Genomic DNA, 72,089 nt, shown 5'->3' with positions numbered 1-72,089 from the left:
CGCGCCTGTGAACATGGTGCCTGGATCCAGAGCAGATCTGGATCTGCACATGCCGTACAGCCCGCCAGTGAGGGGGCAAGTGGACGTAACCACGCCGTACAGGCCGGCCATCTTAGTGAAGCACTCAAAATTTACTGAGCGCATCGCTAAGGCCCCCATCCAGCACAAGACCAAGATGCCAAGTGGTCTGGGCAAATATGATGGCACAACAGATCCAGATGACTTTTTGCAAGGTTTCTATAACACGGGAAACCTAGAGAGCTGGACGATGCCAACATGGTGTCACATGTTTGCCCGCTGCCTTACGGGCACGGCGCGTGTCTGGTTCGAGAGCTTGCCGACTGGGCAAATTGATGGGTTCGAGGAACTATTGGAAATGTTCCAAGCCCACTTCGTACAGCAGCGCAGACACACGCGCGATCCTGATGACATCATGCACTGCGTGCGCAGGAACGATGAAACGATTGAGGACTACATCACTCGTTTCAATCAGGAGTCTCTGGCAATCGGGGGTATAACTGAGCAACTCCTGCGCGTGGCTTTTATACAAGGCGCGCGCAGTGATCAACTCCGCCGAGCTCTCGTAAGTAGAGATGGTATGCCCACCACTTGGGCAAAACTAATGGAAGCATCGCGAGTCTTCGCGAGAAATGAAAAACAGATTGCCCAAGATAGGGCAAGAGAAAGAGCGCATCAGGCTGAATCACCGCGCAGCAAAGAGAAGAGGGCCAAACAGAACTCTGTATGGTCCAGGTTGCAACCAACAAGTTTTTCTTCCGCAGAAAAGCAAACGCAACCAAGCTCACCCCAGCCCCAAAAAGATGTTCGTAATCGCGGGGAGGGTGACAAGAGGGAGGGCGGCAGAGATCCTAGCAGACCTCTGCCAAGAATATGGACTCCCCTCACTAAAACACCTTCATAGGTGTTAAGTACTGAGAATGTCCAATTCAAGCCCTCCAAGCAACTACACTACAAGGGACCGCAAAACAGTGGCAAATATTGTGAATTTCACAGGTCCCCAGGCCACAACACCGACGCATGCCATCATTTAAAGGATGCGATCGAGAAGGATGTAAAATCAGGCAGGCTGGCTCACTTGGTGAAAAACCCAAGAATAGAAGATGAGCAACCGGAAGGAGCCTCTGCCAGCAAGAAATACAAAAGAATCTGTGTGGCTGAGGGGGGACGACAAGGGCAGACGTCAAAAAAGAGAAGCGCGCAAATCCACGGAGATTGGCGCGAGCAGCAAGTTATCTTCCCAAGAATCAGGGGAGGCCCTTCAATCAGCAGCCCTCTCGTCATCACCACACACATTGCTCATTACGAAGTGTCAAAGGTCCTGGTAGACACTGGAAGCGAATCTGACATTATGTATGAGCAATGTTTCAGAAAGTTAGACCCGGCAGACCAAGCGCGGCTTGAGATGGTGAACGCACCAATCTGTGGTGTTTCAAATGAAATCATCCATCCCCTAGGTCAAATTCAGTTTGAGCTAACTATGGGGGATGATGAGCACAAGCGAGCCGAAGTTGTCAACTTCTTGGTCTTGCCTACCACGTCATGCCACAATATGATCCTGGGTAGGGGAACGATTGCCCAATTTAATGCTATACCGTCGCCAGCGCACGGCGCGTTGGGGTTCCCTACACAAACAGGCGTAACATTTGTTTACCGCGATCATTTGTGCGCAGTGACAAGTACTCCGCGGGAAGGGAGAATGAAACTTCCAATGGCGGACAATGCGCCAGAGAAGTGGATTTTAAACCCAAAATTCCCAGAGCAAACGGTCACAATTGGCGCTACCATTTCAGACGAAACGAGATTGAGAATGAAAAGGTTGCTCACAAAATACACGTCGGTCTTCGCGTGGCAACACTCCGATATGACTGGGGACCCGCGAGACTTGGCGCAACATTCTCTTAACACGTTCAAGTCGGTGGAGCCAATTGCTCAGAAAAAGAGAATCATGGGGGATGAAAAGGCGAAGGCCATGAATGAGCAGGTTGAGGACCTGTTGCGCGCAAACATCATCCGCCCGATCCGATACCAGACGTGGGTAGCCAATCCTGTGATGGTAAAGAAAAGCAACGGGTCATGGAGGATGTGTATTGACTTCAAGGACCTCAACAAAGCATGTCCGAAAGACTGTTACCCCCTCCCAAACATCGACGCAAAGGTGGACTCCGTGGCGCCATTCAAGCTCAAATGTTTCCTGGATGCCTACAAAGGCTATCACCAGATTCAAATGGCACCACAAGACGAAGACAAGACTGCCTTCAGAACCGACAAGGGTGTTTTTTGTTACACAAAAATGCCCTTTGGTTTAAAGAATGCGGGCGCCACTTATCAGAGACTTATGGATTCGGTTTTCAGTGAAAAAATCGGAAGAAATCTAGAAGTCTACGTTGATGATTTGGTGATCAAGAGCAGGGAGGAGAGACAACTGCTCAAAGACATCGAGGAAACTCTTCAGCGCTTAACGGAAGTCAACATGAAGCTCAACCCGAGCAAATGTACTTTCGGCGCGGAAGAGGGGAAATTTCTTGGTGTAATGGTCACTAAGGATGGTTTCAAGGTGAACCCTGAAAAGGTGGAAGCCATCCTTGACATGCCTTCACCATCCACCATGAAAGAGGTTCAGAAGCTGAATGGTAGATTGGTGTCAATCAACAGGTTCCTAGCGAACCACGCCAGCAAATCTACTCCATTCGTTAACACTTTGAGGAACTGCTTGAAGAAGAGCCAATTCAAGTGGACGCCTGAGGCTGAGCAAGCTTTCAGTGAGATAAAAGAATGTCTCATAAAGCTGCCCGCGCTCACAGCTCCACTTCCTGGCGAAACCCTTACATTGTACTTGTCAGCAGGAGACCGCGCCATCGGCGCAGTATTATTGGTGGATCGCAAGGGGATCCAAACGCCAATATACTATGTGAGTCGGGTGCTGACAGACCCTGAGACGCGCTATTCCATCATGGAAAAGTTAGTTTTGTCACTAACACACGCGTCGCGCAAGCTTCATAGATACTTCAATGGTCATCCTATTGAAGTTCTGACAGGTTACAACATCCAGCAAGTCTTGCGACGCCCCGCGCTCTCCGGAAGGCTGACAAAGTGGGCGCTGGAATTAGGTGAACACACGATCACCTATAAGCCCCGTCCAGCAATAAAGGGTCAAGTTTTAGCGGATTTCATCACGGAAATCCCAGAGGGAAAGATTGAAGAAGCTCAGCGCGAGGTAGACCCTCCTCGAGCAAATGATGAAGAAGATGTTTGGAGGCTATTCACTGATGGAGCCTCCAACAGCGAAGGGTCCGGCGCAGGCCTCAAACTGGTGGACCCTGATAATCATGAATATACTTATGCTATTAGGTTGGACTTCAAGAGTACCAACAATGAGGCTGAGTATGAAGCCCTGCTGGCTAGTCTGCGCATTGCGCGCAAGTTTGGAGTTAAAAGGCTAGAGGCCCATGTTGATTCTTACTTGGTAGCTGCACAGGTCAATGGCCTTTATGATGCCAAGGAGAACACCATGCCTCTATATCTAGAGCAGGCAAAAAAGCTCGTTGAGCAGTTTGACTTCTTCAAAATCATACACATCTCGCGCAGCGAAAACAAGTCCGCTGACGCGTTGAGTAAGATGGCATCAACTAATTTTGATCACTTTGGCAAAGATGTCAGGGTGGAAGTGATGAGCAACCCGTCAGTGCAAACGCAATCTGTCCTTGTAATTCATACAACCCCTTCATCCTGGATAACTCCAATAATGGAATTCCTGAAGGAGGGGAAGTTACCGGACGATCGCGCACAGGCGAGAAAGATAAGACACAAGGCGCAGAACTATGAACTACTTGATGGTACATTATATCGACGCTCTTATCTTGGACCGCTCATGAAATGCCTGGATGCTGAAGAAGCAAGCTATGTGATTAGGGAGATTCACGAAGGAATCTGCGGAATACACGCTGGCCCGCGCATGGTGGTTGCCAAGGCAATGAGCTCAGGCTACTATTGGCCAGGCATGTACTTGGATGCGCTAAAAGAAATCCAAAAATGCAAGGCATGTCAGAGCTACGCGCCAAACACCATGCGGCCAAAGAACAACTTGATTCCAGTGACATCCGCATGGCCTTTCCACAAATGGGCCATTGATATTGTGGGGCCCTGCCGCAAGCGCAAGGGCGAGTGAAATTTTTGGTAGTGGCGGTAGACTATTTCACAAAATGGGTTGAGGCCAAGCCACTAGCAAAAATCACAGCTGAGGCGATGAAGCAATTTATCTGGAGCCACATCATTTGCCGTTTTGGCCTTCCTATGGAAATTGTGAGCGACAATGGCAAACAATTCACTGACAGGAAGATATCCAGCTGGCTCAAAGAATTGCACATCAACCAAATCTTCACTTCGGTCTACCACCCTCAGGGGAATGGCCAAGTGGAGCGCGCGAATCAAAGTTTGTTAAATGGGTTGAAGAAAAGGTTGGAGGGAGAATCCCATTCTTGGGTCGAAGAGTTACCTAATGTCCTGTGGGCGCACAGGACATTAAGCAAAACTAGCAATGGCGAATCCCCGTTCAGCCTAACCTATGGGACAGAGGCTATGATCCCAGCAGAAATCGGATGCCCATCCCATAGGGTACTCATGATGAGCAAGACTGATAACGAGCGCGAAAGAAGATTGGACCTCAACTTGCTTGAAGGGCGCAGAGAAGCGGCTATCATCAATGAAGCTAAATACAAGAAAAAGCTGGAAAAATATTATAATCAGCGCGTTAAAGAATGCCACTTCAAGAAAAATGATTTTGTCCTTCGAAACAATGAAGCTAGCCGCACAATACCCCCAGGAAAAATGTCCCCCAATTGGGAAGGACCTTATCAAATCTCAGAAGAATTGGGGAAAGGCGCGTACACTTTAAAAGATTTGAATGGAAAAAAGATACCGCGCGCGTGGAACGCAGCACAGCTTAGAAAATGCTTCATGTAAAAATTCAAATATGTAATCAAGGCTTTTAAGCCATCATGAATGATGATTCGCGCTATCTTTCAATATTTGTTCTATTACCTTTGCATACATGTTTCACACTTCCTTTATTAATTTGGAGCAATATGACAACACTATATTGACTTCAAAACAAAATAAAACGAAGTAAAACATACATGCGCGAGCCTTAGCTCAAACGCGTTAACGAGTCTTAACTCTAAAACGTCAGGGCCTTAGCCCAAACCTACGAGCCTTAGCACAAACACGTTAACGAGTCTTAACTCTAAAAACGTCAGGGCCTTAGCCCAAAACAAAGAGCCTTAGCTCAAAACACTCACAAACATCCATCTTACATCCCGCGCAGCCTGATCATAAAAATCCCTAAACACAACTAAGGCAAAGTACATGCCAAATCATAGTTGTTAAGGTCTCAGGTCGAGGTCGCGCGCGGAATCATAGTGGATATCTGAGTAACACATGCTGACATGTAATGGCTAAAACTCATAATTCCATATAAAAAAAAGCGCGACAACGACGCGCAAAAAAGGAATAGTGAAAAGTCATCGCGCGTGTCAGCATAAACAAGATACTGCGAAACCACTTACAAAATAGGACTATGGTTAAGTAAATAATTTCCTTACAACCTTGTTCTTATTTTAACGTGCAAGCATATCTTATATCTATACAAGCAAACATGAAGAGATGAATGGAAATGCGCAAGATGTGAAAAAGGGAAAACAAATTTCATTCCATAGCATTGAAATTTACAAGTGTGATGAGATACAAATTACAAGTATAACAAAAAACAAAAAAAAAAAAAAATTAGAAAGATGAAGGGCTTCTCAAGTCTCCACGTCGACGTCAGCCACTTCGTCACCATCATCATCTCCCGCAGCATCTGGCGCGGCCCGCTCCTCATCTCCAAACTGACCATAGTCAAGTTCTTCCTCCTCAATGGAGTCTTCTATCACGACGGTGTCAGGAGCAGATTCTTTCGCCGCGCCAGAGCCGCTGGCAGGGGCAACATCCCCCGCGCCACCATCATCGCCACCAGCCCTCTCGCATTCATCGAGCAACTTCTTTAGCGCGCCGAGGTCGGGCTGGTCAGCAAGCGCAGCTATCTGCAAATCATTAGAAAAGTATTGAGTACAAAACACTTGGAAAATTAATCAAGAAAAACTCATTAAGGTCAAGGTACCTGCACAAGGATGGGGATGGGTGTATTCATATACTTCTCCCCCACCGCGGCCATGTCCGCGCAGGCCGCGTCGCTCTTGTAAGGGTACTCGGATGGGTTCTTCTTCAACATGCCATATTCATAGCCATCCGTAAACCCTTCAGCTCGACCCACCAAGCGCGCGGCAGCATTGCAGTCCATCACAAGGGCCTGAAACTCGGCAGAATATTTCATCGCCAAAGCGCAACGAGTCATGCCCTGTGACACCAGCCATTGGCGATCCTGCGCGAGGCCAGCAACAGACGTCTCGAGGGCAGGAACCTGGGAGTTTAATAACTCAACAGTTTCCTTGGTCTTTTTTAGCTCCTCTTTATCAGACGCTGCTGCCGCCAAAATTTTTTCTTTCTCCGCCTGCGCAGCATCAAGTGCTTCCTGGCTAGACGCTGCCGTCGCCAAGGCCTCATCTCTATCGGCCTGCGCGGCCGCCAACTCCTTCTTCAGGCGCGCAACCTCACTCTCCAGTGATGATTTCTCAGTGATACTCTGGACGATAGCTTGGTCACGCGCCTCCGCCTGCAGTTCCAAGACACGCACACTCCGCGCGTACTTGGCAACTTCGGCCTCCGCCACCTGCTGCTTCTCCCGCGCAGCTTGGAGCTCATGCCCGCGCTTAATAAAGGCGGTGTTGGCACTTGCTCGGTTTTCGCTGAGCTCCGCCTGGAGTTTCTCAGCTCGTGCGCGAGCATCAGAAAGGTTCCAGGCAGCCACCTTAGCCTCTTGCTGGGCTTCCACAAGAGCATCGCGTACTTTAATATAATCACGATGAAGCTCTTGGGAGGCAGCAAAGAAAGCCGACCCAGCGAAAATGTGATCGTTGAGCAAGTCAGCGCGGGTGCGCCCCTCCTGATACCTCCTTTCAGTAGGAGGCAAGGCATGAGCCCAGAAGTCCTCGCATACACCCATGGATTGGAAGGAACTGTCTTCGTTAATATTCCATCTCGGGCGGTAAACGTGGTCACCTTCCTGCAAAACACAAGAAATGTTCTAAGTCATAAAAACATACTTATATGGAAGTACGCGCAGCGGAGCAACAAATTAAAACATACCTGCGGGGATGAAGCAGAAAAGTCAGCGCAAGCCTCACCAGAAGTCTGCGCTGCGAAGTCTTGTGGCATCGCAGGGCTGGCACGGACTCCGAAGGAGTCTTCAGCTTGAGCTCCCTCATCCTCCTCATCTTCTTCAATCGGCCTCTTCTCCTGCGACCTGGAGGGCTCCAAACCAGTCTCGCGGAGAGGGCTGCGCGTAGGAGGAGGCGAGGGAGGTCTCGACGCCGCCAGTTCGGCGCGCAATACGGCTTCCTGCTCCTTTGTATTCCCAATAAGGGGAGACTCAGCACTAGCAGGAGCAGGAGCAGAACCAGCGGCGCCGGCAACGGCGCCAGGAGTGTCACCAGCAGCTTGTACGCCAGCTACAACTCCTATGAACAAATCAACAACAAAAAAGGGTTTATGATTTGATCAAAATAAAAAATTCAGAAGACAATGGCGCAAAACATACCTTGGCGCAATTCTATTCGCGCGGCGAACATCGCCATAAAGTTCATTCTACCCTTTTCTGAGGGTAGAACAGGGGACTTCGAAGCAGCTCCCGGCGCAGCCTCAGCACCTTGTTGCGCCTGCGGCTGATCTGCTACCGTCGCCGGTCCTGCAAACACTCAAATGCGAAAAGATTTAATAATAATTCAATCAGAATCGCCCTCATTGAACCATTATGGGTAAGCAAAGTATACCTTTCGCAGGCGCGGCACTGCTTCTCTCTTCAGCCGCGCGAAGGGAGGAGGTCACGCTACCATACCTCAAGTGGACAGGAGGTCTGCCCACTTTCACAGGCAGGGAAGCTAAAGAAACCTTGGTGGTAAACACCTGGGTTTCCTCAGGTCCCTTCGTTTGAGCATGGGGATGAGCGACAGGGGTGTCATCTTTCTTCTGTTTCTTACTGCCCCCGGCGCCAGATTTCCCCTTAGCTTTGCGCTTAAGTAGGGGCGCCTCCTCTTCCTCCTCCTCTTCCGCGAGCTCCAGCTCGTAGTTTTCGAGCGCATCTGCAAATACAAGCAACAGAACTGTTAATAAACTTTGGTATTCTAAAGGAATAAGCATAAGTGCGAAGGCTTACCAGGCGCGTCGCTATCAAAGTCAAATTCCAGATCCACAGGGATGAACATGTCATCGAAGCGATCTGGGAAGCCCACCTCCCCAGCGCCCAGCGGGACGGAGCCACCCTCCACTTGATCGTCGTATGCGGCGTGGAAAAACTCCTTGGTTACTGCGCAAAAACAAGACAAATAATATCAGCAAAGGCAAATTCTATTAGCGCGGAAATAAAGTAATGCGATAACTTACGCAAGCCGTCCACTTGGATGACAGGCTCCGCCGCGCTGTCGGCCCACAGCTTACTCATGCCGACCCCCACCAGCGCCTCCTCGCGAATTTTCTTGGCGGGGGATGGTTCGGCGGTCAGTTTCTTAACCCAGGCGCCGGTTGGGTTCTTAATAACATCCGCATCCGCGGGCGCAGAATCGATCGCGTGCATCGTCATGCGGATGGGGATTACACCAGCCCTGATGTAGAAGAACCTCTCAGACCAGTCATGAAGGCTCTTGAATGACACGGTGCTGCACTTAACCTTCTGACTGCGAGGAATAAAGGAGATCCAAGAATCTTGGATCTTGGGCTTGTAAAAAAATTGAAAGCGCCGAGGGGTGGGCTCCTCGCGCTGTGATTTGCACATGAACTCGAAATGAGTCATGCGCACAAGTCCAAACGGATGGACTTGGGATATATGAATCCCGAAAAAACGTAACACCGCGCCTACAAACCTTGTCATCGGAAGACGAAGGTTGCAGTGGGTGAAAAAATGGGTGTACAGTGAAATATAGCCGGGAGGCGGGTCCGCCGCCGTTTGCCCGGCCACAGGCAACATGCAACCAAACACAGGGAGAAAACCCTGTGACGAGATGAGGCTATCGAGATCGGCCTGCCTCAATTTGCAGGGGATTTCATTCCACCTTTTCGTGGCCTTGGTCCTCCCTACTTCCTCCGATGTGGTCTCAACAACCCTCTTCCCCTTGCCCTTTTGCTTCAATGTTGACATCACCACAGATTTCACACGGCGTCTTCGAGAGGCAATAGAGGTGATTGAGGGGTTAGAGGAGTCTGAGCTATCAGACATACAATAACAACAGCAACAGATAACAGGGTATCTGGAAGCAATAACCAGAAAATCGGAAAGATAGAAGCTTTGGAGTACACAACAATGAAGATGAAGATAAAAATTTTTTCCTAAGGGCCTGCTTTTATAGGCCGATGAGAGAGAAAATTGGCAACTGATCGGATTTCACGCGCCCCCACTCGCAGGTGTAAGCCAACGCGGGCGCGGCACGTGTCCCTAACACTGTTGAGGGGACATAAAAACGTAACGGAACTGCCACGGAGCAGAGACGCGCCCCCACTCGCAGGTGCAAACCAATGCGAGCGCGACACGTGTTCCAGACAGCTGTGCGAGGGGACATGAAAGGCAACTGTAGCACCTCGAGCACACGAAACGTCTGACACGTTTCCGGCGCACGTCACCACCAACCAACCACGTGTTTGGACCCTTCGTTTCAACCAAATGGATAGAACTTCGCGCAACGATGGAAACAACCAAGAAAACGACAAAACCCCATTAAAAGACCAAATCAGTAAGTCTAATATCTATCTTACCGCGCTTGCGCGAGATAAGACACACATTAGACTGGGGGGGCTTGAAGAGGTATGTACCCGCCTCAACATCGAGCAGGGCGGGTCAACCCACAAGATATATACAAGACATTAGAAATCAAAGATATTATCAAGGCACAAAGCCAAAACTTATGCGCACAGCGCATATCGCATATGCTCAAGCATCACATGCTTGCACATATCACATATGCTCAAGCATCACATATGCTCACGCATCACATATGCTCATGCATCACATATGCTCGCGCGTATCACATGCTCACGCATCATATATGCTTATGCATATCACATCGTGCGTGGCGCATCCGCGCGCGGCGCATATCACATGCTCGCGCATCATACATGCCCACCCATATCACAGTTGCGCATGGCGCAGCTGCGCGTGGGTCATCCGCGCGTGACGCGTATTACATGCTTGTGCGTATCACATATGCGCATGAAATATCTGCGCGTGAGAATAAAGAGAAGACCTCGCGCATCCTCAGGATGGGCGCATATCACACATGCACATAATCAACCTCGTCCTTATCCAAATCAGGATTAGGGCAACCTTGATTGTGCACGTCAGACAACCTTCCAGAAGGCATCTTTTTAAGGAATAAGGATATGCTGATGTTGACAGCTGCTAAATGAAAGGTGGACAGCTCAGCATGACTCATGGGTTACCACGTGATTATAACCAATGAAAAAGCACCAGGTGTCTCCAAGGACACGTGGCGCAAATCTATTGGAGGAGGCCAACAAAACCCTAATTTGGTCTCAGCTCAATCAGTGGAAACCCTAGCACTATAAATACAGCATCAACTCCACAAGGAAAGATATACAAAAACACAGTCACACAATCATACAGAGTAACATACAGTATTCAGCTATTAAGCAATACTCTCCAGATTCCCTTACTCTCACATTATTATCTTCTCCTACATATACTTATTCTCACGCCGGAGGGTTACCCCAAAGAGGACCCCTCTGTCCCTTTCTGAGGGGTAAGTTAACGGCGCTGTTCATTTTGTAGGTGGAAGAACCCAGATCCAGAAAAACCATCGGTGAAGAATCGTAACCACACCCGAGGAAAGTAGATCTGCTACCAGTGAGTAGATCCACGTTTCTTCAGGTTAAAAGTAGCTCGTGGCATTTCCAAACTTATAAAATTACTAGACAAATATACCATCTAGAGAGTTCACTTTTGGATTTTGACTTTCTGAATGGATAAATTTTAAGTTTCGATCGTGGTCCCTTAGTTGGTCGATGCAAGACTATAACACGTTCTCCTCGTGGCTATGGGAGTACCTGAAGACTCTCAAATCATGTAGGTTGCAAGATCTCTCTCTCTCTCTCTCTCTATATATATATATATATATATATATATATAGTATGACTATATTTTTTACTCATTAGTGTTGTAACTCACCAATGCACCTCAAAATGCCCCTAAAATAAGTTTCACATATCCATGTTCCTAACTTAAAGGGTGAGTGGTGTGGTGGTTGGATCGAGGAGGGAAGGGTCAAGGGCGGCCCAACCATTTTGGAGACGTAAAACGAAGAAAAAGCTGAGGCTCTTACTCAAAGTTAGAGAGATAAAATTACAAAATTTATAAAGTTATAATTTTTTTATAATTTATATTGTCATGTTTCATATATGAAGTTACAAAATAATTTTATATTTTTGTTTTATAAAAGAAGTTTGACTAGAAATAAATAGAAATAAAATGAACAAAAATAAAACTACCAAAATCAAACGTAATACTATATTAGTAATAGAAGCCTCAAACCTGGGAGGGGATGTTACTAATGCAGATAACTTTTAGTTTAACCACCGGGCCAAGATGTAGTGTTGGTTTTTGATGCAATTCCTCAGTTATAATATCATTTTCTGCATATACATATAAATGTTTAGCGTCTTAAATGGAAGCCTTATTTTTTCGATGGCCTCAAGCCCTAGCTTTACCCAACAATGCTATTGGGGCACCCCTGGGAAGGTGATGTGGCAAACAAGCCGTGCGCGAACTTCACTTCAGGCATTCAGCTTGGGGAAGGGGATGGGTGACATCGGGTGATTCTAACCAATAGAATCGATGAACAAGATAGGTAAGTTACAACTTCTACACTCAATATACATACTAAGATAAGTGCACGGCCAAGTGTGAGCTCAATAAACACCAAGATTATTGGGGTTTGAGTTGAAAACTCAACTATGACCTTTAGCTTTGAGGAAAATGCCCCTTTAGTGAGTTCTATTTAGAAATGTTGATGGTCAGGTATAAATTGTGTATATTATTGTGTAGTTTTATTTAATTTTATTTAGTTTTTAGTGCGAACAATGATACTTCATACGTGTTTATATGTTACAGCTCATTTATCGTTAAATATGTTAAACTGGGACTTGTACGAGCACATGATAAAACAAGACCAGCACGCAAAACGGAGTAGACGACAAAATAAAAATAAACTTTCTATCATCTTAGACCTTCACGACATGCGAAGGCTTGAAGAGATGTCCCTCGCAACACGCAAGGAACTCAGAATAAAAGCCCAATTATTTCGTACTTCTCGCGATGCGAAGATGATGGCAGGGTCGTGAAGGACCAAAACTCAGCAAAAATTAGGGTTTTGAATATAATATCCTTTTTGACGACCCTAATGATTTTGGACGATTTTGGATTATCTTCGGCCCTTTCAATCATATTCAAATCTATCTCCATGGTCTTTTACCTAAAAACTGAAGATCTAACTAAGGTTGTGTGTGGCTGTTCTCTTTAAGTCACACCTAGGTGTAAGATTATGTAATCTAGGTTTATATATCTGCACATTTGTCTTGATTTAATCCGTTGTAATTGGTTGAATGGTATGAATTAATTAAGTTGTAGGAATGTTCAAGATTCATATTTGTTAAGATTTCCTTACACCAAATCATTGTGAAATAAGGATTGCTATTAAGATTGATTCATTCTAAGGTTTTTTAACCGTTGCTGGTTTATGAAGGGCACAATTGCTTGTGATTCATAGTGTGACGGTTTCTTGCACCAGTTACATATGACAGACGATTGTTGACACCTATGATTAGAACATATGTTGGTAAATCTGAAATGTTAAGCGTGCTTAATTGAAATCAAGTCATTTGTGTAGATTAATCTAGTTTTATATATTGATGAACTTGGGTGTGATTTGTTTCTCGTTGATTGTTACAACTTGTTTAATTTGTCAATTATTTCTAATCAATTATTGCTAATGTGTTCAGCACTCCAAACTGTTACTTCATAAAATAAACAACTTCTTAATGTTTAAAATCGACTACACGAGACACTAACCACTTACTCTTCGTGGTTCAACACTGAGCTTACCCTAACTAATTTAAGGTCAATATGAACACTGATTTAATCTTATTTTTGATTGGCCCTTCGACACCGATCAAATGTCAAAGGGTCGGATATGAGACGGGTTTGGTAAGTCCCATACCCGATTAATTGTATTCATACTTGTTGGATACTCATTACTCGCAACGATTTCAAACATACGAACCCGGTAAGAATATATAGAAATATCCAGGGTATGTATTTGGGTATTGGATCATGTATGATATTGATAAAAAATTTCATTAGTTTGGGTAGGAGTATGATATTAAATGAGTGTTGGGTCGTAGTTTATGGTTTATGCTTTGTCGGGTTGGGTTTAGTTGTGCTTTGTATATAAACCAAGATCAGTTGATCTCGTTGGGCTTTTAGTTTGTTTTGAGCCTAGTTCGTAGTCTATATATAGAACGTATGTTAACGAAGTTAGGGTTGTTCGTTCAAGTGTATTATTCGCCCGTGTAAGTTGTTAAGGGCTTAAGCATCCGACGTATAATATACGTGTGTTTTGATGCTTGTTCATAGTTTTACGTGTGTTCTCGTTTGTTTCTAAGAATCGGCTTAGTGATTAGTTTCCGCCTAATCATTGAGTATGTTGATATCACATTGAAAGATTCATCACGGGACTTACAATTGGTATCAGAGCCTATAGACCTATTATAGGCTCGGTTATTGGTGATATCAACTGTAACATTCGTTACTTTTCAAACCCGAAAACCCGACCCATTTTAAATTTTCGGTTTTGTTTATATATATATATTTATATATATATCGTGAATGTGTTTTATCTGTCATTCGTCATTTTCATTTGCATTTGGATTTGTGTTCGTTAAACCAACATGTTTCGTCGTTTGATGTTCATTGTTAACATAATATTTACGGTGATTTAAAGTTTACTATTCGTTCGTTTCTATTCGGTTTGTTCAAATATTGAAACGCTGAGATTCAAAGTTTATTAAACCAACCGATTCACAAGCTATCGGGTATAATGCAAAAATAATTCAAGTTCGGAATCTAGTTTGTAAAATTTAAATTATAAAACATCTTTAATAACATATCAAAGTATAAGGTTTATAATATAAATTATGTTTTAGGAAAACTTGAAAGTTCAGGGGCTAATAATGTAAATTTGATTTAAAATATTATATTTTATTAATTCCCAGCCCCTACCCCCCCCCCCCCTTCCATACCACGTTTTTCCGGCCAGTGATTCCGGCCACCGGAATTCGTCTCCAGCAAAGTCCAAACAACCCCGTAACCATCGCGTTTGACCAAATAAATTAGTATAACAAATTTTGTCTTCGATAATAAATGTTAATCAAAAGGTTAATTGCTTATTAACATCCTAACGCGTTATTTAAGTCCCGTACCCATCGCCGGATTATTAGGCGCGATCACAGCAATGTAATTAACTCGTAACTGACCCAATGGATAGTATAAATGGATCATTTCCGTAAGCCTAATCTCAAACCAAACTTCGATTAAAATATTATCACACCCAGAAGCCGTAACCATGGATTCCGATCGTATTCCTGCCACCGTCGTTCCCCACTGTTCCGGCACCATTTAAGGTAATAGATATATGTTTTTGAATCATTTTAATCCAATAATCATAACCCCTAACTTAATTTTAACAAACTTTGAACGAATCAGAGAATTTAATTTCTAGGGTTTTAGGTAGAAGATGAACTTAAACATACTGTATATATTTATCTGTTTCCATATTTAAAATGAATAGACATCTATCTCACTTGGTTAAATCACCTTGTTGTCACCACATGGACCTGGGTTCGAAACCCGGGTCAGTTCAATATTGATCTTTTATTTTTATTACCAGTTTTCTTTAAATATAATTAATTAATTAATTAAAAATCATAATAAACCAAATATAATTATTTTTGTAACTTAAGTAAGTTTTTATAAATTTTAGTTTATTATTTCCAACCAAAACCCAACTTTCACGTTCGTTAAACCATTACAATTAATTTATTTTTCGTTACTTTATTAACATTAAAATTCTTTAAATCATTAAAAGTGAGTTTTATAATTTTTCGTTGCATTAAATTTAATTCATTAACTTTAAAATTCATTAAACGTTTGATTCATTAGATTTTCTTTTGTTAAACCGCAATCCGTTAGCTTATAAGTCGTAAACCTTAATTCGTTAGCCTATAAATCGTTAAACTTTGATTCATTTGCTAAAATTTGTTAAGCTTATATTAGTTAACCATGATCCGTTAAATCCGTTAACTTTAAATCCGCTATCCTTTAATTAGTTGACTATAATTTAATATTAAAATAATATAAACCATTAAGATTTTTGTAAGACTAATAATAGCACGTGGGAAGCCTCACTAAGTATGATCATACGCCCCCCTTTGCACTCCGGTCCATTTGTATCGAGTGGAAAAGGGCCTCATTATCCAAGTGCGTTGGTTGTTACCAATTGGAAAGGATCTTACTTGCACGGTTACCCAAGTACGTTGGTTGTTACCAACTGGAAAGGACTTACTTGCTCGTTTATCACTTGTCCATGAGTTGTACGTTTTTATGTATGTATTTAAAACTGTGGAAACTCACCAGCTATGTTCGTAGCTAAATTTATTTTATACATATGTTACATGTGTAAAGATACGAGGATAAAAGTTAGAAGACACATAGCATGCTTATAGGATATTCAAAGAAAACTTATCATTTTGTTTATTTATTTGTTACAACTTGTATTATTTGATAAACTTGTGTTACATGATGATTTAAATGAAATAATGTTATTATGGTCACCTAATAGTGTCATGTGTGTTTGAGCAATCTGTACGTCACACTCAGGCGTTTTCGCTCGGGGTGTTACAGATTGGTATCAGAGCCGTGACTATAAGATAGGACATTAGACGTAGTGTCCTTGTTAGTTATAGCTTATTTGTTTATTTGTTAGTTTTGCATGATAGAATTATGTGAGCCTCTACTTCATTGTTTAAACGCGCTTACTATTACTGTATTATTGTACTACGGATTTCAGTAACGATTCGTGAACACAAGTACACACACACAAGTCCAAGGCTTAGGCCTAAAACAAGTTTCTCAAAAGCAATTTCAAAATTCGGTTTTTCATCTTCTTAAATATGGTTCTATGTGGCGGGTTCGTAGTAACTATAAGGGGGAATGCTTGTTTCCCGAACTCTTGAAACCAAGGTTATTGAAACCTAAGGATAAGCAATGCGCTTATATCCAATCAGACACTGGACCTGGTTGCTTACCTGGAGAGTTCGGGAAAGGCATGAAACCTATTAAGCCAAATCATTCCACCCCAATGCCATACGAATCGCAGCTCTATGCTTTCAAACGTGATTATGTCTCCTTTGTGAAAGGGATATGGTTGCACTCCTTAGGATGTCACACAATTCATGGTGATTCATGCGACGTGTGACTCCGACCCTCAATGTTTTACAATGTATTTTAACTAAAAGTCTGACAAGTCATGGTGATACACGAATAACCAGATTTTGGTTTGATTTGATTACGCATTTTGACTTACGTGTTTTAACTGAAAGTCTGTCAAGTCGTGGTGATACACGAATACCTAACTTTTGGTTCAATTAGATTACACATTTTTATTTTTATTGGAACATACAAGTTATGACGATTCATACAACGTGTGATTCCGAATACTCAATCGTTTATATTGCGATTTTGACAAGTCATTTGGATATGTGAATACACGAGTTTCAATTCGTTTTCTGTGTTTATATTCATTGAAATTTCTAAAAGTCATACTAGTACATAAATTGTTGAATTTCAACCCATTCCTTAATTCAATTATTATTATAATTTGAAAATAATTCGAAAGATCATGGTGATACATGAATAGTTGATTTTTCTATTCGTTCTCTTTATTTGTAGTTACTTATGTTTTGAATTGAAAACACGAAAAGTCATGGTGATACATGAATTGTCGTTTTCAATTCGTTTCCTTTATACAATTTAATTATTATTATGATTTTTATTAAAAAGTCGAAAAGTTATGGTGGTACATAAACACTCGATTTTTAATTCGATTTCATTACTTATATAGGGTTTGTATTAATTCAATGTTTTTATTTTAATATTTGATATATTCTTATTCAAAAATTGTAAGACCCCGAATCCCAGGAATCTTACAGTTGGTATTCATACAATAGTTAGAAAAATACTTAACTCAAAAACAGTTTATTACATTAAAATGACCAATTCAGAGTATAATTCAGTGGAAAATCATAATTAATAAAACAAGTTCCCGAAACCCGGGAATTATGCCCAAAACCAAATTGAATTGTATTTAATAAAACGTTAAAATAAAAATTTTTATTATTATTAAAACTCCCGACTAAGCATGCCCTTCACCGTCCAAGTAGCTCCGTGCACGTCCAAGCGGTATTCCATCCATCTCCTAACCTGAAACTCACACTAACATGCACACAAAGTTAGCTTGAGCTGAGTAAGTTCAAGTTTTAATAAATAACATCTATAATAATAATCATAATAGTCATCCCGAGAGTTTTAAAATAAACGGGATATAACACTTAGGCCAAGTAAACGGGATATAACAGTTTTAGGCCATCATCAACAACAAGAAATCTTCCTTATATATATGTATGAACATCTTTATAATTATTTATAAACATCCTTATAATTATATACCTCCATATATATCATCCAAGTAATAACATCAGGGTCGAGCACACGTACAACCCAAACACGTAACATCTCATCCAAGTAATAACATCAGGGTCGAGCACACGTACAACCCAAACATGTAACATCTCATCCAACGTATGCAAACACGAAGTAGGCATACGTAAACATCCGTAGCCGCTGACGACTACTAAACATCGCCAAATATTTGCAATACAATAATATATGTACAAACATACTTACAACATACAATAATATCATCTCAAGGCCTACCCTATGCCTACCCTATACAAGTAAGCCCATCCAAAATAATTTAAACAATTCACCAAGTAAAATCGCTTAGGTGTGCATGCTAGCCCAAAATCTTAAAAAGAGTAAAAAGGGGCATCATGAACTCAACTAACACAAGGTACGATTTCATCACAAGCTAGAGGACCCCTAAGTAATCCCAAAACTCAAACACCTGTCGGTTTACATACAAACATTACTAACGACATCGAAAGGACTCGTTTATCCTACGAGATGTTCTAACATGGTTCGAGTTACCTAAAGTCTCGACCTCATCAAACTCAATCATAACAGCCCCCGGGGCCTTACATTCACCAACACGACCCTTAGATACTCCCGGGAATAAAGAATTCCCAATTTACCCCCGAAAGCACTAGGTGACACTAACACGCGCGTTTAAGAGTCGTTTAGGCCATTAACATCCAACTCAGCTCCGTGTGGACCCAATATGATAAATTCACAGCCAACAAGTCCACACGACGCTACACGAGTCAAATGGGTCGGTAACTCGCAAGTTCAACGCACCAACTATTCAATAAACGCAATTGCGCGTTGCACCGACCCGTTTGAGTAACCAACAATTAGTTCAGCCCCATAACTTATAAAAATGACTTTTCAACAGTCCGTACATCAAACCAAGTTCACCCGAGCTGAATTGGTCGATAATCACTTCAACCCTCGCGTTAAACGCAACAATCAACAATTCTAGTCAACCGAACACAATCTTTCAAACTACAACTAGTTGACCAATCTAACGAACACCAATGAACATGATTTTTAAGTATGATATACTAGACATACCTAGGAGGATTTTGGTGCAAAAGCCTCAACCAAAACAGTCCCAAAAAGGTTAGAATTGACAGCCACTCGGTAAGCCTACAACACGAAATTTAACGATCAATACGCGTGATATAAAGATCAATTAAGGTGTAAAAGACTTGGGGAAACATAGAACTAACCTTCAATTGAAGTTTTGGACCCTAAAGATGGCTGGAAAAAGAAAAATCGCAGGTGTGGGGGAGGCTCCTTGCTGCCGATCGGAAAGAAGAAAGGGGGAGTTAGGGTTTTGTGTTTTATGATATAATATAAAAATGTTTCATCCTAGCCCTTGCAAGTTGAAAGATATGGAAACTTGAAAGAAAAGTTAAGTGATTTAACGTACCGGATGACGATAGGGTCAACAAAATATGCCGGACAACTCCCGAGAAGTATACATACTTTACATGCTTTAACTCTATAAACCAAAAATTAACAGGCGTTACAAAAATTTACGAGATCAATACTGACTCAGGAGCACTTCGATTTCGATTTCAAATTTTGTTTCATTCGATTATACTTATTTATTTATTTACACATTTATAGATGGATTCCGATTTTAGGAATCTCTCATGTAACGTTTCTCTTAATTTTGATATGAATTTCATATTTATGTCCAATGTCACGCGAATTGTTCACACTTCATGCTTCCTCGTTCTCCTCGACCCTGCTCACGAAACTCAACCACAAGATGACAACCCAAATCATCAAGCAATTGACCATCGCAATCCCGATCATGACAAACCAAGATATCCTTACCAACCACAAACAATACATTCAAACCTCCTCAAAGCTATACCTAAGTAAATCCCAACCTAACCCTTGGATGCTCAAACCAACCCAACCAAGATATTTACACGAGCACCCACTCTTTGTATAGCACGGACGATTCCCCCACTCCGCTACCACGATGTCGAAAGGTTCCAAATGGTGTTAAGTTCAGCCAACTCATCAACTTTTGTCTCGTAACTATGCATACCCGACACAACACTTTTATTCCCACGACCTGTTACCCCTCCACCTTATGCCTTACCTCATGCTCTTACTTCATACTCGCTACTATTGCAGTAACTCAAGCACACCCGTTATAAGGCCTAACTTGTTTCCGCCATACAAAACCTTACCCCGCGTCCCTTGACATCTCAAAGGTTAATTTGATTTTCGAATTCAATACTTTGTCTTTTCAAACATGTTATTATTTATTGCACTCTTTTTCACATTTAGTCCTTTTACAAAAATTTTCTTTCGTGAAATTTTAAATCCTTAGTATCTTAAATAGATCATTAATAAGTATATATTATGTCATACGAAATATATTCAAGTAATTTTTGCATCAAAAGAACTTTACGAAAATCCAAATGGTTCATTTTTATCACTACTATTACTACCACTATTATTATTACAATCAATATATTTTTATTGTTACCATTATTATTATTATTATTATTATTATTATTATTATTATTATTCCAATAAGACTATTAAAATAAAATAAAACAATTCGTTTTAAACAATTCTTAAAGCCGTGAGGCTATTATATTACCATCGAGTTATTTTATCTAACGACTCTTATTTTCCTAAAACGTCACCCAACCGGGAAAATCCTTTACATCAAAATTTCTCCAGAGTTTTCTAAACTAGTTGAGTAGATATGCAAAATTATTATCATATATTTTCTTTGAGTTTTAAACATCGCGTCCCTACAAACGATTTTCACAAACAATGCATCAATCATTTATTTTCACTTCTTTGTCAACACCAACAAGTTTCGAATTAGTAAACCATACCGCCGCACCATAATAACCTTCATACCGCAAAACCCATCTTCGAGTGTAAAACCCCGAATCCCGGGAATCCTACAGTTGGTAATCACGTCCACAAATAAACAAAAATTTAAAACCAAACGATTTGTTTTATTTAAAACAAGTTCAGAGTAAATAACAGCAGAAAAGTTTAAGTATTAAAAATCCCAAAACACGGGTACAGGTGTCCAAAATCAATTGTAAATAAAATACTTGTTTTATTTGAAATCCTTGACCAGAAATGCCTTCAACCTCCCGAGTAGCATCCAGCACGTCCAAGCGGTAGCATCCACTTCTTAACCTGAAAGTCAATTTAACATACACACAAAGTCAGCTTGAGCTGAGTGAGTTTAAGTTTTCTTAAACGACATTCATTAAAAATTTAAATTCCATGAGTATGGAATGTAGTGGAAAATCATGAGACCATAAAATCATAAATAGCTTTTCTTAACCAAATCATAAGTGAATAAAACATTAAACATCTTTTCACGTAGCACGGGCCTCCTCACCCCGGGTCTTCCCCGAGTAATATATTTGACCCAGCCGCGGTTTAACAAAACCGTTAAAATCATGCAACACGAGCCTCCTCACCCCGGGTCATCCCCAAGTAATATATTTGACTCGGTCACAGTTTAATAAAACAAAATCACGCAACACGAGCCTCCTCACTCCGGGTCATCCCCAAGTAATATATTTGACTCGGTCGCGGTTTAACATCCAAACACGTGATACGGGCCTCCTCACCCCGGGTCTTCCCCAAGTAATATATTTGACCCGACCACGGTTTATAGAACGGCGGGCCTCCTCACCCCGGGTCTTCCCCAAGTAATATATTTGACCTAGCCGCGTCATAAACATGCAACACGGGCCTCCTCACCTCGGGTCCTCCCCGAGTAATATATTTGACCCGGTCACAGTTTACCATCACATACACATTCACTTACACACATACAAACATCTAATTCAAACATTCAACCAAACCATATCATCACATTCAATCCATAAATAATGGATAATCTAGAAATTAATACTAGGCTTATTAGTATCCTCGAGCCTAAACCCTAAATAATATATATAACCTTAAGGAATATAAGACTATAAACGAGTCTAAAATATCCTACGGCATAAAAATAATTCAAACATAGCTTTCAAAATGCTCAATCAAGAATCAGACCATGTAATACCATCCAATAGTTTAAGCGATTAAAATCGGGTAAAATTTGTAATAGGGTGTGTATGCTAGCCCAAAACGTAAAAAGAGTAAAAAGGGCATCATGAACTCACCTGAGGTCAACCAAACACTAGCAACGAGCTAAGGAAATCCCTAAGTGCACAATCACAAGCAAGGGCCTGTAAAGTATACACAACGCGTTACTAAACTAGACCGCAAGGACACACTTGCCTAATGGGCCGCTCAAGCTCAACACTTTGGCCCAAGGCCCACCAAGTTGGCCCAAGGCCCAACACTTGGCCTAAGGCCCAACAACTTGGCCCAAGGCCCATCAACTTGGCCCAAGGCCCATCAACATGGCCCAAGGCCCAACAACTTGGCCCAAGGCCCAACAACTTGGGCCGAGGTAACCAAATCCACCCTACGATTATGGCCGGGGCTAACCATGATGCACAACTCACCCGCCGGAAATTAAATCGAGTCGAATACGCACATAGTAAATTTTAAAACCAATTGTCAAACGAATCAGCCCCAAATGGACCAAAGTTCCCATCTTAACCTTTTCTTACGTCGTAATTATGTCACCCGAGTTGATAGGGTTGACGGTTCCTTTTTACAACTCTCAATTTAACATTTAAACGAAAATTCGCGCACCGCCGACTCGATTGATCAAGCACCAACCAAAACAGCCCCGAGCCTCAAAAAAATAATTTTCCCACAGCCCTTAAACCCTCCCCGGGCTCTACAAACTGATTTGGCCGGTCATCCGGTCGTTTAACGCATCAAACTCAACAATTGCCAATCCAACAACCGATAAACCCTAGTTTTCGAACTAAAATCGATAGACCGACCTAAACACCTCCATTGGCCATGAAATTTTAGTATCATGTAAGTGACATACCTAGTAAGATTGTGGTGCAAAAACCCTAATCAAAACAGCCCCGGAATTCCTCAATTGGACAGCCACCCTACAAGTCTACAACAAGTCGTTTAACGATCAATACGTGATGTATAAGGATGGTTTAAGGTGTAAAAGACTAAGAGGAATGTCGGGTTAACCTTGAATTGAAGTTTGGCACTTGGAATTGGCTGCAAAAAAACAAAATTGAGGGCCTAACTGCTGCCTCTTGCGCCGATCGGACTAAAGAAAAAGGGCTAGGGTTTTTTTCTTGATTATAATATAAAATATTACACTCTAGTCCCTTGAGTTGGAAAGATGTAGCAAGTTGGGTGAAAGGCTAAGTGAGAAACGTTTACGAGAGTGGCCAGGAGCTCTCGGAAGAAAGCCAAGTCAAGCCCGAAGGTGTACGTAACACTACCAGGCTAAATCTTTTATCGGAAATTTACGGACGATACATCGAGAAAACGAACATCACAAATTACCTCTTTGTTTTCCTTTCCTTCATATGTTAGAGATATTATTCCGTTTGGGCATTTTCATGAAGTTTTATGTATCAAGTTCCATTCAAAGGTTTTTATGAAGTTAATATAAAGCTTGATTATTCGTTAATTGGTGAACTATCTCCATTCATAGTTACATTCAGAATCGGTTTACTTTGTTATTTCAACCTCGTAGTCTATAACCGACTTCCCATAAACATAATTGTTTAGTGCAAGTTGGAAACTATGAGTATTTTTACACACATGTTGAGTCTATTTTTCACAAATAGTTTGGTCATATCGTTCTATTTTCGCTCAACATTTTGTTTGGATCATGTAGTTATTCATAATCCCAATGGTTTACCAATTTAAGATTAATAATTTAATTCAATCTTGGAATTTCGATTATTTTATTTCCAATGTTTTACCAATTTAAGATCAATATTTTAATTCGACATTGAAATTTCGATTATTGTGCTCTCAATGTTTTACCAATTTGAGATCAATGATCTCAAAGTTGAAATTAGTTATTCCTATTAATTTCAAATATTGCGTTAATATTCTCTTTATTGAAAATTTTCATATGTTTAAAAGTCATTATTGACCTTAAGAACTTATTTGATTCATTTACTAACGTCTTGTTTATTTTATCTTATTCTCGGACCCAATGCTTTTATCGACTCATGTGTTTAAATTTTGTAGCTCAATACTACGTTTACTTATCATGTTATTCTAAACCTTATTATTTCATGTTTATGATTTCAATTGATGTCATCCGTTATTCGAATTATCTCAATACTACTCAAGAGTTTCGCGCATTTTGTTTGGTGAACATCGTTTGTATCTTTAAAACTTCAATAATTTCATACTCTTGCTTATCCTTGACCTCAAGGATTTGTTTATATGTTTTTTGTTAATTTCTATAGTTCATTGTTCTTGATTTCCAAGTTTTTTTATATAAAAATTTATTGTATTTATGGTTATATCTCAAAACCCACACAATGGGACGGTTTATGTGGACCATCCGACGATAAAGGTAATTATGGGTCGACGCGTAATTATCCAAGTCCTCACATGGAAGACATAATAAGTACGTTGTGTGCAATAACTCGAAACCTGGAGTGATTTTGAAAGACATGACAAATGAAATATGATAAGGGTATGGTGGATACGCCGCTGGTACATCCTATATATAAGTGTCCTTACCATATTCCCATTTGTGGCGTCTTTCGGGTCGTTCAAAGAGCGACGTTATTGTTTTTGTTTAAAATCATTAAAACTTTTGAACAACCCCTCATATTAGTTGTTTTCTTTTAAATTCTTGTTTTTATTTTCATTTCGGGACGAAATTTCTAAAAGTTGTGAATTCTGTAACATTCGTTACTTTTCAAACCCGAAATCCTGACCCATTTTAAATTTTCGGTTTTGTTTATTATATATATATATATATATATATATATATATATATATATATATATATATCATGCATGTGTTTTATCTGTCATTCGTCAGTTTCATTTGCATTTGGGTTTGTGTTCGTTAAACCAACATGTTTCGTCGTTTGATGTTCATTGTTAAGATAATATTTACGGTAATTTAAAGTTTACTATTCGTTCGTTTCTATTCAGTTTGTTCAAATATTGAAACGTTGAGATTCAAAGTTTATTAAACCAACTGATTCACAAGCTATTGGGTATAATGCAAAAATAATTCAAGTTCGGAATCTAGTTTGTAAAATTTAAATTATAAAACATCTTTAATAACATATCAAAGTATAAGGTTTATAATATAAATTATGTTTTAGGAAAACTTGAAAGTTCAGAGGCTAATAATGTAAATTTGATTTAAAATGTTATATTTTATTAATTCCCAGCCCCTACCCCCCCCCCTTCCATACCACGTTTTTCCGGCCAGTGATTCCGGCCACCGGAATTCGTCTCCAGCGAAGTCCAGACAACCCCGTAACCATCGCGTTTGACCAAATAAATTAGTATAACAAATTTTGTCTTCGATAATAAATGTTAATCAAAAGGTTGATTGCTTATTAACATCCTAACGCGTTGTTTAAATCCCGTACCCATCGCCGGATTATTAGGCGCGATTACAGCAATGTAATTAACTCGTAACTGACCCAATGGATAGTATACATGGATCATTTCCGTAAGCCTAATCTCACACCAAACATCGATTAACATATTATCAGACCCAGAAGCCGTAACCATGGATTTTCCGATCGTATTCCGGCCACCGTCGTTCCCCACTGTTCCGGCACCATTTAAGGTAATATATATATGTTTTTGAATCATTTTAATCCAATAATCATAACCCCTAACTTAATTTTAACAAACTTTGAACGAATCAGAGAATTTAATTTCTAGGGTTTTAGGTAGAAGATGAACTTAAACATACTGTATATATTTATCAGTTTCCATATTTAAAATGAATAGACATCTATCTCACTTGGTTAAAGCACTTCGTTGTCACCACATGGACCCGGGTTCGAAACCCGGGTCAGTCCAGTATTTATCTTTTATTTTTATTACCATTTTTCTTTAAATATAGTTAATTAATTAAAAATCACAATAAACCAAATATAATTATTTTTGTAACTTAAGTTAGTTTTTATAAATTTTAATTTATCATTTCCAACTAAAACCCACCTTTCACGTTCGTTAAACCATTACAATTAATTTATTTTTCGTTACTTTATTAACATTAAAATTCTTTAAATCGTTAAAAGTGAGTTTTATAATTTTCGTTTCATTAAATTTAATTCATTAACTTTAAAATTCATTAAACGTTTGATTCATTAGATTTTCTTTTGTTATACCGCAATCCGTTAGCTTATAAGTCGTAAACCTTAATTCGTTAGCATATAAATCGTTAAACTTTGATTCATTTGCTAAAATTTGTTAAGCTTATATTAGTTAACCATAATCCGTTTGTTAATTTATAATTCATTAATCTAAATCCGTTAACTTTAAATCCGTTATCCTTTAATTAGTTGACTATAATTTAATATTAAAATAATATAAACCATTAAGATTTTTGTAAGACTAATAATAGAATAATCCATACTTTAATAATAAAATAATACAAAACTCCTAAAACCAAAGTGTTCAACCTTTTCAATCCCGTTAGTTAGACTTCGTTTTGTTCTAATTATAGTTTGAGAAGTTCAATCGTTTCGGATTCTTTGACACACGTTCGGTTTCTTCGGTTTCGTTATTGTGCTTTCGGCTTTTATTACAAGTTTGTCTTCGATTTCGAGGTGAGTTTTTCACCACCCCTTTTTAATGTTTTATTGTTTTGGGGTAGCATATGTATCCGTATTAAAATTCAAATATTGATTTCTTCAATTACAAAACTACAATTCGTACATGGACTTGTGTGTTACTTGTATTACTAGCACGAATATTACTTTCACGTTGGGAAGCCTCATTAAATATGATCATACGCCCCCCTTTGCACTCCGGTCCATTTGTATCGAGTGGAAAAGGGCCTCATTATCCAATGACTTTGGTTGTTACCAATTGGAAAGGACCTTACTTGCACGATTACCCAAGTACGTTGGTTTTTACCAACTGGAAATCACTTACTTGCTCGTTTATCACTTGTCCATGAGTTGTACGGTTTTTATATATGTATTTAAAACTGTGGAAACTCACCAGCTATGTTCGTAGGTGACTTTATTTTATACATATGTTACAGGTGTAAAGATACGAGGATAAAAGTTAGAAGACACATAGCATGCTTATAGGATATTCAAAGAAAACTTATCATTTTGTTAATTTATTTGTTACAACTTGTATTATTTGATAAACTTGTGTTACATGATGATTTAAATGAAATAATGTTATTATGGTCACCTAATAGTGTCATGTGTGTTTGAGCAATCTGTACGTCACACTCAGGCGTTTCCGCTTTAGCCGGGGTGTTACATCAAAGATTCTACCGGTGATTTACGGGTGTTTGTTTGTTTTTTCTTTGGTTAAGGATTTCTGGAGCTTGAAGAAGATTGTTCTTCGTGTTCCTCGGCTGGTGAAAGTTGAGTTTGGAATAGATTTTGGAAAATGTCATGCTTAATTTGAATCCCATCATTCTCGGGATTTAGTTAAATATTCAAGGATTACCATATCTTGAACCATTCCAAGTTCTTAGTAAATCTGTTTCAGTTCTCCGGTTGATTTTAAGGCTCTCGGGAAGATCTCAAAGTCCTTAGTTAAAACTCAAGGTTTTTGGGAAGATTTTCAAGTTCTCGGGTAGATTTCGTGGTCTCGGGCAAACTGGTGTGTTATCGGATATTGTTGACAGTTCTTGGTCAACTTTCTGTGTTTTCGGAAGAACTTTGCTTTTTTCGGTCATTTTATCAAGTTCTCAGTTAAGGATATTATGGATCATTCAGTTGTTAGTGCATCTTCCAATACCACTCTTCATTAAGAACTTGACTCTATCATGGGAACTACCACTCGTGTACCACGACTACTGACATCAGTGGAAGTTCAGATTTGAGAAGTACGTGAATGCAAAGGATGCAAAACTGTGGAGAAGCATAGTTATAGGTCCTCAGGTTATTACCTATCAAAGAGAAGGTTCTGAAGAAGTGGAGAGAAAGCTAGTTGAGTTGTATACAGATGCTGATTTTGACATTGTTGAGCAAGATGAAAAGGCTCTGGCTACCTTGACCATGGCAATTTTTGCCTTGGGATTTAGAGAGTTGAATTCTGCCAAAGCATTCTAGGAGGCTCTCATTGAAGTGTTTGAAGGAAATGAGGACATGAGGAGAAGTAGGCAAGATCTCCTAAGACAACAATTCAACATGTTCAACTATGTTTTGGGAGAGTCTATTGAAAAACAGCTTCACCGGTTCATCTCGTTAGTCACGGAGATTAGGTCTGTAAATATAAACCTCACACCTGTTGAAATCAACAACAAGCTAGTCAACTCTCAGCCACAGAGCTGGGATTTAAATGTGGCTGTTATTAAGAAGACCAAGGATCTGGCTAGACTGACTTTCTCTGAGGTGATGGCGATTATCAAGGCATGTGACATGGACGACAAGCAGCGTGCTATCAATCATGCAAGTACCTACAATACTGCTGATTATGGCGTTATGGCTAACAATGCTCTAGTTTCACAAGACAATTTCTCATTGTTCAGGAGTCAGCCAGCTCAACCACAGCAGTCTCAGTAGACTTTCTCCATGTTAAGGTCATCACAAAGTCAACCCAATCCACAACCTATACCAGCTACTCCTGTTTTCTTTCCACAACTGACTCTCGCACCGAAATCGCAAGCTTCTATGGCCACCTCCAGACAGTCTCCCATTCAAACTCCTATTATTTCCAAAGAGACTCAAGTGAACATAGCTTTAATGGCAAGTTTTATGAAATGCTATAATGTTTTTCTTGCTGGAGACCTGGTACAACCCGTTGTGGCTGCTGAGCAGGATCAGATACATCCTGATGATGTGGATGAGATGGATATTTCTTGGCAAATCGCCATGGCTTTTTTTAGAGCCAAGAAGTTCACTAAGAGGACAGGCATAAACAACTGGAATGTGCCTGCAAATCGGAAAGTGGGATTCAACAAAAGTTCTCTGAGGTGCTACAACTGTCATGAGCCGGTTCATTCCCTGTTCCAAACATTCCTTCAAGTAGACGACAAGTTTTAAATCTTAATGTGGATTTTGCTCATGAGTGTACCAATCCGGCTAAGGAAGGAAATAAAGAGAGGGAAATGGTTCCGGTAAATGGTGGAAAAGAAGAGAATGTGGCTATTCGAGTGCGGGTGAGCGTGGTTTGGTGGTTCAGAACTTCTCTTGGGAAGATCTGATAGCAACACTGAACTTGAGCGATCAAGTTGCAAATTTTGCTGAGATGGATGTCAAAGAAAAGGAGAACGAAGCCGAGTAGCAGGTCAGGGATCTTCAGTATGCTTTCATGGCCTTCACCTCCACCAAACCAACTGAGGTAAGTACTGTACTTTGTTCTCAATCGTGCATTGATAAAGTGGGCTTGTATAAAATACACAACAGTAACTTAATTAGGGAAATTGAGGGTGTTAAATATGAAAATTCAACACTTAAGAAACTTGAAATAGCTTTAAAAGAAAAAATAGAGGCACAAAAACAAGATTTTTCAAAACTGCAATCGGATTTTAGTATAAAGTGTTGTCACCATCTAGATGCTAGAAAGAAAATTGCTGAGTTAGATGCATCGAAGCTGGAAATAGCAAAACTAACAAATAAATTCGAAAATGTTGAATTCAACTTTAAAAAATTTGATGTCTCTAGTGTTGTTGTTGAGTCAATGATAGAAAATCAATTGAAATGGAAAGAAAATAAGGGTGTTGGTATTGAATATAATATGGTTCCCCCTCCATATAACAATACTTATACTAGTCTTCCTCTCACCAAGGAAGAAGAAGAAAAGGAAAAGTACTTGCACTGCAACCGAAAAATGTACGGCTTGTTCAGACTTGTCATCTGAATTAACCTTCGGGGCAAACGATTCTAATGTGTCTACCTCATATGTAGATGAAGTAATAGTTGAGGATTGGACCGATGAGGATGATGACTCACCCATTGATTCTGCTGTTCTTTCTAATTTGCCTATTTTGCCTATTTTAAACAATGATATTACTGATGTGTGTAAGGGCTCGGGTTTTAAGAGCAAAGACCATTGTTTGAATTTTTTTTCCTAAAACTTCAAAAGGCAGTGATATGTCTATTAATATATCCGATGAGCTTAAAAGTCATAATAAATATTTATCACCTAAGTTTATAAAAGAAAAGAGTTTTTGTAATATTAAATGTGGAAGCTCAAATGATAAGTTTGAGGGAAAAACAAACTCACACAACAGAGCAAGACCGGGAATCGGCCACAACGATCTTTATATTAAAAAGGAAGACTTGTTTCAACTGTGGTATTCCCAGTCACATTGCTAGAAACTGCTCTCGTCTCCCGTATATCCCCTATTATAGACGACATCAGAGGACCATGCCTACAAAAACTTTCACTCTAATATAACAAGGAATTATGAAGCAAGGCTCTCTGATGGCAATTGGATAAGAGACAAGGCGGGCAGCTCAAACTATCATAAGACCAAGCCCGTTGTGAATCAAAGGGGAAATGGAAACTCGATTTCGGTTCCAAGACCGAAGTGGGCCTCAAAACCGAAAACGTTTAAAAGGTCAAAGGCGATCGAGTTTTCTATCCCCAAACCGGATACTAAGTCAACCACTTGTGTAAATCACAAAGTTTTGAAACCAAAATACAAGTGGTTGCCCAAGTCTCCGGTAACAACGTCCTCATCGTCTTCTGACTCGATTTTTGATAATCATGATGATATGTCGTGGCAACTAGTAACACGGTTGACTAATTCAGGCTTACCCAGAAATACAATGGGCTGGGTACCCAAAACTAACTGATCTTGCACATCGTGCAGGAACATCTATGGATGAATATTATCAGACCTTGGTTTGTTGATAGTGGCTGTTCCAGGCACATGACGGGGGACATTTCCCAGCTGAGTGATATTCAAATCTTTAACGGTGGATATGTCTTCTTTGCGGGAGGAGAGAAATGGAAGATTACCTAAAAGGGTACCGTGAGTAATGGGGTTTTTAAGTTTGAAAATGTTGACTATGTTCCAGAACTGAAGCACAGTCTGCTTATTGTGTCACAGATTTGTGATAAGGTTTTTCTGCTCACTTTACCAGCAAAGAATGCTTGATTCTGAAACTTGGTATCGTCATACCAGAGGAGTGGGTCCTGGCCAGATCTCAGAGAAAAGATAATTCCTACCTAATTAACATGAACAAGAACGTTCCCGACGATAATACATGTTTGTTTTCTAAAGTGTCGGAACATAATACCATGCTATGGAATCATCACCTTGGTCATGCCAATATCACAACCCTGATTTGGCTTGCGAAGAACCATGTTGTACGTGGTCTCCCAGTTAAAGATTTAGTGACTATAGAGAAGTGTGTGGCTTGTGCGTTAGGCAAGCATCATCGAAAAGCACACAAGCCGAAGTTGATCAATACAATTTCAAGTGTCTTTCAGTTGCTCCACATGGATCTGTTCGGTCCAGTTCATGTCTTGAGTCTATCTCGTAGTAATCACTGTCTGGTCATCACCAACGACTACTCTCGTTTCACTTGGGTATTTTTCCTGTCAAATAAAAGTGAGACAGCTGATTTGATCAAGAAGTTTGTGGTGCTTATGGAAAATTAGTTGAACTTGAGGCTTAAGGGAATTCGTTATGACAATGGCATGGAGTTCAATAACTCTACACTGAATCATTTTTGTGCCGAAAAGGGAATATTTCGTCAATACAGCTCAGCTTGTACCCCGCAGCAGAATGGTGTTGCTGAAAGAAGGAACCATACTTTGATCGAAGCTGCAAGAACGATGTTATGTGATTCAAAGTTACCATTATTCTTCTGGGCTGAAGTGGTCAACACCGCATGTTACGTTCAAAATCGGGTGTTGATCAACAAATCTCAGATGAAAACTCCTTATAAAATTGTTTATGGTCACAAGCCCACATTCACACACTTTCGAGCATTCGGGTGTCCGTGCACTTTGTTGAATCTTGAGTCAACTCCTAAGTTTGAAGCCAAGCCAGCTGATTGTTATTTTGTTGGTTATGCCGGTCGAACTGCCTACAGAGTCTACAACAAGGCATCGAAACAGATCTTAGAATCATATGATGTGCGCTGTCTTGAAGAAAATGAAACAAATGCCCGCGTGGGGCCTGACTGGTTATTTGATTATGACAAGTTGTTCAAGCCATTCAATGTGTTTCCTGTGATTGATTCAGATAACTCAGGGGGAGGAATTTCTACAGCTGTTGATGATGAAGAAGATATTTCAGTTAATACTCAAGAGTATCCTATGCTGAGTGTGGACCCGTCTGAACCTTCAAACACCACTCAGCCGTCATAAGAGAATCTGGAAGAGACTGTCACTGAGACTGTATCCCCATAAGAACCCTCTACAGCAGAGATTTCACCAGTTGAGGGGGAGAGTGTCATTCGTCAGATATTCGGTAGCACTCTATTTCCTGATGCCATTCCAAACGAGTATGTTGCCAGTACCTCGTACTCGCACAATACCGCAGCATCGGGATGGAGAAACCCTCTCACATAAACCCTTGAAGATCCAACCAATTTTCCAACAAACTGTTCTGTTCCTGATCATTCTATTCCATCAAGAATTCAATGGGATCACCCAATTGACGGTATTAATGGTCCCCTTGAAGCTGGCGTCTCAACCAGAAGTCAAACTGGAACAATCAACAACTGCTTGTACTCTTGCTTCATTTCACAAATTGAGCCCAAGGCAGTTGGCATGGCTTTGCAAGAACCAAGCTGGGTTGACCCCATGCATGAGGAACTCAATCAGTTTGAAAAGCTCAAGGTCTGGAGGTTGGTCGAGCTACCCGCCGGGAAAAAGTCGCTGGATACAAGATGGGGTTTTCGTAACAAGCAGGATGATTCTGGGGTCATTGTTAGAAACAAGGCAAAGCTTGTTGTCACACCCCAACCTAAGGTGGAAATGTCGGGGCGTGATCCGATTGCTCACAGCTCGAAGATACTATCATACATGAAATGCGACAATATCTAATTAATTATTTTATTGAAAATAAATAGACACAATATCCAAATGGAACCAACAATTTAGATACATGAATGTAAGCTCAACTAATGGTTATCTTGTCTCTATCCTAAGGTCGTGTCTAAGTGTCCAGATTCAATCTTCAATACAAGTATCCTGCATATGCGTAGAAAATGGAGTTTGTCAACAACACATGTTGAGTGAGATGATCACCAATTTTGACACAACAACAATATATATATATATATATATATATATATATATGTGTGTGTGTGTGTGTGTATGTGTGTGATAGATAAATAATAAATGATAAATGTTAAATATGCAAACCAACATATGTGGTAATAATCAATCAAACCTTAACAAACCATGTATATAACCAAATCGTGCTAGTGTGCCAATGAATCGTTGCCAAGCGAATCGGGCATTGATTACAATGACTAAAATTGTCGGTTTACTTTCGCCAAGCGAATCAGGCTCCGGTTACTAAGACGTTCGTATGATCATACTAATGAGAATCCAAGACTTGATAGATACAAACACACTTAAACAAATAGCAATTATCAAATAACATTTAATTGATACAACACACAATGATCATGTTTGCGATTGTTTGAGATATATATATATATATATATATATATATATATATATATATGATAGAAAATATGAATATGTATGCATATGTCCCCAAAATGTTTGAAAACAGTATATAAAAAGGTTAATGATCAAACTCACCTTAGATTAACGACAAACGAATATAAATACGAATAAGCGAGCTAACGAATAAGCGAGTCATCCACTACACGTCAAACGATATGAATAAATCAGAATCTGAGATTTTTGGATATGATAATATAAATAAAAACGATCTCTTTGCCGCTAGAATAAATCCAACGGGCGTCTAGAACTCATGTTATGTTTGTTTTAAGATTTAAGCGAGCTGGTACTGACCAAAATCCGAACAGCGAGTCGGAATTCAGGTTTTGGTCAGTAGCCTTAAAATTACGTTACAAGAACAAAAGTCTTCTAGACAGAACGTTGAATCTGATCAGAAGTATGAGAAAACGATTGGTCAAAGTTGTTGACTATTATGCCCTTAAAACGAGTTTGAGTCCAATTGACCACCGAGACTCCCTCAATCAGAAAAATTGATTGAGGGCTTTTATTCTACAAATAAAAATCTACAATATTGAAGAAGACAACTTACCCGATCGATGAATGGAACAAAAGATAATTGAGGTCAAAGGGTCTTGAAGCTTGAAAGTCAACAAAACAATACGAACTTGATAAATTCTTGAAAAAACCGACAATGGGGAAAGGAATTTCGTGGGATATAGGGATGGTGGCTGGTATTGAAGTAATAATTTAGGGTTTTATGATATGCCTTATTTAAATATTAAGGGTTAAGACTTGTTTATTTGGAAATAACTATTTTAGGAAACTGAATAATCAATAAATGACATAATCGGGTATAATAACATAGAGATTTCGAATTGGACAACAAGAAAACATCTTGGGATCTATAATAACATTTATTGGAGTTTAAGTTTCGTTAATTTAATCGAAAATAGGAAAGAATTGGCAAAATTAGTCCTTGTAGTTTCTGAAAATGCGATTTTTAGCCGTTTTAAGCGATTTTAAAGGTTTCTAAGGGCTATTTGGCATAATTGAAGGTTATGAAATTATAAAATAAGTCAAAACCAAGTTAAATACCAATAAATACAAGTTTAAATAGTTCTAAAGGTCCGAATTACGTTCTCGAATCGGTGTAAACAAATACGAAAAATCCGAAATGTTACACTTATGGTTCATGCTTTTTGTTAGGTTGAAGGTTTGGACTATACTGAGGTGTATGCTCCAGTGGCTCGTCTTGATGCCATTCGGATCTTTTTGGCTTATACATCGTACATGGGTTTCACAGTTTATCAAATGGATGTTAAGACAGCGTTTCTATATGGCGAAGTGAAGGAAGAAACTTATGTGGATCAGCCACCAGGTTTTGTGGATTCCAAGCATCTGTCGCATGTCTACAAGTTAGACAAGGCTCTCTACGGTCTTCATCAGGCTCCTCGAGCATGGTATGCGACGTTGACAGCACATCTTCTGGAGCACGGGTATAAGCGTGGAACCATTGATCAGACACTGTTCATAAAGACTGTTGGAAGGATCTGATCCTGGTTCATATTTATGTGGATGGAATCATCTTCGGCTCTATCAGTACTGCTCTTTGTTCTGAGTTTGAGGAGGTGATGAAGAAAAGGTTTGAGATCAGCTCGTTGGGGGAGATGACAATGTTTCTGGGTCTGCAAGTTCGTCAAAGCTCGACAAGCATTCTGCTACATCAGGGAAAATACATCGAGGATATGTTGGCAAAGTTTGAGTTTCAGGACTCCAAAAGTGCGGTGACTCCTATGGCTGAAAGACCTCTTCTTTCTTCAGATCCTGACGGGAAACCCGTAGATCAAACGTACTATCGGTCAATGATCGAGTCCCTAATGTATCTTATCGCTAGTCGCCCTGACATCATGTTCGCAGTCTATCAGTGTGCCTGTTTCCAGGCAAATCGTAAACTCTCTCATTTAATTGCTGTTAAACGAATTTTTAGATATCTGAAAAGGCAACCGAAGCTCAGTTTTTGGTATCCCAAGAATTCAGAATTTGATCTGTATACTTTTGCTGACAGCAATTATGGAGGTGATGATATTGACAGGAAATCAATGTCTGCTGGATGTCAATTTTTGGGGGATCGGTTCATTTCATGGCAATGCAAGAAACAACAAACGGTGTCCACGAGCACTGCTGAAGCTGAATATGTTGCTGCTTCTGCCTTGTTCTCAGGTCATATGGATGCAACATCAACTGCTGAACTACGGTTTGGAATTTCTTAATACTCCTTATTTTTTGTGATAATAATGCTGCAATTGCCATTGTTAAAAACCTCGTTCAACATTCTAAAACCAAGCACATCGATATCAAAATTCATTTTATTCTTGACTGTTACGACCGGAAGTTAATTCATCTTGAACAGGTCCACATTGATAATAATGTGGCGGACCTATTTACGAAACCGATCGGAACAGCGAGATTCAATGTGCTTGTAGGGTTTCTTAAGATGTTACGTTTTGAAGACTGAGTTCTTTTGAGGTTAAATTTTATACATAAATATTTTCTGATTTTTTCTTAATTTCTGTACAAATTTAGGGGGAGAAAAAGAAAACGACAAAAAGAGTGTGTGTGCGTTCTTAAAAAAATTAATTAAACATTTGTTTTGTTCTGTTACTTAAAATTACATCGGTTACTCAAGTTTAACGGGCATATCTCATATGTTTGGTCCCGTTATTAACTCTTGATTCACGGGATAGCCATTAACCTTAGAACAGAAAGTGATCGGGGCGACTAAACATATAAAAATTTTTAAGTTATTTCATTCTTTCACTGAAAATTATATCGGCCACCTAAGTTTGAGGGGCATATATTATTATGTGTTTGGTCCTATTGTCTACCTGTAGACACATGTGATAGCCATTCACCTGAAAACTAAAGGTGACTAGGGTGACTGAATTTAAAATTATCTTCGAAGTAATCATCTGGGAAGTGATATTATTATTCAGCTAAAGCTCATTGAAAGCTTAAAATTCTTTCAAATGAAAATTGATTCCAACCTTTGAGAAATGATAGATGAATTGATTATGTGTGCCTAACGTGTGAAGTTATTAAGCTAAAAAGGCTTTTGAGCAGTCATTGATATGTATGATAGCTTTACATGATAAGTAAAAGTTTGAAGTGATATAAACTAAATCTACTAAACTTATTATGGAGAGTCATTTTGAAGATGTTTGCATGTCCCTAGATACATCTCTTCGAATGATAGGCAGAAAAGCAATTACTCAGTCGTACACAAGCCCGTTAGTGTCTTGATCACCAAAATACTATATTTAAAAAAACATAATAAAAAAAAATTTATATATATGAAATTGTAGCAATTTAAATTTGTTTTTAAAGCTTAAAGTGGCACCAGGGAACTACAGGAGTGGGGCATACAAATAAGTCCTAAACACCCTGAATGTAAGGCTTGTAAGTCCGAATGGCATATAAGTCCAATGTTCAACCTTAAAGCTTAAAATTATTTTTGTATAGAGAAATTCTTTTGATCAAGCGCTAGGGGGTGGAGTCAAATTGGGGTGATCTGGGAAAAGCCAAATAAGCTTTGAGAAGAGATAGGGGGCATCATAGGTCCATAAGTGATGTCTATATAAGCTTTATGTCTAATTGAATCTAAGCATATCACTGGCACAATGAAAGTCATGCTAAGTTTCTAATTACCTGCTATCAACCTTTTCACTATGTCATAATAATGCTGAAAATGAATCATTGTGAAAGTATTTTAATCAATATGATCTCATGTTCGGATCTTTTCTTAAAAGGGGATGGGTGTTTTCAAACAGTTGAAATTTGATCCCAAAATTTGATAAATCTGCTAGACATGTAAATTATTTTTGTTTTGAGTTAGTTTTATTGTGATTTTTTTTATTTTTATTTTTACCTCATGTGTACTCATGTCGAAACAGATGTCCTTAAGACTGCTGGTCTTGATTTGTGGGCCAGTCTCTTGGTCCATCGGGTGTTTTTGTCCTTGGCCTGATCCATTGGCCCAACGAACTCCACAGATGTGAGTTCTCGGCTCAAGATAACTATTCTCGGTCTACACGTGTTCTCAGTCTGTATGTGTTCTCGTTACATGTTGATGTAACCTGGAAGTTTAAAAGGCACTCATTGCACATTATTAATCATTCTTGAAATTTGCATCTTCCAAAATCTTCCAAGATCTTTTGAAATCATAACTATCTATTCATCCATCTTTTCATGTCTTCTACTAAGTTCTTTTGGAAAAATCATTGAGAAAGGTAAGTAAAATTAACCGATATCTATCTTTGATTCTTGGGTATGACGGTTTTGAAGTAACAATGGCTCAATCGATTTGCGATTATGATCTGTCTTTTCGATTTCTTTTTGAAGTTACTGATTTTTTTTTTGAGTTGTTGAATGTAGATGCAGGTTTGGTCATCAATGGTGATTGGTAGAATGGTGAAGACGAAGGGTCATGTTTATGTGTTCTTGATGGATGTTGACCGAAATCTCTTAGTCAACCAGAGATTCCCGTGGTCAACTGACATTTCAAGGGACTCACGATCAAACCTTGATCGGTATTTTGTTTGCTCAATCAAAATTACATCATATTCGATGTTTCTGAATTGATCGAACCTAAGATTTTCAACTGCTTTCATTAACCAACCTCATGAACATCTACTTCTATTGGCAAGTAGCATGACCTATGCTGGATTACTAGCCGGGGTTACTATTACCGGAATAAAGGCACTAAATAAGACACTCAACTTCCAACTGTCTATTTAGAAGCCACAATATATATGCCGGGGGGGGGGGGGAAGAATTGGATGTATGGGAGCATATTAAACGTCTACGGTTGAAATTTTTAGAGTAGCTGGAATCAAGCAATAAACCAAGGGGGAGAATGTTGGGTAGTAGTTTATGGTTTATGCTTTGTCGGGTTGGGCTTAGTTGGGCTTTTATATGTAAACCGAGATCAATTGATCTCGGTGGGCTTTTAGTTTGTTTTGGGCCTAGTTGGTAGTCTATATATAGAACGTATGTTAACGAAGTTAGGGTTGTTCGTTCAAGTGTATTATTCACCCGTGTAAGTTGTTGAGGGCTTAACCACCCGACGTATAATATACGTGTGTTTTGAAGCTTGTTCATTGTTTTACGTGTGTTCTTGTTTGTTTCTTAGAATCAGCTTGGTGATTAGTTTCCGTCTAATCATTGAGTATCTTGATATCACATTAAAAGATCCGTCACGGGACTTACAATGAGACCCAACCCGATTACCTGAAACCATATACTAATACACCCTAGCCATATACTTGAAAGTTAGTTTTATTTGACTCTTGTCTAGCAACACTTCATTATTGTCGGTTTTTTTCATCAAAATGAGCTTTTCCTTGACATATATTATATAATATATTTTTTTTTATCTTGTGAAGTGTGAATTTATTTTTAGGGATTTATATTATAGTGAAATTTAAAAAAATATATATAGATATTCCAATAATTTACGGTGATAATATGTTTATAACTTGTCATATTTTAATTTATTGTTATTTGTTAAAACAAAATTTTACAATGAAAAATAGAATGGAATGAATGCTTTTAGCCTTATAACTTTAGCCCATGCAGGTAGTTTAGTTTTTTTTAAGTTTTATTACCTAAATTTCAAGCATTTATTTTTTAACCACTCAACTTAAGGAAATCATTGTTTTTTCAACTTTTATAACAAAGCTTTGAGCCATACAACTTGAGCCACCAAGCTGTTCTCACAAAAGTTTTAATCTTTCAAATTTGCCAACAAAATTTTTAACACTTTTACATTAAAACTTTTAGACTTTCAATTTTGGTCACGAAATTTTTATCGTGACAAATCAAAATGATACTGACAAAATTCCTATTGCGTCTTCATCACAACGCATGGTAGCTTTCTAACACGTAGCGTATTTTGTGCGCTCCGTCGCAATGCATGATAGAAGTATTTGTTTATATTAAAACGAAAGTGGAAAATAGAAAGTGATGAAGACTTCCAAACTCTCTTTTTGATATCTAATAATAATAATAATGATAAAAGGAAAATGGAAAAGAACGTGAAAAGTAGGATTAATAGGAGCAGGGAAGGGTACGATTTGGACAGCAAGGTGAAAAGAGAATCACCCACATAAGCAGGGGGTTTTTGAAACTTGTAATAGGCTGAAGTAATCAATAATCGCAGGTGGACCACGCTACGCTACCACCCGCTTTTCTTTTTCCTCTGTAAGCATTCCAATTTATGGTCTAATAAATAACATGTAGAATAAAAATATCAGTAAATGAGTTTTATAAATATTATATTTAGATTTACTCAACTTTAACTAGTTAGGAAAGTTTGACAACAGTAAAACAATTTAAAAAAAAAAACAAACGTAAATGATCATGTAGTTGTCTTGTTGAAACAAAAGATTCGGTCATTGACACTAGAGTTCTGTATCAGCGCATGAAGAAGTGCAACTCAAACCCAAATGATATACATGAAGTGCCCAAGTAATATATTGTTGTTACAAAGTCTGAGTTTCGGGGTATAGACGTATTCTAAAGTCTAAGCTTTGATGATAAAGGGGTAGTCGGAGCCTGAGCTTCAAAGGTATGCATTCTGATGTTCGAGTTGGGATGTTACCCCTTAAATATTTTATTAAAAGGTTTAAATAACTATAATGGTACTGTAACATAAAATGCTTTTAAAGTATACTTTTAAATAAACTTATCACTTTTATATAAAATAAATAAATAAAGTGCATTTGCTTGGATTACCAAATCAGCATGTTAAAATGAAATGAGAATCTTAATTTCCATATGATTATATTTACTAACATATAAAAATAATTTTTTTATTTAATTCCATAAAAACATTTTAATTTTATAAAAATCAAGTTAAAAAAACTAATAAAATGATATGAAATATGCGGGTGTTGAAGCTCTGCGTCTGATCCACAGCCTCTTTTGGCATGTTTTTAAGTAATGTGATGTCCAAATTTCATGATATTATTTTCAAAATGAGAATTTTGGATTAGTAAAGATTTTACTTAAAATTTTCGTGGATTTTTAAGTATTTTATTATAATGTTATTATTTTAGATTTGATTTTCCTATGATTTATTATAACCGATTTATATGTTTTGGTTATAGTTATATGTATGAGTGACTGAATTAACTGAAGGATGTTAAAACAACCTTTATACATCAATAAATAGTATATTATATGTGAAAAGATTATGTGATAATTTTTATAATAATATATTAGTTGTCTTCTACGTTATTCAAGCTGGTTTCTTGCTATGTCATTTTAGTCGTTCTAAGAAAGCTTGTCTTCTATTATTGAAAGAATTGATAAGATTTTATTTTATTAAAGATTGTGGTTGTCAAATGCCTAGGATTGACGTGTTACTAGGTGAACCTATGTGTTACTGTGTGTCGTGTTCATCTCGTGCACTGAAAGTCATGCTCATACCGTATTTTTAGATGTATGAAAATGATCAGCGAATCAATAGTTAGAATTAAAGAAAAAAATTGCTACGAATGATAACTTGAAAAGTTCAAGAGTAAACTTAATTTCATATCTAGAAATGCATACTTAGTGTGAAAGTTACAACAAAACAATTAAGTTTAAATTTTAACAATTTCCATCCATAAAATGCAAATATGAACCTTTTAAAAAGGTTTTAAGCCGAATATCTAAGCAGGAGTAGCCTCTACATCACATGTGATAGAGGAGAGGTTTGTTTCCCTCACGTCCTCTCCTAATCCTACTAATAACTTACAACTATCAGTTAAATCATACCATAAGCTAACAAGATAATACAATTATCAAACGAATTATGCTTGGATTAACCTTTTTTAATAAACAAACTGTGTTGGTCGATAAAAACCTTTTAATGCACATGCAATGTTTGTGTCGTGTCAAGAATTGTCTAGCACTTTTCAAAAATTAATTTTATTTATTTGAATCCACCCACATTCAAAGCTCGTGGTTAAGATGTTTAACCAAATCATATAGTCTTTTCAGTAACAAAATTAACCAAACCAATTTATAATCCAAAAAGAAAACAAAACAAAATTTCAAGAACCAATAGGGTGTCACAAACTGGCCCAATGGCGGCTTTGTGGCTCCAAAATTCTCATTTGTTATCATTAGTAATTGGTTAGCTATAAATAAAAATCCAAAAATTGAATGTTCAATCTTTTTTATTTTTTGTAAACATTATTTTATTGAACAACTAATATATTTTCCACCAATGTCTCAAATAAGACTAAAACCACAATTATTTGGTTGAATGTCATGCACCTTTACCAGTTAAACTAAGCTAATGGTTATAACCATTTAATTGGAGGTTCGATCTAGGTTCTGTTTTTAATTTTTTTTTCCGACGTCGATTATATTAAAAAAAAATGTCCCTACTAGAAACAAAAGGAATTCCACACCAAAACGTGCATAGCTAGCAAGGGTTCGTTTTACCAATAACTAAAATGAACCAACCATATGAAGAAAACCTTCAATTTACTTAATACATATTGTTTTTCAATAAACTAAATAATAATAATAATAATAATAATAATAACTCAATAATTATTAAAACAAATTGATCATGGTTTATGACTTGTCCACGTATATGAGCAACTAGTCTATAACAAATAAGAAGAAAAGAATTAAATACACAAACTTAAAACAGCAAATTAATTAATTAATTAAACTAGGTAGTACAAAAAGTAACAGTAAAGTAATGATAGTAAGTTAGTAACACAGATTCACTTATTCACCTATGTAGTTCTTTTTTAGAAACCAACTTGTTTTTATGGTTCCTATCTTTGCCACAACATTTTCTGACACTTAAAGATCGAGCCAACAAATTAGTCGCAACTTTAGCTCGTAGGGAGGGGGCACGACTACATATAATCATAAATGGAGATAATTGCAATATATTGGTAATTACTTCATGTTTAAAGAATAAAGAAACAAAACATTAAAAAACAACTTAAAATTATGAAATTCCAATACACTTCTTGATTAATAAGTGTTTGGTGTGTAAATGAGTTAGATAACTTATTAGACAACAATGAGACTTTTAACTAAACTTTTAAAATGTTAGCATGCAAAAGCATGAAATACAGATTTATGCTTAAGTTGGTTACTTGGTTATTAAATAACCTGTAGACATCTTGGAGGACCCGATAATCGGTAACGCGAATGCCAATGTAACATTGTAGACCGAAGTCTCCGGGAAGTTTCACGTCATCATGGGTGTGGCATCGCATCGCAACGTTGATACGCTTAGTTCAAAATATCGTAAAATATGAACCAGGGTGTCTGAGTTTTGATATATTTTAAAAGAAATTTCATAAGGTTTAGAGTGCATATCTCATGAAATATCCCAAATTAAAAACTAAAAAAACCCCAAATGTCCATCACCTATCCAACAAAAAAGTTGTATAAAGAAATCGGATTAATATCGAAGTTTTCTTTAGGTTCTTAATATATTATGAATAAATAAAAAAATGTATACGTCAATCATAATAACTATTGTTTTTCTCATATGATAATATAGGAAAAATTCTGGTTGGATGATTGAGCATACAATAAATTATTCACACCAGACAAAATTGATCTTTAATTTGTGTTATTTGTACGTCATGCAATATTAAATTTAGTGTTTTAAGAAAAGTTATATTTCAAAACCTTATGTCATGTGTCGTATAATAGTTATGCTATCGATCACTTTTATTAATGTAAGATGATCTATTTGTGATTTCAACCCTTCTTTATTTTTATATTTTTTCAAAGCAAATTTCTGTTAGTTTATAAAACTCGAATCCATAACCTCTCGAAATTTTGACTGATTCAGTATTAATCATTAAAATAAAATAAGCCATCAATAAAGCCAATATAATCAATAATACATCGGTTAATGTATACTTTGCATGAAGATGGGTTTTTTTTTTTTATTTACTTTTAAAACATTCGTTGGAGTATATACAACTATACAAGGCTCAAGGAAGCCATACGTAAAACAACGACCGTCTAGCATAGATAATGTCTTATTATTATTAAAACATTTTTTTTTATATTTTTTCCTTTGCTACAAGGAAAACGGACAAGAAATGATATAAAAATGAAGACGTGGACGAAAGAATATTACTGAACAAACTAATATTCGTATATATTATTTGTTAACAAAATTATATATAAAGTACATGAATTTTGTTTCTATGTTGCGAAATAAACGTTATGGAAAGAACAAACATTCACGAGGCTTGGAACTATCACTATTTTGCTTCATAATGGGTGGCATGTTTTCCTTGTTTGACAATTTATCAATCATTTTTACATTTCTATGGTGTTAATATTCATATATTATTTTATCTAATGTCATTTGTCAACACGAATGAAAACGGGCCAAAAGAAATATCCGAAATCAGATGTTATTAACATGTTTTGAGCATATTAATCTAAGTGAAATAAAAAAGTTACAATACGTCACGTCCTTTAGTAAAAAAGACATTATAGAACGGATGATCTTTGAAAAGCTCCACCTTATGTATTTTAACGAAATAATTGATTTTCGGTTGTAAAATCGGATGTTAGTATGTTACATATTACCATCTTACTGCTTACACGTCTTCTATTATTATTTGGCTTTAAGTTTTATATTTTAGGATATTGATTTTGTTAATTTGGTAGAGAAAACCAAGTAAAGAGACAAAAAAACAAAAAAGGAACATAGGATCCCGATAAACCCTCACACACTATATCCTCAATATCATCGACATTACTTTTTGTTTCTAATGAAAAAACAAGACATTAATCACCCTATTTGAGATTCTTGGGTTGACAATTCTTTTTTTATTTATAAGCGTTACTTTAAAACATCTATGAGTTTATGATTTACTGTCGTAACTTACTATGATTTTATATGAGTTGAATGCCATGTTTTTTATGCAATATAAGTTTAAGAGCATAATATATATAACTAATTCTTACAATAATAAGTGTCTCTCTTTTTATGTAAGAGATTTTGAGTTCATGCATGTTTAAAGTATTATGTATGTTTCTTTTCTTTTCATGTCGAGCATGTGGATCTAATGGCAAACCATGTACTTTTTTCATCTGGATTATAATATTTTCTCAACAGCTGAAGTTATAACTCTTTTTCCTCATAAGGCTGAATCAAGACTCGTGTTCACCTACGCTATTCCTTGGGTGTCCCCAGCAAGCCATACCTCTCACCAAAAGAAGCGGATCAAAAGATAAATTCATAGCGCCATGTCGTCTTTTTCTTTAAAAGAAGCGGATCAAAAGATAATTTCAAGTTTATCTACTAAACTAAATCACTATTCTGTTGCCTTCTATTGAAAAAGAAATAACTAAATGGCTATACTTAAAAAGAAAGATATAGACGATTTTTTTTTCAAATAGTGGTTGAACACCTAACAGTTGATTGAAAGAAAAAAAAAAGATTTAACTACCTCATAGTACATAAATTTTGATTTTATTACTTACCAACTATTTACATGGGTCAATATCTTAAAACGTCTAGGATCAAACAAAATTTGATTGTAAACGTAATATACAAATTTGAAACTGCCCTATGCAGATCAAAGCCATCTGAACCATATGGTACAAATAGTCCTGCATGCCTAGTAGCTCTTTCATTAACTTTTTTTTTTCAGCAAGTTGGCTTCCATTTTTGTACATAGTGATAAAATTAAAAAGTTTGGTAAGATATATTGTTTTCTATAAACTGAAACAAACAAAGTAAACTTCTATTTTGAAAATTTATATATATATATATATATATATATATATATATATATATATATATATATATATATATATATATATATATATATATATATTTATCTGCCTTAATACTAATTTGCTGGCAATAGTTGTACATGTTTTCCCCTGTTGTTTTAAGACAATCTGTATCAATATATAACCTATAAGAACTACATAAGAATAAAACGTTTTCATTGTCTTCAAATTTCATGAGTTTGTTTAAAGAAGGCTCATTTTCATAACATTACTGATTTGCTTCTATATATTTTTGTTAGAATTATAAGCATGCCACTGTTAACACTACTAGCTTTATAGAGTACTCAGAAAGTCAAAAATATATATTGCTTCGTCTGTGTTAAACCCTATTTGTTTATTTTAAATCAACGAAAAACAACATGAGTAACAAATTAATGCGAAAATTTTAAATTTTTGCAAAGATAAATATATCCTTTGTTCCGTTTTCCATTCTTTATTAATATTAAAAATAAAAAACAAAAAATCAGACGATAAAATTGAATATTTCTTTATGAATCAATATTTATCATATTCGGTATTACACCAAACTAAATTGATACTTGGCCTAATTAAAAATATAAATAGAGAGAACCTTTCAAAACTCAATAGCTCTACTATCCTTTTTTATTTATTTATTTATTTACATAAAACGTATAACGTCATGCAAAAGTTAATTCAGTAATTATTTAAACCTAAGAATTTATAAACACAATATTGGGATTAAAACCAAAGCAAACCACACTTTACATGGTGCTAATACGACATGATGAACAACAACCTTATCGGGCTTGTGGGCACAAAACATTTTCAAGATATGAATTGCTCTTCTTTTAAATGAGCTAATTAGTTAGAAGACGAGTTATAGAAACAATTAGAAGGATCAATCCCATAAAATGTGTCGTGTTTCATTGACTTAATAACCGTGTTGGGTTAGATAGAAACTAGAATCATTATCGTGCATCCTTTGTCTAGCAGCAATCATCATAAACGTTCATGTGATAAGGAGGTACGCCTTTTCGAAACATTAGCCTTTGTAGTTGCGGTATCAAAAGTGGCATTTTCCTAGGTTTAATATTTATGTATCCAATTCAACAAGATATTAAATTTATACGTGCTCATAGACATAGTTGTGACGGGTGTGAGTGGGTTTAAGGTTGGATTGTCCAATTAGTGATAAAAGGCCTGATTTTTTTCTAGTAGAGGCCCAACACTAAATACCACAATAAGTGAAGTAGTGAACACTTTAATATTTAGCCCATGAGCATTGCTTATGGGACTAAATGGGCCCTTTTAAGTTTCACACCTTAGGGCTAGTTTATATGGACCTTACCGGCTCTTAAAACTATAAGGGTATTGATACCGATTCCACGGCTTTACTCAAATGACTCAAGAACAATTGATCATAATCGAAATAACCCGAACCAAAATACTCGGTAGACAAGCTTCACGCTTAAAACTCTTTAATCAAATATCATAAACAACCAACTAAGCAAGAATCCTAATAACCCTGCTTATACTAAACAAGAAAAGATAAACTAGGAATTTGAAATTTAAACAAATAATAAAAAGATAACTAGATATAACTTTTAAATAATATGCCACCGTATCATACTCCCCCTCTTCGAAAAAATTCGTCCTCGAGTTTTGCCTTCTGCATAAGTTTTTTCTTCAAATCCAAGCCACGTAGATCAAATGGAACATCGATCCGCTTCTTTTCAATAATGACCACAACCCGCTCAAACAAGTTAACCTGATGGATTGCCATGCGTGGTTCCATATCTTTACCTCCCGGGTCAAATGGAGCATTGGGCTATCTCTTGCTTGCTTTCCACTTAACACCAATTAAATTTAAAAGAAATACACTGGTAAAAATGAAGGTCCAAAGTTATAACTATTTCTTAAATTTACAAAAGCTGAGTAAAGTTGAGGGGGTAATGCTGTAACTATTTATAGGCATATTTTTAATAGAAAAGTTTGTCTTTATCTTACATGCTATATAGTGTGTGCATTATACATTATAAGTTGTAAATTACTTAAAAATGAGGTGTCTTAATTTGCCCATGACTTATGTATTATATATAGTATAGATATAGATAAAAGAAAAATAAGAAAATATATAAACCTGCCAAATACATGAGTAAAAATGAGGTGTAAAAGTTGTAACAATTTCTTAATTTACAAAAGGTTAGTAAAGTTTAAGGGTCAATTTTGTAACTATTTTCTAACAAATTTAATTTACGTAAAACATATTTTGTAGTTGACAACTTTGCCCCTATGCTACATGCTTTATAGGGTGTACATAAAGCTTTGAATATTGTAAATTACTTAAAAACCCTGTGTCTTAATTTGCCCATGAGTGCTACATTATTATATATATTATAGATGGATGGTCGTGCGATGCGGCGGGGAACGAAAATTCTAGTAATCATGTAAAAATTACGGATGTTCAAGGTTCGTTTAAAACCTTAAAAACGTTTAAACCGATCATCACTTTTGGTCAGCTGGTTTCAGAATGTTCAAACCATAGCAAACGGTTAGGTTTATGCTCTATACTTAAAATTCGCCATATAAAACCGGGCCGGTCGGTAAACTTATTATTGAAGCTCAATGTGTGAAACCAAACCATTAGTAACGATTCAGTTTGAATTTTCAACGATTCAGTTTCGTTTTTCAACGAAATAATATGAACCGACAGTTTGACTTATTACTTAACTTAGAAGCTGTTAAAACCAAATTGCGAACACCCATACGTAACATACTAATTTTAATTGGAATAAACTATAGCAATACCAAACCCAAATTAAAGACAATAAAATGCTCATTTTTATGGTGTAATTTTCTTAAAAGAATATTAACATATGAAAAAGTTACGGCCGCTGAAAAATCATGGGTGGGAAGTTGGTTAACAATTAAATTTAAAAGAAATACACTGGTAAAGATGAAGGTCCAAAGTTATAACTATTTCTTAAATTTACAAAAGCTGAGTAAAGTTGAGGGGGTAATGCTGTAACTATTTATAGGCATATTTTTTAATAGAAAAGTTTGTCCTTATCTTACATGCTATATAGTGTGTGCATTATACATTATAAGTTGTAAATTACTTAAAAATGAGGTGTCTTAATTTGCCCATGACTTATGTATTATATATAGTATTGATATATATACATATATATGTGTGTGTGTGTGAGTGATGAGGAAAGAGAGGCCCACCACCATTCCTTCCGCACCGGTCGTCCAGACGGCCCTTCTCCCCTCCGCGCCCCCACCAACAACGCCCTACGACGGTGTTCCACACCCTCTAAAAACGCCCATAGCATATAATCTTAGGTTTTTTCTTTTTAATTCTTTTCTATCTCCATGTTGTGATAGCCCAGGCCCACAGATTTTATGTTTATGCTTTCTTTCTTTTTTCTGACGGTTATGAGGCCACAAGATTGAATATTATCTCAATCAAACTTATATGTCACATGTGCATAAATCATTTCTTTCTTTCTAAAGTCATATTATTATACTATTAATTTAAAGATTAACTCTTCAATAGCCCATGCATCGAAACCGATCTTTTCTTCGACTCCAAATCATGCTCGTAAATTTCTTCAATTAATATCGTTAATAATCAATGACCTGAAACAAAAATTACGCTTAAAGTATCGTTGTTCGCACAATAATCTGAATAAAAACTATAAAATAATACAAATATATACATGATTTATACCCGACCATCGGAATCCAATCTTATTTGTGTTCAATATATAGCATTTATGTATAACAATTGTATATTTCTTGTAATAGTGGCATATTTGCTAAAAGATAAGTTTAAGATTGCTGAAAGTTACTATTTTACATCACACTTTTGTAAATTACTTTTAAGTAATGATTATTAGGAATGCTGGTTTTAATTTATTTAACGTTTCTTCACGTTAATAATATATTGGTGTATGGTAGATCAACTATAAATATGTTGTCACTTAAACATAAAGTAAACCGATTTTATACTCGTATATATATGTTACCTTGTAAGTGTTTACTTATTAATTTCATGTTCCATTATTACAGATGGAAACTGCAATATCGATTGAGGATGTTTATACATAATTAAAAATATATATAGCTCTTTCTGGTCTTACTTGCTTTTAGGAATGCACTTAATGGTCGTGTTTGTTTAATATATTATTTTGACCGGTCATATTTATGTTTGATGCTATTTGAATTTCATTTGAGATGAGTAATAATAACTTTTGTTGTGAATGAATTATGGATTGCAGTGAGGCAACTCCACCACCGGCTGAAAAGATTAAAGTAGATGGTAATGATGAATTGTTGGCTCTGCCATATGAAGTTCTGTTCTCTGCTTCTGCTGATGGTAAGTATCTAATTTGATTCACTTCTTTTTTGATTGTTTTGAGTTAATTTTCGCTTCACCTAATAATCATTTATGCACATCTTTGTACAGTTATAACATTTTTCTGTATGCCGATTCCTCATAAATCAAGTAGCTTCTACAAAAACTTGTTATAAATATCAAGTTATTAACGACAATGAAGGGATCAACATGGTTTTGGATATCCTCTGAATAGGTCAAAACAGTCTTTTTCAGTAGCAGGCCAACATCATCACGGTAATTGATTCTAATTTACTTTCTTTACCTTGCCGTCTGCTTAAATTATCCAGTTGTAATACTAAATTAACCTTATTTTCACCTCAATATTGGCTAAGATCTCTTGCACTATTCTCTAGCGAATAACGGTTCCGTAACGAACAAACCGATGTCATCGAAATCCTGCCGCGTCCACCCCCCCCCCCCCCCCCCGTGAGGGTTATTAGGACAAAATTGGTATTCTATCACCTTTTAAGACACTTTTATATGTGTAATCAGGTTCTGGTAAACAGTATGTTGTTAAATTGGGTTTCGGGATTCTCCAGATCTAGTTCGGTTGTCTGAGTTCGGGAAAGTCAAGTGCTGTAATCAATTACGGGTCTGTTTCGAATGGATTCGGGCATTCGGTAATCGAGTTCCGGTCTGTTTCGATAAACGATTATGGTTACAAAAAGTACCCGTATAAAATAAAAATGGATAAACAAACAAGTTGAAGTTTATTGTCAAATGTCAACTGCCTCTATATTATGGTTATAAACAATACTGAAAACTTAACAGGTCTGCTGATGGTTACTTAAATTGGAAACATTTCTGCTAAAAAAGGAGATGAAAGAGAGGGCATCTGGTCTAATTATCGTCTCAATAAGAGTTGTAATTTGAGCTCGTTTGTCTTAATTGGGTTGCTTTGCTGTAGGTATATATAAGTCAAATGGGTAATAGTAGTTCCAAGAAAGCAACAGCAATCTCAATTTGCTTCAGGTATGTTACAACAATCTCAATTTGCTTTAGTCATGTTAAAATATGGAGTTCTGTTTAATTTATTATTTTAAGATAAATTTCTTATTTTTTTAATCAAAAACTATATTAGATATAATTTTTACTATATAAAACAGCAGCAGCATGTCCAACCGAATCTACATTTTGTCTCGTCGTAACGCCCGGGCTCTTCCTTTAATTGGGCTAAATGCACATTAAGTAGGTTAAGTTTGGTGGCTTTAACACCTTTGATCCCTATGCTTCCTAATGAGATAATTGACACCCTCACAAAAATGTGCAAAATCCCTCAGCACCTTATACTTGTGCAAATTCCATTATAAACCCAAGTTAACTTAAATCAATAACTTAGTTAAATTCACTCAAATCCCAAAATATGTAGCCACTAATATTTTTTATTAATAAACTTAAAGCAAAGATATTACAAATGGTTTTCCACGATTCTTTCTTTTGAGTATAAAATTAGAATTCAACGTGATTCTCAATCATCCTACATTCTGATGTTAATGATATGTACATACATGACAATTATAGTACTGATAATGGTGTTATGATTGAATTTTGTTTAACAGCGATGGTTCGTACCATTGTCATATTACTCATATATGGAGACAATGATCCAATTGTGGTTGTCTGATAATCATTGCGCTAGGGTTAATTTGACATTTAATCTTGATCCGGTTTCTCTTCAGATCAATCTACTCAAAACCCAAACTGTGCACAACCTCTATGTATTCACTAAAATCATAATTGTTTTATTCCCACATTAAATTCTTTGAACACTTCATGTGTTTAACGTGTACCAAAAAATAACATTTTACTTTACATTTTAAACATATTTAAAAGAAAAAAAAAATATGCATCTCCCGTTCATTTAGACAGATGGCTTAGCGGCACAAATATGCATGATACGCTACGATTACGCACCAGTTCACATACACACCAACCTATATTTGTTCCAAGAGACACCATACCATGTCTATCACTATCACCTCCTGTTTGCAAATTAAATGTTGCGAAGACACAGTCGGCCGCCGCCACCTCTCCGAAAACAACAGCCGCCTACTCACCTTCCCAGAAAAGAGTCTCGTCATCTCCCCAAAACCTCCACGGCCGCGACGAATCATCCTGGTTCGTCACGGCCAGAGCGAGGGAAACGTGGACGAAAGCGCGTACACTAGAGTCGCGGACCCGAAGATTAAATTAACAGAGAAAGGAAAACAAGAGGCGGAGGAATGTGGAGTGAGGATACGCGAGATGATTGAGAACGACGGCGCGGATGATTGGAAGGTTTACTTCTACGTGTCGCCGTATCGGAGAACGATTGAGACGCTTCGGGGGTTAGGGAAGGCGTTTACGCGGTCGAGGATTGCGGGTGTTCGGGAAGAGCCGCGGTTGCGCGAGCAGGATTTCGGTACGTACCGTCTTATTCTTATCTTCTCTGTAGTAGTCACACTTCGTGTGCATCATCCACGTGTGGATTGAGTAGTGTGTGACGTGCTGCTTTTGTGGTTGTACGGCACAACTGTTTTTTCTTTTTTTTTTTTCACTTTGGCGAGCTTGTTACTTTTATCTTTTTGTCTTTTTTTCGGTTTTACGAGAATTATGAAAAATAATTTGAAATGCCTTATTATTATATTACTTAATGTCAGACAATTTGGATTCCAATAGCCAGTAACTATCCGTATTAATAGTTTAACTAGTGACGCTGCGAACTAGGATGAGCTCGATGTCGTTACAAGTGTTGAAAGTTCTTGTAGCGAAAGCAAAAATTTCGGGAAAAACCAGTGCTAGTAACCTCAAAAGGTCGGTCTTGAATTGGTACTGACAATACTCATTCGGTACCGGTACCTACCATTTGCTCATCATCCTTACTACTAGTGTTGTAAAATTCACTAGGCGCTAGTCGGACAGTGGGGCAGAGACTAACAACTAATCGGGAATAATTAGATTGGAATTTATATATATATATATATAAATATATACACACACACACATGTATGTACCAAATTTTATATGTAGATTTTTTAATTTTGTTTGGTTTTTGATTAAAATAGTGATCAATCGAGAATTAATCGGAGTTTAGGCAGGATTTTTACAACCATGCCTGCTATTAACTTTAAATTCCGTTGTTAATGCAAATTCATACTCCTAACTATCATAGATCGTCACTTAATTTCGCTCATAATCATCCATTAAACGAAATTGGGTAAAAGTTATGCTATTAACTTTAAATTCCATTGTTAATGCAATTTCATACTCTTAACTATCAGAGATTGTCACTTAATTTCGCTCATAATCATCCTTAAACGAAATTGGGTAAAAGTTAAGTGTAAGCCTATAATGATTGTGAGAGTAGAATTGTCTGTCAACAAAAGGCAGAAGATTTAGATGCCATTGGCTATAAATCGACAGTGTAGCGATTATTGAAATCAGATTTGTTTCAATTAAATCATCATAATTATTATATGTAATAAATTAATAGTATAATAATGTATATCCCTCTTTATATTAAATTTAATTATAACAAAAATGAGTGTGAATCAGTCATGAAAACTGTTTATATACTTATTTTTTTTATTTGTATAATTACTCTACTTTAATAAATTATAACTGCAGAATTTACTCCACTTTAATTTGTTATAACTGCATAATTACTATACTTTAAAACTGTTGATTCATCGGATGAATTTCATCCTGTAAACACAGGGAACTTCCAAGATCGAGAACAGATGAAGATACAGAAAGCAGTTCGAGTTGAATACGGTCGATTTTTCTATCGTTTTCCAAACGGAGAATCAGCAGCCGATGTTTATGATCGAATCACAGGTAAGTTCTATTACTTCCATGTTATTAACAACACAATAAAAAAATAAGCAACCAGTTTCGTGCAGGGTTCCGGGAGACACTGAGAACCGACATAGACATCGGAAGATTTCAGCCACCAAGGGAGCAAAGTCCTAACATGAACTTGGTGATAGTTTCACATGGTTTGACGTTACGAGTGTTCTTGATGAGATGGTATAAATGGACAGTTGAGCAATTTGAGAGGCTTAACAATATGCAGAATGGGAATATGATTGTCATGCAAACAGGTCAAGGTGGAAGATACAGTTTGTTAGTGCATCATACTGACCAACACATGATAGAATTTGGTTTGACTCAACAAATGCTTGATCAAAAATGGTAATTTGTAGCCCGTGTCATTTCTACCTTTCTTTCAATTTCAATAAAAATAACCTAACCGAGTATTCGTTCTCGTGGTCAACTTTTAAGGCAAAAAACAGCCAAGCCGGGCGAGCTTAACTATGATTACTTCACCAATGGACCATCTTTCTTCACCCATTTTGACGATGATGAAGACGATGCAAGTTTCAGCTAAAGTCGATGTATAGTTATCTAAATACGGTTTATAAACGTACCCACCTCATTTCATACCTCATTTCATATAATTATGTTGCATGTCCTGTAAGCTCTGATAGGTTGATAGTAAACAAACACAGGACAATAAAATTAAAAAGTTCCAAGTTGAAAGGAATTTTGATTATAATTAATTTCAAGAAAACCAACACTAAACTAATCTGGAATGCACACTAAAACCAAGCCAGCAAAAACAGCTGACGCTCGCGCTGAAAAATAAGAGATTTGGCAAGGTTCAGTCGGTACAGTATGGTATGATAAGATATTCCTCCCTGTATGTATGATACGGATAACAAGCACAAACAGTATGATGATTTTGATTTAGTTAGATCCCGACAACACTAGTTTATTATCGCCTTCTTTCACCACATCATTAAGGATCATGGAATCTAGGCTATTAGTAGATTGGTCTTTCACTTCTTTAGGTTCACTTTCTTCTTTTGGATCTTTCCCTTCTCTCGATCACCTTTTAAGCTCACCACCATCATCTCTTTGTCGCCTTGGAAAGTCACGAAACCTGCTATCAGTTCCATCGGGTTTGTCGTTTGTGCTCACGTTCATGTTCGGGTTAGATGCACGATGGAGTTCCAAAGCATGTCGGTCACGGTCATCAAACCCGAGACCAAACCCATCATCATACTGGAAACGCTTAGCAGGACCTTCCATGTTGTACCGTTTAACAAAACCGCCACGTCTGTAACCATTATTATGCCGATCACTATCATTACCCACATACCTAGGCCTGCCAGTGCCTCTCCCAACTTCATTAATGTCTGAGAATCTTCTGGAAGGCCCGGATCTATATTATTCATTCTGCTTTGATTTCCGTGCAGAATCATAAAAACTAAACCTTTCTTCATGTGGTGGACCGGACCTACCAGGTGGAGGTGATCGGTTGAAAATAAGCCGATCTTTGTAGCTAACCCATCTGGAGCTTGTTGGTGATGAGTTATTGTTTCATGGTCCTGAATAATACTCGTTTGGATGATCTCGATAACCAGGCGATCTGGGCCGTCGGATTCTACCACTGAAACCAGGGGATCTACTACGCCGTCTAAAACCACCTATTGGAGAACGAGTTCGAGGTCTAGTAGGTGATCTTGAATTAGTTCGGTGATGTTGGTAAGAACTATTATTATTCCCTCCCTCGTCTTTCTATAGGTGAAAAGCATCGGCAATTTCTCGTGAAAGGAGGTGAATATTCTGTCATGAATTCATCACATTCGTCACCTGCGGGCCCGTGGTACCGACCTCTCGATCCCTCACCATCAAGCCGTGTATTGTACCTCATGGGCAGCCCCCGTCCCCTACCCTGGCTCAGACTCCCAAACCTGTCATGGCCAGTGTCTTCAGTTGGTCTTAACCCTAAACGTGCACGGTAATCATTTGCTTCCTGGTTCATAGGTGACCTGCTTCTGAACGGTCGACGAGTAACATATGAAGCATCCACGCCACCTTCATTAGTCATGTTATCCATGGGTACATAATCTTCTAAAATAGAACGACGGAAAGACGGGCCGCTATCCCTGCTCCTTTCCAGGGATCGGTTCCACAGCCTGCCGCCCCCAACGCTAGACGGTTATGTGGCGAGTATCTTCCCCGCCCAAAGGATCTTAATCCACCTGATTCCCTCTCTGGTCTAGAAGTTAAACCATCTCCATCCTTAGAACTGCACACAAAGATTTATTAGTAACAAGAGCATAACTTTGACCGAATATAAAGGTCAAATGTGGAAAATGAACACTAGAATGGTACCTCTGAAATCTGCCCCTGCTAATAAACATATCATGTGTTGATGGTCCGTTGATACACGTCAAAGATTCTTTTCTATAAAATCTTGGGCTTTCAGCTTTCATTTCGACATCCTGAGTATCAAATCTATCTTTTTGTTCTTCCCTGTAAGAGAATTTCCGGGCAGTGAAGTTTCTAGTTTTGGTCAAATTATTAGAATTTGTTCTATGGTTTTCAAGCAAAACATCGCATCCAGATGCACCCATCTTCCACTCGTCTGATTGGCTTGCAGCATGTTGCTGCACATTATCTTGTCTTCCAGTCTTCTCTTGATCAAATATCATCTCATTCGGTCCTGAACCAGATAATGCTTCATCAACCGTGTGAAGTTTCTTAGTCAAAACTGCACCAGGAGTTAAATATGTTAAAGCTGCTTCTTTCCTGGGTCCGAATTCATTGGATTCTTTAATTGTTGGAGGATTTTCTTGTACATTTTGAGAATTAGTTTCATTGGCATCTTGAATGTTGTTCATATCACAGTCAATTTGACCCTTGGTCAACACGTATCCTTTCCAAGCATTTATAGTCTTTTCCCTTAGTTCTCCATCTTCATATTGAGAATCAACACCCACATCTAGTTTACTGGCACCACTACCCGCTCTATAACCACTCTGAGAATTACCATAACCAAAATTTTTGTCTGCATCAGAACGAGAAGCATCGTGCATGATTTCCTTATTGACCATAGTGCTTGTTAACTCCATTTTCATCATACCTTCAACTTTATTTTGGTTGCTAGTTAGCTCCATTTTCGTCATATCATCATCATCATCAATTTTGTCAGAACTAACACCACTTTGAAAAAGTCCATTTCCCATACACGCTGATGTGTTAAGTGACGACTCATGTTTAGTGGCGGGACTGGCACTTTCTTTACAAGTACGCGAGTTAAAACAATGGTCAAAACCGGGGGGTATAGAATAGTCCATTGACAACTTGGTGTTGACAGCCTCAATACTGCCAAAGCCGCCTGAACTTTGACCAGAGAGGTTAGCCCACTTTGAAACAGTATTATGAGTCGGGTTCTCTAAGTCTAGGGTTCTAGTGATAGGAACATCATCACTAGCACTATTTGCAGGCTTATCGTGCATAGACTTCGTTTTCACAGCCACAATTTTCTGCGTAATTTCAAATTCATGAGTCAATGGTTCATGTTTTCCAGCCCTTAAACTCCATGCTTTCACGAGACAAGTTTTTCAACTCAACAGGTAACTTTTCAGAATTGTTGACAGATGTTGCGTTGTCATTTGCAGCATCTGATGCAGGGACTTCATGCTCATTTACAGATGGTTCTTCCAATGCATCCATGACAGTGTTTAAATCCCAGCTAAATCTGGCATCTCTTGCAGGAGAATTCTGTATCTTTGGTTGTTCTGTTTTGTTGATTGCTGATTCCAAAGGGACTTGTGAAGAAGAATCATTCAATGTTGATTCCTCAACTTTAGAGGGTGTTGCTGGCGTTGTTGATGTATGGTTATCAGGTTCTTTTTTCAAATTGTTTTCAGTAGATTCAACATCTTTTGGAATGTGTTGACTCACAGATGACAGAACTTTAGACCCTTCACAACAATTGATTTCACCTCCCAAACTGTTACTGCAAGCTGCAGCAGCAAGTATAGATATGCCAGAAAAGTCATCATCTTTCACCAACTTGTTTTGATCCAGTTTATGATCTTTACTCCCACTTTCACACTTTTCAGTAACTGCTCCTGATGTAACTGAAACTGAATTTAATTTGGGACTTGTTTCATGTCTTTCTGCACCCTCCAATGGTGGATTAGTGATGTTATGTATCGGAGATGATGGCTTGAATAAGAATCTCCTTTTCTTGATTGGAATGTGTTCAGCTTTCTCACTGAAACGACACTCAAGAACCGATACTCCCAACTGCAGATTTCACAAAAACACATTAGAATCAATTATTTAGGCTAAGGTAACCAGTATGCCATTAAATATTACCTTCTCTGATTCAAAAACAGGCATTTCTAGATCTGTTGAATCTTCAGTTAGCAATTCCCGCAGGTTAAATTAATTGTATTTGAAGTTGACTTTCGAGGTCTCCTTGATGAACTTCTACACCCTTTTGAAATCTTTGTCCAAGCGAAGTCTGGATTAATTAAGCTAGTGAGTTCCAAAACTGTTGTAAGCAGACAACTTGAAGAACTTTTCACATCAATAACAAGTCTTCCACCACAGTTTTTGCAGGATATGGTTCTTCCGCCGTGTCTTTTTCTTGAATTATTAGTAGAGGTTGAACCCCCAATGCAGGTGCACAAATGAATCTGCAAGGCCAGAAACAATAATCTCCATCAAAATGTCCTATGACCAGTGTCACAACACAATATTTGAGTGATTTCAAGTTTCAACTCCCACCATTAGATGTGACACCTCATCGTGTGTCGTTGAAGATTACAAAAGCTTTCAAAACACAAGATACTGTATTCAAAGTCTGCAAAGAATCAAACACATTTATGTTCAGATATAGACCTAATTGGTCTACACAAACAAATGACATTGCAAATCAAATACAGAGCATTAGAAACAAGATTCCGAAACCCTAACTGGCTCGTAACCGTTGCCACTTGAGGAAATCTTCTCAAATAATGAGCATCTAAATAGATCTTTGATCCAACTGAAGATTAACCACAGATCCAGAAAATCGATCTAAACACGGCATAGCAGATCTATTATGATTAAACCAAACCGAACCGCAGACAAACGAGTTCATACATATTCCAAAATAAGTAATCAGTAATCACAACACGATGAGTCCACTCATCCGAAGTAGTCACACATAATGCCGCCGCAGTAATCACTCCGGATCGTAAACACCATCAAATCCGTCAAGTTTCAACAGATTTTGAAGCAATAAACTTCCGTATGTATCATTCGAGTCTATCAAATCCGTCGAATCTCAACAACACAATATTAAAATGTAACAAATACAAAAGCAAACTTAGGGTTTCAAATACCTGATGAACGAATAAACATCCATGCCACGGAACACTCCAAATGGTGGCGGCGACTATTGGCTGAACACTTTCTCTCACTACAACACATACATCAGCAGCAGCAAGCAAGCATCTGTATATAATTTATAATAATAAATCAATCTGCTAAATGATTATATTCCACACATTTGTTTTGTTTTTTTGTTTGTTCTATATGCCACTCTATTACCATTACGCGATCCCTTGCTTCGATTGATTGTGTGTGACTGCGTGTATTTTTGCCTCGCCACGATGTTTGTGTGTATATATATATATTCAGATGTATGTGCACCACCAATTTTCGTCCTGTTTCGTGACTATTTTGCCCTTAGTTTTAGTGCTTGTTTTACGTTTATGCCCTTTTAGAGATCACCAACTCTTGTGAGAGTGGCGTGTTTAGTTAAAGTCAACCGACACCCATTATGAGAAAGCTAATTAAAGCTAAAATAATATGGTGGAATTTAGATCTATATTGTTATTAATTAATGTTTTTTCGTTTATTCATTCACTAGCTTTTGAACTCGTGTATTACACGGATTTTGTCAAATGATAAAGATAAATAAGGTTTGTTATTTCAGTTGCGATTCTCAAAATACTTGTGAATTAATTTAATGTAGACTTAATGGAAAAAACAAACAGGGTTAACGAAAAGTACTAAAATAGCATGATTTTGGAAACACCAGGTGTTGATTTGCAAGAAATTTAAAAAAAAATACTAAAGTTGTGTAGTTGGTCAAATCTTAGGTATGAAAATAACATTTGATTCAATAATGAACATAATCCACACTATGTTATAACCCATTTGACAAAATGGTTTTGACCCATGACCCATAAATAGCTAGAATGAATGAGATGAGAGATTATGAATTAGATGAAATATAGGCTTGACACCTAAGCTTAACATTTTCATTTATTAGTATTGTAAGATGTAAGATAAGATAAGATTTATTTTTGTTAAGAGATCATTTTATGTGTGAAATGTTGATTTAACAATACTTGTTTAGCGGCTAATGATGATTAATCAAGTGTTTATGAAGGTAAATGTGGTATATAGCTTCAATGATGATGAACTAATAATATTTTATTTCAAATTAGACTAATTAACTTATTATCAAAACAACCAAGGTTGATTAAAGTTTTAACTATTATTTTTTCAGCAATCTCCTCCTCTTTTATAACCACAAAATAATATAAGACATCATACAACATGCTATGAACTATTTAAAATTTACCACAATAATAACTATATTAACAATGCCAAATATCTTGATCATTGCTTTCATCATTATGTCACATAAACAAGTGTCCTCATGTTTCAATCTCTTCCTTTTATATCTTCATATTTCATATGTTTCAAGCGTCTTCATGTCTTCATATGGAGTTATAAAAAGATGAAAAAACTACTCCTTAATGAGAGGAGTTTTACTAGGATTACATAACTCGAGTCTAAAGTTACAAGAACGTATACAAGGCTTTATGGTTACAGCCTTACAGGATTAACAAACCAACTCACATAAGAAACCCTTGTCACCATCACTTTAGCCATCGTCACTCCTCTCTTTTGTACGAAGAAAGCAATGAGGAGGCTGAGACCAAGAGATCTTGGCCTTGGTGATCGATCTTACATGATACAAACCGAATGGGATTCGGGCTTTGGTGTCCTTGTGTGTGAATTAGCATCATTCCACAGTAAAATGGGTTGTGAACTAGGGATGAGATCGGTACCGTACCGGTACCAATACCGAAAGTACCGCTACCGAATTTGAGAAAAAATAGATACCAAATTTGAGGAAAAATAGATACAGAATACCGTACCGAATATATCGGTTCGGTACCGGTAGCGGTATTTCGGTAATTTACCGCTTCAATATCGCTTTAGCTTTTTATCTTTGTTTTTGTTACCATTTAACTCATTAGTTTATCACTTTATGGTGTAATCAGTAAAGAAAATCAAAGAAACCCTCTAAACTTAAACTAATCAGTTGATTTCTTAATGGTGTAACCAATAATTTCAAACTAAAAAACCAACATAAACTAACCCACTATTTAAGTTTATCATAATTTTAAAATAAATAACTCAAATAACCACACAAAGTTACCTCGATAGAACTATTCTTTTGTAACGTGATGAAGATGAAGATTCCATGCAATGGTGATTAAGATGTAATATTGTTTTAAATGAGAATTTATAGTTGTTTGATAACAAGGTAGGTTTTAAAGAAAAATAAAAGGTAAACTAAATTGAGTTGAAATTATTAGAAATTGAACATTATAGTTTCTTAGATTTAGATTAGGAAATACAATCAGGGACATTTTTTAAAATTTTAATTAGGCAAATCTCTCTAGATATATATAATATATATTCGGTACCAATACCGATTTTTACCGCTAAGTACCGGTCCCGATACCGCTTTTTACCGATACCGAATTGAAGAAAAATGAAAACCGATACCGGTATCACTTACGATCAATCAGTATGGTATTGATACGGTACCGGTACGATAACGGTACGGTACCGGTATTGGGTAAAAAAAGCTCATCCATATTGTGAACTATCTTTAGTCAATCATCCACCAACGTCAGCAAGTTGAGGGTAAAGTTTTGAATTTTATTAGCGGTTAATTTAATAAGATGAAGATCAAGGTAATTGTATTTCTAATAAACGTTCTTGATGTAAATCAAAAACGATTCACGTGTCTTTTCGATCGTTTAAATATTTTTAAATGAATACACAAAACCCAACATTTTTAGCCTATAAACTATCTACTATCACAACCTAATCTAACCCAACCATTTAGTAAAAAACTAATTTCTCTTTCTTTCACATATACAACCCAACATAATCTAATATTTTACTCACTATCAAAACCCAACTTAAATCAATATTTTATTAAATAAAAATGCTTCATTTTTATAAAATTTATATTAAAATGTTCAATATTTTTTTATTAATAAAACCTCATAGCATTAAAAAAAAGATTACAAGTTGTACTTTTCATGAAAAAACCAAGTTATATAAAAGTTTGGTTACAAACTTAGGTTGCTGAAACAACCTAGGCTGCAACCAGTTATGGACAAAAAAGAATTTCTAATTTTTATTTAAAATATTTTTTTGTCTTTTTTACCACCTTGCAACCGGTTGTGATAAATGGTCACCATAGTGAATTAATGACAACAAACTTCAATTATTTGAATTGATTGAAACATTACTTAAAAATCAAATAAGACGACTTAATCTAATCTTGTTTATATTTGGATGATACTTTAATTAATAATAAATTTTTAAACTTGTAAATATTTTTAGGTGTTTATGGGTGACATACAAGTTTTTTTTTTTTTTTGAATAGTAAACTTCTTTTAATTCTTGTTGTTTATGGGACTTAAACCCAAGATCTTCCCTTCCCAAAACCAGATGTTTAAAGACTTTGTATTTTCCAATGAACCACCACCCTATTGGTAGAGTAATTACAGTAGGGAATTTATATTATATAAAATAAAATAGTGTAATAATAATTACTCTACTTATTTGTACACTTCTCACGTAAAAGTCATTTGTGTTTGATCAAAACCCTATATATCTTATATTTTGTCTTTTTTTTTTCGCTTGATTTTATTGTATGGGAAGACAAAATACTAAATTTATGAGTTTACGTTAAAAACAAATTCGATTGAGATATTTGAAAGTTGAGAGTGGGCATTTATAAGTTCAACACTTCAACTTGCATGCTTTAAAACGTCATTCAAGTAATTGTTAAATAGTACGCGAAATTACTTTAAAAAATCGTGGGCATTAAAAAAACATTTTTATCTTATATAAAATAAAATGAGGTGTTTTGGTTTTTTGAAATTTAGAGTGGAATTGGTTGTGGTAGGTAGAGTGTGACAAATTATGTGGGATTAGAATATGAAATACTAAAATACATTCCAAACGTGTTTGGTTAGCAAACTTTGTTATGGGTGGCTCAGGATGGAGAGTTTGACTGGAGTAATCATGTTGTTGAGATGGAAAGAGCAAATGTTGCATTCATAGTCAAAATTAATGAGAATGCTGAATCTTCAAACACTCAGGTACATTCTGATACTTCTATTTCTGATCTTCTTGCTAAAATTGAAGAATTAAATCAGGAGTTTGGAAAATGAAAAACTGAATGTGGTAAGAAGGATGTCTTTCTAAATGTGTATGCTGAAAGTGAGGCTACATATGAAAGTCAAATCAAAGGTTTGGAGGATGATTGCATGGTAGCATATCAAGCTCAATCCAGAATGAGAATTGAGATAGAAGGACTGAAGAAGATGTTTGCTGAAGAGAAACTCAAGAATGCTGATTTGTTGATTGAAATTGAGTTTTTAAAAAACCTAGTCTCTACGGGAAACATTGTTGGGCATGTTGAAAAGATGACTGAAGAAGAGAAGTACAAGAAGGTTCCACCCCCGTTCTGTGATAGTTACCCATTGAAAGTTGATAAAGAGAGCAGAAATGAGTATCTCAAACAGTTCAAAAATTTGTTTGATGATAAGCCAGAATTTATCAAGCAATATGATGATGTGATGGTAGATCAGAATGGAGAATTTGTAATGAAAAAGGCTGACAAGCAAGAAACTGTGGTGAATGAACAGCTTCATGGAGAGAAAAAGAAGTGGAGTGAATACTCCAGTGAAGAAAGCAATTGTAGCTGTGGAAGCTCTCAGTCATCAAAGAGGAAGAAGAAGAAAGGAGCAAAGAAGAAGAAAGGTGACAAAATTCTCTTCTGCCACCTATGACATCAAAGGTGAGAGAGCATCATGAAAAAATGTAAGGCCCCGAACCCCGGGAACCCCACAGTTGGTAATCATTCAAACCCTCGTAAAATTTAATAAACTTAGAAACCGTTTCTTCCATTAAAACAAACGTATCAGAGTATAAATTTTGCGGAAAACATGAAAAATGAAATAAGTTCCCAAAACCCGGGAATTTTGCCCAAGAATCAAAATAAGTATAACTTTTATAAGTTTCCTTGAAATAAAATATCCATAAACAATTCTTTCTTCCAGTATGCCTTCACCATCCAAGTAGCTCCGTGCACGTCCAAGCGATAAAGCATCCTCTTCCAAATCCTGAAACTTACACTAACATGCACACAAAGTCAGCTTGAGCTGAGTGAGTTCAAGTTTTAAGTAAAAGATATCAGTAATAAAATCATGATAGCCATACCAAAGGTTTTCTAAAAGTAAAAGGGTACATCCATCTAATCATCATTATCGAACTTAAACATCCTCATACATACATATACAAATGTATATGTAAACATCCATTCAATAACATCCCTATATACATAACAGTATATATATAACATCCACGTATAACATCAGGGTCGAGAAAACGTACAACCCAAACACGTAACATCAGTGCATGCAAACACGAAGTAGGCATACACAACATCAGTAGTCGAAACGACTACAACATCGCCAAATAGAGGCCAAGAAATAATGTATATACATATATATATATTTAACATCCCAAGGCTTACAATATACTAGAAATCCTATATAAAATCATTTTAAAAACATTTCATCAAGTATGAAAACATTTAGGTGCGCATGCTAGCCCAAAACTTAAAAAGAGTAAAAGGGGCATCATGAACTCACCTGAGATCGATCGAATACTTGCAACGAGCTAGGAAGTTCCTAAGGGCAAAATCACAAGCAAGGGCCTGTAAATTATACATAACGTGTTACTAAACTAGACTGTAGGAACACTCTAGCCTAATGGGCCGTACAAGCCCAACACTTTGGCCCAAGGCTCAACAACTTGGCCCAAGGCCCAACACTTGGCCCAAGGCCCAATACCTGGCCCTAGGCTCAATACCTGGCCCAAGGCCCAACAACTTGGCCCAAGGCCCAAAGATAGTCAAATCGGGTCGAATGCGAGTGAAATAATTCTTAAAACCATTTGTTAACCGAATCAGCCCCGAATGGACCAAATTCCGTCTTAACTCTTTTCATTCATCATAATTATGTCACCCGAGTTGATAGGGTTGACGCTTCCTTTTTACAACACTTACTTTAACATTTAAACGAAAATTCGGGCACCGCCAACTCGATTGACGAAGCACTAACCACCACAGCCCCGAGCACCAAAAAAATAATTTTTCCACAGCCCTTAAACCTCCCTAGGGCTGCACAAACTAAATCGGTCGGTCACCCTGTTGGTACATGATGTCAGTAGTTCAGTATCTAGTGTCTGTAATCGTGTTATTTGGATTTGTATTAAGGTTTAAGCGAACTTGTCTCACAAGTTCGCTTGATATAGGCGAACTTGTGGAACAAGCGAAGTTAGTGACAACTTCGCCTAAACATGTTAGGCGAAGTTGTCGTGTGATATATAGGTTTAGGTTACGACATGTTTGATAAGAGTTGTTCAGTTCGTGTAATCGGTGATTGATATATCACGTGTTATTAGTTGCAATACAACGTGTTCTTTGTTTATTGTAACGTGTGTTTGCTTGTGTTTAACGTATATCGATTCTACGCTCGTATCGTCTTACGTAGGGATTCCGCACCTACGTAGAACGAGATATTCTGTGTAGATCCGACTGGGAACCTACACACCCGATCAACTAACGCATCAAACTCAACAATTTGCAATTGTACACCCGATAAACCCTAGTTTTCGAACTAAAATCGATTGACCGACCTAAACACCTCCAATGACCACGAAATTTTAATATGATGTAAATGCCATACCTGGGGATCTTTCTACACTGGAAACTCTAATTTTTATCCACGGGAAGTGGGTCAATTGCACTCTAGCCAAAATCTGCCCAACGAAAAGTTTAGGCAAAATTGAGCATCAAAACGATTAGGGGTGAGAAAAAAGAGTGTAGGGGATTGTATTGCATACCTTGAACTACCTCTAGGAACTTGGAATCGATCAAAAGTCGAAGCAATGAAGGGGGGAAGGGGCTGCCTCTTGGCCGATCGCTGCAAGGTTTTAGGTTAGGGTTTTTTTTTTTGTTATAATATAAGATATTACACTCTAGTCCTTCTAGATTCAAGTGTAAGGCAAAATGGAAGGAATGGTTAGGTTCTTTAACGTACCTGGGTGACATAAAGGCTTCCGAGAAACGTCGGATAAATCCCGAGAATTATACATACTCTACACCCCGTTAACCCTTGAATTCGGAATTAACGGGTGTTACAGAAAATGAGAAGAGAGCATGTTCCATTTGACATATGTGCTAGATCACCACCAGCCATCAAGAAGAGAACAGAAACACAAAGCAAATTTTGTTATGATCAAAGTCGTCCACCTATCTATCCAATTTTCTCTAATCATGAATTATTTGATGTGTGTGATGTGGACTATGCTCCAAGAAGAAGATGTTCAAAAGAACAAGAGGAAAGTTCTTCACAATTGCCATCTAAGCTGAAGAGGATTGTTTTTGTTAAAGAAAAATGTTCCCAACAAATTGATCTCATCAAGCCAATCAAGATGGACTTTTCCAACACTTTGTACTCAAAAACATCTTTAGGGTTTGATTTCCCTAAACCAAGTGAAAAGATCAAGGACAAGAAACTTCTTGAGGATTTGGGAAACTTTGCTAAAGTGTACTGCACAAAATGTGATGCATATGTGCATCACACTGACTCTTGCTGGATTCTTGAGGATAGTTTTGAAATTCCAGATGTGGTTAGTGGCTATGATATAAAAAGCAACAAAGAAATGTATGAGAGATACTTGAAGGGAATAAAAAATCCATCTGAAGAGAAGAACTATCAGTCTGTGTTGGAACAAAGACTTAAAGCAAATTTGAAGCTTAAAGAAGATGATAGAATCCTGAAAACAACAGACAAGAACAGAAGATCTCCAAATGAAGAAAAGGCTAAGAAGAGATTAGGTGTTCTTAATGGTGATGAGAAGTTTCTGTTAAAACAAGGATTTGAACCAAGAGGATTTCAGTAGAAAGTAAAGAAGGAAGTAGAAGGTGGGAAGGATAAGGTGATGGAGGAAGTTGATGGAAGCTTTACAGTGTTTGCAGTGCACATTGGACAGAATTAGACACTGATGATGAGTGTGAAGTTGTGTATCAAGATCCACCACCAGTTCAAATTCCAACTTCTGATACATCCTCCACTTTCTCTGAATTACAAACTGATGGAGTTTGTAACTTAGAATCAAACTGATTTCTTTTGTGTGTGTGCAGGATCAGTCCATGAGCAAAAATTATTTATGGTATATGGATAGTGGATGTTCAAAGCACATGACATGTGACAAGTCTGCATTAATAGATTATGTGAAGAAGTATGAGGGATCAGTTGCATTTGGGAGTGATGAAAATGGAGGAAAAATTTTTGGCAAGGGAACACTCACGAATGGCAAAGTATCCTTTGAGAATGTTCTACATGTAGAAGGACTACAGTACAATCTGCTGAGCATTTCTCAAGTTTGTGACAAAGGATATAAGGTTTCCTTTAATGATGAACATTGCCTGATTTTGAAGCCAGAGTTTGTGATACCAACAGAAATGATTATGATGATGGCTCCAAGAAATGGCAATCTCTATGAACTGAGAATGAATACTGCAACTTCAAGAGGTGGTTCATGCTTTGTATCAAAGGCAACTGAGAATGAATCTGTTTTATGGCATAGGAAGATGTGTCATGTAAATTTGAAGAACATGAACAAGCTAGTGAAAGGTGAACATGTTGTTGGTCTTCCCACAAGAGAGTTCAAGCTGGAAGACAAATGCACATCTTGCCTTAAAGGAAAACAACACAAATCCTCACACAAGAGCAAACTGCTGAACACAATTGATGAGGTTTTGGAACTACTTCACATGGACTTGTTTGGTCCAGTGAGTGTTCCAAGTGTTGGAAAGAAGAGATACTGCCTAGTAATAACTGATGATTTTTCAAGGTTTACATGGGTCGTTTTCATGGGAAGCAAGGATGAGACTCCAGAGTTACTCAAGGCTTATGTTTTGAAGATGGAAAATCAACTTGAGAAGAGAGTGAAAGTGATTAGAAGTGATAATGGGTTAGAATTCAAGAATGAGACTATGAGTGAATTCTGCACTTCTAAGGGTATTTTCCAGCAGTATAGTGCTCCTAGAGCCCCTGAACAAAATGATGTTGCAGAAAGGAGAAATAGAATTTTAATTGAAGCTGCAAGGACCATGATTGCTGATGCCAACCTGCCTGTTACTTTCTAGGCAGAAGCAATAAACACTGCATGTTATGTGCAGAACAGGGTTCTACTCAACAAGGCTCAAAACAAGACACCATATGAAATTCTTTACAAGAGAAAACCTTATGTGAAGTTCTTGAAGCCTTTTGGATACAAATGCTCACTCTTGAACACAAAGGATTACTTGAATAAATTCCAGTATAAATCACTGGAATGTTTCTTTGTGGGCTACTCATCTCACTCGAAATCTTATAGAGTATATGTGAAATAGCACATGGTGGTGATTGAATCGTCTGACATTATCTTCAATGAAAACCAGTTCAACAATACTGATGGTCCTAAATGGTTATTTGATCTTGAGAAAATGATCAAATCATTTAAAATCTACAGTGAAGACATAGATGATAGTATGTACAGACTCATCTTTGAAGAAAAAGGAAAAGCAAAGCAAGTTGATCTGGACAAACTATGGACCTCAGTTGCGTCTGAAGCAAATGGATTTACCTTTGGAGGTACTATCCAAGGAGAAGATGATCTAGAGAGAGTTGGACAAGAGGCTGAAGTTGAAATCTCAAATGAAGGTCCAAGTGTTATTAAAAGTGAACTCATCCAAAGTCAACAACTTTCTCAAACTGAAGAAATGTGTCAGTTACAATCCCTGTTTGACTCATTGCAGCTAGGAGGAAATGAGGCATCTACATCATAACTCAATATTATTCAAACTTCTACTGAGACTCATGTCACATCTGAAGATGAATCTGTTGAGTTAAATTTATCAAATCTAGAAGCAAAAGTGTGTGTACCTCCAGTTGTACAAAGTACCTCAAATGAAAGAAATCATCCTGCAGAGAACATTATTGGAGATCTACATGAAAGAGTTACCAGAAGTGCATCTGAAAAAGCAAATATCTGCCTGTATGCCTGTTTCCTATCCCAAGTTGAACCAAAGAACATCAATCAAGCTTTGAAGGACAATAGCTGGGTGGAAGCTATGCAGGAGGAATTAGTTCAGTTCAGAGACTTACATGTGTGGGACTTGGTGGACAAGCCCAGAGGAAGGTATGCAATTGGTACAAAATGGGTCTTCAGAAACAAGAAGGATGAAAGAGGGATAGTGATAAAGAACAAAGCTAGATTGGTAGCTCTAGGATGTTTACAAGAAGAAGGAGTAGATTTTGAAAAGGTATTTGCTCCTGTTGCAAGACTAGAGGCTATTAGGATTTTTCTGGCATATGCAACATCAATGAACATTAAAGTCTATCAGCTTGATGTAAAATCTGCATTTCTGAATGGAAAGATAGATGAAGAAGCGTATGTCACTCAACCTCCTGGATTTGAAGATCCAATTCAACCAAACAAAGTCTACAAGCTCAGCAAGGCATTGTATGGATTACATCAGGCACCAAGAGCCTGGTATGATGAGCTGTCTAACCATCTGTTAGAACATGGTTTCTGTAGAGGAGCCATAGACAAGACTTTGTTTTACAAAAGGAAAGGAAAGGATCTGCTGCTGCTGCAAGTATATGTGGATGATATCATTTTTGGGTCAACAAATGAACAAATGTGCAAAGAATTTGAGCAAGTGATGAAGTCCAAATACCAAATGAGTTCAGTGGGAGAAATGAATTTCTTCCTTGGATTGCAAGTGCAACAGAAGCCAGATGGAATTTTCATTAATCAATCAAAATATGTTCAAGAGATTCTCACCAAGTTCAAGTGTCAAGACTTCAAGACAGTGTCAACACCAATAGACACACATGAGAAAATGGTACCTGATGAAAAAGGGGAGCTAGTTGATCAGCATGAATATAGGGCCAAGATAGGATCATTGATATATCTTACAGCATCTAGGCCAGATATTATGTTTGCTGTGTGTGTTTGTGCAAGGTTTCAAGCTAATCCAAAGGTGTCACATATGTTAGCAGTGAAAAGAATATTCAGATACTTGAGAGGAAAACCAGACCTGAGAATTTGGTATCCAAAGAACTTTTCCTTTGATTTGATGGCTTACACTGACAGTGATTATGATGGATGCAACATGAGGCGAAAATCAACCTCAGGAGGATGTCAGTTCTTGGAAACAGATTGGTGTCATGGCAATGCAAGAAGCAAACCACAGTGTCAATCTCTACTGCTGAAGAGGAGTACATTGCTGCATCTGCCTGCTGTGCACAGGTTCTGTGGATTCAAAACCAACTGCTGGATTATGGTCTGAATTTCTTACTCACACCTATTTTAATTGATAATACGGCTGCTATGTTCATTTTTAAGAATCCAGTTCAACATTCTAAAACTAAGCACATTGAAATTAGACATCATTTCATTAGGGATTGTCAGGAAAAAGGGCTTATAGAAATGAAGAGGGTAGATACATCTGATAATTTGGCTGATCTGTTCACCAAACCTTTAGATAAGACCAGATTTCATTTTCTGTTAAAATTTCTAGGAATGATTAATGCTGATGAAGTATGATTTAGGATGTGTGCTTAAGTGAGGTGCTTACTGATGATCCATGTTTCTCACTGTGAATGTTTGCATGATTGATAGTTGTGCTAATCTGAATTTTCTGTTTGCCTTCATCATGTGTGTGACTGTTCTGGGTGTCATAATCATGTATGTGAATGTGTGTATGTCGAATTTCTGTTAAAACTGATATTTACAGCTGTTAGTACTTTGATCTGTGCTTGCATGATAAATTTTTATGATTCTAAGTCCTTCGAGCATGAATTTGTGCTCAATGTTGTGCTTATTGCTCTTCGAGCACAAGCATAGGCTTCTCAAAGACACTTCTAACTCATTCGAGCACAGATGTCAGTTGCTCAGTTGCTCGAGCACAGATTTGCTTTGGAAAACTTTTCTAAGTATTCCGAGCATGGTTCTGTACTTATGGTGTGTCTGTTGTTCTTCGAGCACAAACAAACCATATTTCGAGCACAAATGATATGTTTTGATGTTCGAGCATGGACATGTACTATGGAAAACTTTCTAAGTATTCCTAGCACAATTTTCTTGCTCAAGCACAATGTACAACTCTGTTGAGCACAAACTCTGTAATGATACATCTTAAGGTTGCTACAGACTTCCGAGTATGATCGATGGATTTCTAAGCATGCTCCACTGTATTGTGTGCTTTGCTGATTGAAATGTGTGATGTGAGTATTATGTGTGTGACACTTGTGAAGTGTCTGCTTGTCAAATGTGACTACAAGACTATACTATTTTCAGAATCTAACCTTAAAAATGACCTATCAAATAAATGATTTTGAAAATGTAACATGTTTTATGATAAGCAACACTGTTTTGGTGATCAAACAAGGGAGATGATAACATTATCCAAGTTCCAAATCGGAAGTGAAAAGTGTTTTTGAAGTGGAGATTGAATCTAACTAAATTGGGAAATGACAGTATATTGTCTAATCACCTAACTCATGGATTATAGGCTTAAAAGATTTCTGTTCAGTAAACTGACAATTAGTGTAGCTTTTTCTCATGAGTGCAGTGATTTATGTGATACAAATACGATAATCATGCTAAGTTTAATGTGGTGATTCATTTGACAACTAAGGTATATTTTCTTACACATCTCTCCGAATGATAGGCAGAAAGGCAATTATCCAATCATACACGAGCCTGTTGATGTTTTGGTCTACCAAAAACAGTTTACCAAATTTTGAGCAGCTACTAAATAGCTATATATATATATATATATATATATTTGAAATTTACTAAACAGAAAATGAAGCAAATGAAAAACAGTAAAAATAAAAAAATAAAAAATATGATATATGCTTCAAAATCATTATGCTAAACAAATATATCATGACCTAAAGGGGCACTAAACGAACTACAAGAGTGGGGTATCCAAATA

General features: G+C 37.3%; 3 protein-coding genes across 3 annotated transcripts; 1 reads left to right on the top strand and 2 right to left on the bottom strand.

Moving 5' to 3' along the window:
• The first annotated feature begins 51,829 nt into the window (after positions 1-51,829).
• Positions 51,830-54,044, top strand: LOC143547784 (phosphoglycerate mutase-like protein AT74). The gene is made up of 3 exons (XM_077039117.1): positions 51,830-52,268; positions 53,564-53,683; positions 53,749-54,044. The coding sequence occupies exons 1-3, from the start codon at positions 51,830-51,832 to the stop codon at positions 54,042-54,044; spliced, it is 855 nt and encodes a 284-aa protein (XP_076895232.1).
• Positions 54,045-54,679: 635 nt separating this feature from the next.
• Positions 54,680-56,781, bottom strand: LOC143547783 (uncharacterized). Its single transcript, XM_077039116.1, has 2 exons — positions 56,030-56,781; positions 54,680-55,943 (listed from the first exon to the last, which is right to left on the bottom strand). Exons 1-2 carry the CDS (start codon positions 56,776-56,778, stop codon positions 55,766-55,768), a joined length of 927 nt encoding a protein of 308 aa, XP_076895231.1. The 5' UTR covers positions 56,779-56,781; the 3' UTR covers positions 54,680-55,765.
• Positions 56,782-57,214: 433 nt separating this feature from the next.
• Positions 57,215-58,559, bottom strand: LOC143547789 (uncharacterized). The gene is made up of 2 exons (XM_077039121.1): positions 58,025-58,559; positions 57,215-57,952 (listed from the first exon to the last, which is right to left on the bottom strand). Exons 1-2 carry the CDS (start codon positions 58,046-58,048, stop codon positions 57,215-57,217), a joined length of 762 nt encoding a protein of 253 aa, XP_076895236.1. The 5' UTR covers positions 58,049-58,559.
• Positions 58,560-72,089: the final 13,530 nt, after the last annotated feature.

The sequence above is a fragment of the Bidens hawaiensis genome, unplaced genomic scaffold (assembly GCF_021521415.1).
Source record: "Bidens hawaiensis isolate Kalapana, Puna unplaced genomic scaffold, B.hawaiensis_p1.1 tig00014829_1, whole genome shotgun sequence".
Lineage (NCBI taxonomy): Eukaryota > Viridiplantae > Streptophyta > Magnoliopsida > Asterales > Asteraceae > Bidens > Bidens hawaiensis.
The sequence above is the reverse complement of the archived record's forward strand: the minus strand, read 5'-3'. Positions and strand labels throughout refer to the sequence as shown.

Coding starts and splice junctions, on each gene's coding strand:
- LOC143547783 (XM_077039116.1), bottom strand. CDS start 56,778: ATGATGAAAATGGAGTTAACAAGCACTATGGTCAATAAGGAAATCATG. Junction 55,944..56,029: donor AGCAGGGGCAGATTTCAGAG/GTACCATTCTAG, acceptor CTTTGTGTGCAG/TTCTAAGGATGGAGATGGTT.
- LOC143547789 (XM_077039121.1), bottom strand. CDS start 58,048: ATGCCTGTTTTTGAATCAGAGAAG. Junction 57,953..58,024: donor CTGTTTTTGAATCAGAGAAG/GTAATATTTAAT, acceptor TGAAATCTGCAG/TTGGGAGTATCGGTTCTTGA.
- LOC143547784 (XM_077039117.1), top strand. CDS start 51,830: ATGTCTATCACTATCACCTCCTGTTTGCAAATTAAATGTTGCGAAGAC. Junction 52,269..53,563: donor GTTGCGCGAGCAGGATTTCG/GTACGTACCGTC, acceptor CTGTAAACACAG/GGAACTTCCAAGATCGAGAA. Junction 53,684..53,748: donor TGTTTATGATCGAATCACAG/GTAAGTTCTATT, acceptor AGTTTCGTGCAG/GGTTCCGGGAGACACTGAGA.